The sequence below is a fragment of the Hylobates moloch genome, unplaced genomic scaffold (genome assembly GCF_009828535.3).
Source record: "Hylobates moloch isolate HMO894 unplaced genomic scaffold, HMol_V3 SCAFFOLD_18, whole genome shotgun sequence".
Lineage (NCBI taxonomy): Eukaryota > Metazoa > Chordata > Mammalia > Primates > Hylobatidae > Hylobates > Hylobates moloch.
Window position 1 is genome coordinate 25,591,599 of NW_026652293.1, and position 72,089 is coordinate 25,663,687.

Sequence of the window (72,089 nt, forward strand, 5' to 3'; positions counted from 1 at the left end):
GCTAAGGCAGAAGGATTGCTTGAGTCCAGGAAGTGGAGGCTGCAGTGAGCTATGATCACGCCACTGCACTCCAGCCTGGGTGACAGAGCAAGACCCTGTCTCAATAACAAAAATAGTAACATTTTGCTCACAAATTTTTTAAATATATTTTCACACATAAGATACAGAAATGGAGAGACATGTAAATAAATTTTAACATGGTGTTACTAGTTATTTGTATTTTCTATTATTGCTATAATCTCTAAGAGACTAAGGATTATAATTACTGTCACTTAACTCCTCTGATTCACCAAACATGTATAATTACAGAATTCGTGGGAAAGAGAAGGAAAAAGCAAGGGGCAAAGATTGGTGTTGGAAACCAACTTAGGAGAAGTGGATGCCACAACTGAGGAGTAAAATGTTAGAAATAAAAGCAAAGAACAGCAGACCCCATAGCCCCACAGATATGAGTTTGCTTTCAAAGATAGAATCACCACATGGCAACAGGGAAGAAAATGCTACAGTCCAGTGATTCTCAACTGGGAGTGACGTTACCTGAGAGGGAACATTTATCAATGTCTGGAGGCTATTCTGATTTTTATGACTGGGGGATTGTCATGTACTACTCATAGCTAGTAGGTAGAATCCAGGGATGTTGTCAAACATCCTACAGTGCACAGGACAGCTCCCCACAACAAAGAATTATCCCTTCCAAAATGTCAACAATGTCACTGCTGAGAAACGCTACTGCAACCTGTGGTTCAATGTGGAAATAGTTTGAATAAATATTCAATTCAAAATAAATGACTGCTATCAAAAAACTCTTCGGCCAGAAAACATAGTTACTATTGAAAGTTTATTTTAATCATTTGTAAATTATACTACAATTAAAGAGAAAAAATCATTAAAATCAATAAACTAAACCATCTAATAATACCCTAAGTAGTGAAAATAGTTTCTATCTGTATCAAAAATTATTTTATTATGCTTTTAAATCAGAATTTTTTGCCAGACATGGTGGCTCATACCTGCAATCCTAGCCATTTGGGGGGTTAAGCAGGAAGATCTCCTGAGGTCAGAAGTTTGAGGCCAGCCTGGACAGCATAGCAAGACTCCATGTCTATTTAAGAAAAAGAAAAAAGAAGTAAACTTTACTTAAAAGTAAGTAGGAAGAAGGTGAAGTCAGGAATTAATATCTTCTTTTATTAAGAAATAAAATGATCACAAAGAACTGAAATTCAGTAAGTAGAACATCAAGTGTATAAAGAGTAATTGCAATAAATATAAATTGATAGTTATTATATTAAGAAAATTTCGTTTTGGTTTTTCTTCCATAGAGTCCATGCCAGTTAGAATCTATCTCCTCTTCCCTCAATCTCCCTGACATGTCTCAAAGAAACCACAATTTTGCAGAAAACCATCATTACTTTTATTTAAATTTTGTGCTTGTCTGCAGTTTGCAAATGGTGGGGAAATGAGCAGAGGATGTTTGTTTGTGCCTAGTTATTGGATTATGCTAAGTGGTTGTCAAACACTATCCCTGGCATAGAAGCTTTGAACTGAGGGAATGATTGCTGCCTCAAAAAGAGGCCCACAGTGTGAAGTTTAAGTGTAGGTGGCTCTTCAGACAGGTCCTTTGCAGTATAACAATGAAACAGTGTAGATGCCAAGATTAGGAGAGTGGGGGCAGAGGAAAAATATCCACACAACAGAGTTGAATGGATTATTTCTAATCTTCCATATCCTTCGGATTAAAGGCAAAACTGCAAATATTAGCATCTCCTAAACGTATTTTTTAAAAGACTAAATTATGATCACATTAAAATATTATTTTCTTATCTATTTACTTCTCTATTATATCATTTTGTTTTTAACCACGCATTTGAGAACCTCTGCAATTAATTCTGGAGTCATTTTTCTATTATGGTAAATAGAAAACATTCTTCCTCCTATGTCTCGCTTGTTATGTTCATCAACTCCTCATCAGTGTTATAAGATAGAAAGGGAAGTTTATAAGACCAAAGAAACACACAGCCACTTCCATTTTTTTTGGTCACAGTGGAAATAAGATAATCTCATTTAAAATGACTTGGCTAGAAAAATGAATCAAAATATTATAGTCTTTTCAAATGATGCATTTGTTTTTTGTTTGCTTGTTTGTTTGTTTCAAGACAGAGTCTTGCTGTGTCACCCAGGCTGGAGTGTTGTGGTGTGATCATAGCTCACTGCAGCCTCCAAATCCCAGGCTCAAGTGATCCTCCTACCTCAGTCTCCCAAGTAACTGAGACTACAAGATCGTGCCACTGCAACCAGCTAATTTTTTTTTAAGTATATACCAGGTCTCACTATGTTGCCCAGGTTGATCTCGAACTCCTAAACTCAAGAGATCCTCTCATCTCAGCCTCCCAAAGTGTTGGGATATAGATGTGAGCTGCCACACCCAGCTTACATCTGTTTTTAGTTAAACTTATCTCTACATTCTAAAGTAGTGTGACAATAATTAAGTACTTCCTTAATGATTAATATTATGCAGTATTCTATATAATCTATTCCAAACATTTTTGTTGCATTTTTAGGTCCTCGAAGTCAAATCACGTACTCTTATTACTGTTGGTATAGGGTTGGCTCATAATACTTGAGTTTGAATCTATTGATTCATTGCTTAGCAAGATAAAAAACAGAACAGGAGGCCAGTAGAACACAATTTACCTGTTCAGCATCAGTGCTTAATTTCATAGTTATGTTCCTAAAAGTGTGCATTTTAAATGATGACACAAAGACTTTGAAGTTTGAAGAAGCAAGCATTCATAAAATAGCTTGGCTTTTGTTGCCAAGCTTTGGGGAATGTTGAATATTCAGCTCACTAGCCCTTGCAAGGCTAGGCCCATATTTTAGAGTCTGAGGAAACCAAAACTGGCCTTTGACAAAAAAAAATATTGCCATAACATCCCTTTGGTAACTGTAATCATATTTTCCTCCTTCCGTAATAACTAAAATCCTAAAATGCACGTTAAAATTTGAACAAGCTAAAATAAATGTCTATAATAAATATCTGTGCTATGTTCAATTTTATTTATCAAGTTGGATTTTGTTTTTTTTTAAATGAACAGCTTTGGATGGGCACGGTGGCTCACGCCTGTAATCCCAGCACTTTGGGAGGCCAAGACAGGCAGATCACAAGGTCAGGGAATCAAGACCATCCTGGCTATGGTGAAACCCTATCTCTACTAAAAATACAAAAATTAGACGGGCAGGTCGGTGGTCACCTGTAATCCCAGCCACTTGGGAGACTGAGGCAGGAGAATCTCTTGAATCCAGGAGGCAGAGGTTGCGGTGAGCCGAGATAGCTAAGATCGCACCATTTCACTCCAGCCTGGGTGACAAGAGTGAAACTCCATAAAAAAAAAAAAAAAAAAAAATTGAGCAGCTTTGTTCTGCACAGTGAGAAGATATAATTATGCTGTTGGGGGCTGGTGCTCCAGTGTCACCACTGCTTTTCTATGTAATTGTCCCCATTACCCTTGTTTCTCAGTTTCCCTCTTGTTTCCTCCAATCCTAACAGTAATCTTAGGATCCTGGATATTTAGGCACTGAACTCCTGGGAGGCAGAAAAGAAAGTGGAAAATAATACATGGACTGTAAAGGATTTATTTTAGAAAACAACATAGGTTTAAAATCTTTGAAAAATACATCTATATTGGTATCTATTTATTTTTCTCTACAGAACTGGCCTTTCCCATCATCTCGATTTTCTTGCTGTCAAATTTCTTACAGCTCATATGTTGGAAGGACTAATTCAGGTTTTTTTAGTAGTTTCATTTTTTATGAATCAAATTAAAAGTCAGATTTGTTATGACTATAGAGAACAGCAGACTTACTTGAAACAACAAAGATATTGTTTAGAAAGCTTTGATATGATTTTTTTCATATAATTATAGCAAAGTCCAAGTCCTTCAGATAACTTATATCTTAATTGTCTTGTAATGTAATTGCATTACTGTTTGTGTAGGAATTATAGATGTAACCACAGTTTATTTCTGGCTCTATTGTAGAGTTAAAAAGGCCACTTATGTGTACAAAATCTTAACTTCATGATCTACATAAAGTTTTCTAATAAACATATCTGGTCATCTTTAACCATCCAGTGTCTTCTGTTGTTTATAAATAACAAACTAACCAAACAGGTTTTTCCAAGGACAAATATTGCCTCAAGAAGAATTTAGCCATCATAAGTCAAGGAGTTAGTTTTTGAACTATCTGTAAAATTTCCATTTCCAAAGGTACATTACACAAATCTCCAAGGTTACATGCTCTCCAAGGCACATTAGTAAATATCCGCAAGGTTTCCATTTTCCTGACAGAAACAATTACAAACGCCATGCAAGAATAATTTCACACAGACAGTTGAGGCAGCTATCAGAATTCTCTTAGGTAACAGTTGCAAATGTTTATGCTAATATTATTTAGCTTTTTCACTTTTAACTTAAAAAATCAGGTTACAGAACTCACTGAATTTCTTTTGTTGTCAGTGTACTTATGAAAAAGAGAACAAACGTTAAAAAAGGTGAAAGCAAGCTTATGTTTACCTCAAAATTATATGTTTTAAAACAAAATACTGCAGTCTGTTGTCACCAGGGAACTCTTGTATTTCCTATTTCATTTCAGTAATGAAGAGAAGAGTTGCCATCTGGCTGTTTCAAATGTATAGAGTTTGTGCTTCTATATATAAATGACAGCATATGGAAAGGGAGGCTTGTAATAGAGTATGTATTCCTAGGATACTTAGAAAATTTATCCCTCTCAAAAGGTGTACTATCTGCCTCATCCAACACATTGCTTCTAACTCCAAAATATATTAGGACAAATAGGAAGCCATTTCTATGTACTAAAAAAATCCTCAAAGTTCTAGTATCATGTTTTAAAATGAGCTTATTTGACACTTTCTTTTAAAGAGAAGTAAATATGAGTGTATTTTTATTCTCTCCCAAGACCCACTGACATTATATTGGCAGCTAAGGAGGTATTTGTATAGAAATATAAAGAGAATAGTTGAAGAAAGCTTTTAATAGATTTTTAAAAGTCAAAGACATAGAAGTGGAAAGTGATTTAACAGGGCAAGGGAAGCTATAACTAAGATAAGGAAGAGAGTGTGGTGAGAGAAAAGACCATCCACTCTGGAGAAACCTAAAAAAAAAGTGACTATAGAAATGACAGAAGCTTCAAATATAGATACCTGTGCACAGGTCACATAATAAAGGCCAATTCTTCAGAGAAATTGATATGGAAGAAAAGAATTTGAAAATCTAAATAGTGAGATCTTGTCTCTCACCCTAGATGTAGAATCCATATTTTTCCTAGTCTGTCAAACAAACTCCCTTTCTCAATAAAAAAAAAAAAGCAAACAAAAACAAAAGATGAACTGTGGAAACAGATACAAGAAACAGAAGAAAAAATTAATTTTAATTAATACTCTCAGTGTAATAACACAAGAATACTTAAAATTATTTAAAAATGACAATGGCCAAATGATGTACAAAGGGATCTGTAAAGCTTAGACAAATTAAAAACATGATAGCTGATTTTTAAAACATGTATATAAAACTGGATTAAAAAATACAGAAACAGAATCACAGAAAAATACAATACAAAATTACAGGATGGATCATGGCAGATGGTAGGCTATATCAAAAAGAGAGCTAACAATCACTAAAGCTCAACTCTCAGGAAGCCACATCCATAGGAAAAGGGAGAGAGTACTACATCAAGGGAACACCTTGTGGAACAAAAGAATCTGAACAACAGCCTTCAGCCCTAGACCTTCCCTCTGACAGAGCCTACCCAAAAGAGAATGAACTACAAAACCACCTCTGGTAATATGACAAAACAAGGCTCTTTAACATCCCCCCAAAATCACACTAGTTCACCAGCGATGGACCCAAATCAAGAAGAAATCTCTGATTTACCTGAAAAAGAATTCAGGAGGTTGGTTATTAAGCTAATCAGGGAGGCACCAGAGAAAGGTGAAACCCAATGTAAGAAAATAAAAAAAAAAAGATACAAGAAGTGAAAGGAGAAATATTCAATGAAATAGATAGCATAAATAAAAAGCAATCAAAACTTCAAAAAACAGTGGACACACTTAGAGAAATGCAAACACTCTGGAATGTCTCAGCAATAGAATTGAACAAGTACAAGAAGGAAATTCAGAGCTTGAAGACAAAGGCTTCGAATTCACCCAATCCAACAAAGACAAAAATAAAAATAAGAAAATATGAACAAACCCTCCAAGAAGTCTGGGATTATGCTAAATGACCAAACCTAAGAATAATAGGCCTTCCTGAGGAAGAAGAGAAATCTAAAACTTTGGAAAACTTATTTGGAGGACTAATCGGGTAAACTTCCACAGCCTTGGAAAGGACCTAGACATCCAAAAACATGAAGCACAAAGAACACCTGGAAAATTCATCACATAAAGATCATCACCTAGGCACATTGTCATCAGGTTATCTGAAGTTAAGACAAAGAAAAGAATCTTAAGATCCGTGAGACAAAAGCACCAGGTAACCTATAAAGAAAAATCTATCGGATTAACAGCAGATTTCTCAGCATAAAGCCTACAAGCTAGAAGGGATAGGGGCCCTATCTTTAGCCTCCTCAAACGAAAACAATTATGAGCCAAGAATTTTGTATCCAGCAAAACTATGCTTCACATATGAAGGAAAGATAGTCTTTTTCAGACAAAAAAATGCAGAAAGAATTTGCCACTAACAAGCCACCATTGTAAGAACTGCTAAAAGGATCTCTAAATTTTGAAACAAATCCTGGAAACACATCAAAAACAGAACCTCTTTAAAGCATAAATCTCACAGGACCTATAAAACAAAAATACCATTTAAAAAACAAAAACAAAAACCAATGTATACAGGCAACAAATAGCAGGAAGAATGGAATGGTACCTCACATCTCAATATTAACATCAAATGTAAATGGACTAAATTCTCCACTTAAAAGACACAAAATTGCAGAATGAATAAGAATTCATCAACCAACTCTCTGCTGCCTTTAAGAGACTCACCTAACACATAAGGAATCATATAAACTTAAGGTAAAGAGATAGAAAAAGACATTTCATGCAAATGGACACCAAAAGTGAGCAGGAATAGCTATTCTTATATCAGACAAAACAATCTTTAAAGCAACAGCAGTTTAAAAACAGAAAAATACAAGACCCACTTTTAAAACAAAATACTGCAGTCTGTTGTCACCAGAGTACTCTTGTATTCCCTATTTCATTTCAGTAATGAAGAGAAGAGTTGCCATCTCTTCTAAAGACAAAGAGGGACATTATATAAAAAGACAAAGAGAGATATTATATAGTGATAAAAAGACAGAGAGACATTATATAACGATAAAAAGACGAAGAGAGACATTATATAATGATAAAAGGCCTTGTCGAACAGAAAAATATCACAGTCCTAAACATATACGCACCTAACTGAAGCTTCCAGATTTATAAAACAATTCCTAATAGACCTAAGAAATAAGATAGACTGCAACACAATAATAGTGGGGGACTTCAATACTTGACTGACAGCACTAGACAGGTCATCAACACAGAAAGTCAAGAAAGAAACAATCGATTTAAACCATACCCTGGAATAAACAGACTTAACAGAAATATGCAGAACATTCCATCCAACAACCACAGAATCTACATTCTGTTGAAAGGTGCATGGAACTTTCTCCAAGACAGATTATATGATAGGCTGCAAAATGAGCCTCAATATATTTAAGAAAATTGAAATTATATCAAGCACTCTCTCAGACCACAGTGAAATAAAACTGGAAATCAACTCCAAAAGGAACCTTCAAAACTATGCAAATACATGGAAATTAAATAACTTCCTCCTGAATAATCATTGTGCCAAAAATGAAATCAAGATGGAAATTTAAAAAATTCTTCAAAGGGAATGACAATAGTGACACAACCTTTCAGATCCTCTGGGATACAGCAAAGGCAGTGTTAAGAGGAAAGTTGATAGCCCTAAACACCTACATCAAAAAGTCTAAAAGAGCACAAACAGATAATCTAAGGTCACACCTCAAGGAACTAGAGAAACAAAAACAAACCAAACCCAAACTCAGCAGAAGAAAGGAAATACCAAGATCAGAGCAGAACTAAATGAAATTGAAACAAAATAAAATACAAAAGATAAAGGAAATAAAAAGCTGGTATTTGGAAAAGATAAATAAAATTAAGAGACCATTAGCAAGATTAATCAAGAAAAGAAGAGAGAAAATCCAAATAAGCTTAAGAAATGAAACAGGAAATATTACAACTGACACCACAGAAATACCAAAGATCATTCAAGGCTACTATGAACACCTTTATGCACATAAACTAGAAAACCTAGAAGAGGGGCAGGGCATGGTGGCTCAGGCCTATAATCCCAGCACATTTGGAGGCCGAGGCGGGTGGATCACCTGAGGTCAGGAGTTCGAGACCAGCCTGACCGACATGGAGAAACCCCATCTCTACTAAAAATACAAAATTAGCCAGGCATGGTAGTGCATTCCTGTAATCCCAGCTACTCAGGAGGCTGAGGCAGGAGAATCACATGAACCTGGGAGGCAGAGGTTGCAGTGAGTCAACATCACGCCATTGCACTACAGCTTGGGCAACAAGAGCAAAACTCCATCTCAAAAAAAAAAAAAAAAAAAGAAAGAAAGAAAGAAAGAAAAAAGAATACCTAGAAAAGACGTATAAATTACTGGAAAGACACAAGCCTCCCTGCTTAAATCAGGAAGAATTAGATACCCTACACAGACCAATAACTAGAACCAAGAATGAAATGGTAATAAAAGAATGACCAACAAAAAAAAGTCCAGAACCAGACAGTTTCACAGCTGAACTCTACCAGACATTCAAAAAAAGAATTGGAACCAATCCTGTCGACACTATTCCACAAGATAGGGAAAGAGGGAACTCTCCCTAAATCATTCTATGAAGCCATTATCAACCTAATACGGAAACCAGGAAAGGACATAACCATAAAAGAAAACTACAGACCAATATCCCTGATGAACATAGATGCTAAAATCCTTAACAAAATACTAGCTGACTGAGACCAATAACATATCCAAAAGATAATACACCATGATCAAGTGGGTTTCATACCAGGGATGCAGGGATGGTTTCACATATGCTAGTCAATAAATGTGATACACCACATAAATAGAATTAAAAACAAAAATCACATGATCATCTCAATACATGCAGAAAAAGCATTTGAACAAAAGCCAACATCTTTTTGTGATTAAAACTCTCAGCAAAATTGGCATAGAAGGGACACATCTCAATGTAATAAAAGCAATCTATGACAAACCCACAGCCACCATAACACTGAATGGAAAAAGTTGAAAGTATTCCCTCTGAGAACTGGAACAAGACAAGGATGCCCACTCTCACCACTCCTCTTCAACATAGTACTGGAAGTCCTGGCCAGAGCAATCAGACAAGAGAAAGAAATAAAGGGCATCCAAATTTGTAGAGGAAGTCAAATTGTCGCTGTTTGGTGATGACATGATTGTTTACGTAGAAAACCCTAAAGATTCCTCCAGAAAGCTCCTAGACCTGATAAAAATATTCAGCAAAATTTCCAGATACAGAATTAATGTACACAAATCACTAGCTCTTCTATAAACCAGCAGCTACCAAATGGAGAATCAAATGAACTTGACCCCTTTTACAATAGCTGCAAAAAATTAAATACTTAGGCATATGCAAGGAGGAAAAAGATCCTTACAAGGAAAACTACAAAACACTGCTGAAAGAAATCATAGATGCCACAAACAACTGGAAACACATCTCATGCTCATGGGTGGGTAGAATCAATATTGTGAAAATTGCCATACTGCCAAAAACAATCTTCAAATTCAATGCAATTCCCAACAAAATACCACCATCATTCTTCACAGAATTAGAAAAAACAATTCTAAAATTCACATGGAACCAAAAAAGAGCCCGCATAGCCAAAGCAAGACTAAGCAAAAAACAAAACAAAACAAGCAAGCAAATAAATAAATAAATAAATAAAAATTCCTTCTAGACATTGGCTTAGGCAAGGATTTCATGACCAAGAACCCAAAAGCAAATGCAATAAAAACAAAGATAAATAGCTGGGCCTTAATTAAACTAAAGAGCTTTTGCACAGCAAAGGGAACAGTCAGCAGAGTAAACAGACAACCCACAGAGCGGGAGAAAATCTTCACAATCTATATATCTGACAAAAAACTAATATCCAGAATCTACAACGTACTCAAACTAATCAGCAAGAAAAAACAGCCATTAAAAATAGGCTAAAGACATGAATAGACAATTCTCAAAAGAAGTTATACAAATGGCCAACAATATTGCTAGTGATCAGGGAAATGCAAATCAAAACCACAATGCAATACCATCTTACTCTTGCAAGAATGGCCATAATCAAAAAATCCAAAAACTGTAGATGTTGGCATGGATGTGGGGAACAGGAGACACTACTACACTGCTGGTGGGAATATAAACTAGTACAATCACTATAAAAAACGGTGTGAAGTTTCCTCAAAGAACTAAAAGTAGAAGTACCATTTGATCCAGCAATCCCATTACTGGGTATCTAGACAGAGGAAAAGAAGTCTTTATATGAAAAAGATACTTGCACACGCATGTTTATAACAACACAATTAGCAATTGCAAATCTTGGAACCAACCCAAATGCCCATCAATCAATGAGTGGATAAAGAAACTGTGGTATATAAATATACGAAGCAATACTACTCAGCCATAAAGAGAATGAATCAATGGCATTCACAGCAACCTGGATGAGATTGCAGATTGTTATTCTAAGTGAAGTAACTCAGGAATGGAAAACTAAACATTGTATGTCCTCACTCATAAGTGGGAGCTAAGGTATAAGGATGCAAAGGCATAAAAACGACACAATCGGCTTTGGGGTCTCAGGGAGAAAGGGTGGGAAGGAGGTGAGGGATACAAGACTATAAATAGGGTGCAGCATATACTACTCAGGTGATGGGCACACCAAAATTTCACAAATCACCACTAAAGTATGTACTCATATAACCAACACCACCGTTCCCCAATAACTTATGAAAAAATTTCACACAAAATACAAGAATATAGAATACAAGAATACTTACATTTATTAAAAATAACAATGGCAAAATGATGTACAAAGGGACATGAAATGGTAAAACAAATTAAAAACATGATGGCTGTTTTTCAAAATATGTATATAGAGCTGGGTTATGAAATACAGAAACAGAAGCATAGAACAAAAATGAAAGGAATTAAAATTATTAGAAAAAATACACAAAGCATTAGTCTAGAGAATCCATCATTTCTTTGGTAGTAACTGCAGACAGTGAAGACAGGATTTAAAAAAAAAAAATACAAAATTTTGGATTATTCTGAATAAAGGAGTTTTCAACTTGGTAATAGAAGAGTGAATGAAAAAAGACCCACAATTACACACTTTTTTGTACTCCAGGACACAACATATAACAGCCTAAAGGGAGAAAAACAAAATAAAAACATATGTACACATATACACATATAGTAATGAGAATCATAATGACAGTAAACATTTTTTCCAACAACACTGGTTACTAGCACCTACTAGAATAATACCTTCAAGAAAATGACTTTCAACCTAGATTTCGGTAACTGTCCAGACTATTAATCTAGTGTGGAGGCAAAATGAATTGAAAAGACTAAAAAATCTTCACTTATGTTTCATCTCAAGGAAAAGTACTGGAGAATATCACTCGATCACTCTGAACTAGTGCTCAGTTGTGGGTAACATTACTTTTCGCTTCTTAGAAAGCTTAGATTCAATGCATTTCCTTTCCCTTTACAGCTGTTTAATTTCTTATTCACTGACACCTATTGTAAAATGTCTTGACTGCACAGACAGATGGAATTGAGAAAGGTTGTGTTCCTAGAATTCCTCAGTAAAGAAATGCCCTTATTAACTGTATTAGTCCATTCTCACACTGCTATAAAAATATACCTGAGCTGGGTAATTTATTTTATTTTATTTTTTTAAAAAGAGGTTTAATTGGCTCACAGTTACACAAGCTATACAGGAAGCATCACTGGGGAGGCCTCAAGAGACTTATAACTATGATGAAAAGCAAAGGGGAAGTAGGCACCTCTTACATGGCCGGAGAAGGAGGCAGACAGAGAAGGGGGAGGTGCTACACACTTTTAAACAACCAGATCTCATGAGCACTCACTATCATGAGAACAGCAAGGGGAAAATCCACCTACATGATCCAATCACCTCCCACCAGACACCTCCTGCAACACTGGGGATTACAATTCAACATGAGCTTTGGGCAGGGACACAAATCCAAACCATATCATTGATAATCTAGAGAAATCCTTTGCCCCAAGTGGGTGCCAGATACATACATATATATTCAAAGTAGATATAGATGCATCAGATTTTTTTAAATATATTGGAGTAGCTAGTAACATCATCAATGTATCTTACCCTGATTCCATGATTATCAAGAAGTCTCCAGATAAAAATGAAGCTTTCTCTGGGACCTTGAAAAAATACTGATATTGTAGTCTGCTTTAGAGTGGAATATTTCATTATATTTTAATAAATTGAAATACACGTTTGTTTGTAGAAATATATGTCTTTAAATTCTTCAAATGGATATTCTAAACTATTGGATCTGTGCTTTTGTGCCTGCTATTCATGACCTCCGTGGGATGTATCAACACATAAACACATAATACCATTAATGTGAATAGTTATCTTTGGGGGACCTAAATTAGCTTGTTGATCCAAATGTGTCCATTCTTTCCTAATAATTTATATAAAATGAATATTTATTTTACATGTACAGTGGACAGAGCACTATTTTTAGTGCTTTATTTTTACTATCTAAATTTGATCATACCAGCAACCCTTGCTATGAGTCTTTCTTTCTGGGCCTCTCATTTGCACAAGTTCTTTCTCAGCACAAGTGGGGTCCTTACACTATGTTATGTAGTCATACAGTTGGTTAGTTTTGCATAAGTAGATTTTAACTGCCATCTGATAAGACCATTCATTCTTTCCAACACCAATTATCATCTGTTAAAGTTAGCCTGTTTGTCTGGTGGCAATAGAGAGTTCTGGGCATCCTGGTGATCTAGATAAATGGGAGAGTTGGGTGAGTTGGGGAAGCATTTGATTTGCATTTATGTGGACGAGATATTGTTAGCTAACTAATCCAGAGCAGAGATGGCTTCCAGAAATACTCCTACTGCCCCCTGTACCAAGTTATGCAGCAGCATGACAGAAAGACCACGGAGCAGGGGTTTTAACATCAGTGTGTCCTATGACATTGGACACTGGGTATATGAGGTAGTGGAGGATAAGCCAAATTAGAAATGTAGAAAGCCTGATGGTGATTTGTGGAAAATTCTCCCAAATCTTACAGATCATATACAAACTTAATAAGGGTTTCCTATATTTGATAATACCAGTAATTTTCATATTACTGAGTAAAAGTTGTGAATTTAAAAAATCTAAATCATTGACAATAAAAAATTTCAATAAGCTACTTCAGAAGGAAGACTAAATTGCCTTTCTATTATCTCTACATAAAATATGACAAATTACTGTTTATAGTAAGAACTAATAAAAATAATACAGAGATATGTGAGAGTAAATTTTAAAAATTTTGTTACCTTTCTGAGATGTAATAACATGTCTATCAAGCTTTTAGAATTTATAATTTGGTATGATTTATTTTTTCAACTTTATAGTTGTATTTTTGTATTATTTTTCTTAAAAGAGGCCTCAAAAATGCTCTGAATCAATAAAAAAGGAAAATATCTCAACTCACCTCTCTTTGTAAGGTAGGTATTTTTGTCCTTATTATTATTATTAGTTTAAGGATGAGAAGACTAAACTCTTAGAGCTATGGTATAATTTTCTCCATTCACAAAGCAAGTGCTAGAACTAGGACTCAAGCCAAAGTCAGTCTGAATATCTTGTCTGTATTCTTAGCCAGTATACAGCAATACATCTCTCAATATTTGTGAGTTAATCACAATACAGCACACCTAGAAATTTTCTCCCTACCACCTTGGTTTCTTTGATATTGTGCAGTATAATTCAATCCAATTAAAATAATTGTTTGATTATCTATTATGTATCAGACAAAGTACTAGGTTTATAAAACTGGTTAACTAGGTATATAAAATTTTATTATTCTTTATTTTCTACAAGGAAACTCTCTTACTGGATGAAGAGAATTATGAGGAGATAATATCCATGTAATATAAAAAGTATCTGATAGAGATACAGATTGTACTGGAATACCTTGGAAGTACACTTGACTCAGTCTCAGAGAAGGATTATGACAGAGGATTGAAATGCATTTAGTAAAGTATTATGGCCGGGGATTGGAATGAATTTAGTGCAAGATTCACACAATATATGACATCTGAACTGAATATTAAAAGACAAATAGGATACAGCAAGGTGAAAAAGAAAGAACATTATATTATAAGCAGATGAAGTATGTTTAAGGGCACAGAGATATGATACGACACATTATACTTAAAGAACTTCATGTAGTTTCATATTGCTGGAGTGTAAATAGCATCTGAGAGTAAGTAATTAGAGAAAATTATACCATAAAAGTGCCAGCTCATTGAGAGTTTTATATACCTTGGTAAAGACTTGGATTTTATCTTAGTTAAAATAAATCTGGAGTTATTAAAGAATTTAAAAGAGAGGTACGATTTGGTCTGCACTGTGATTAGCAGTAACATAGTGACACATGTTCAAAGTGATTTCGAGATAGACAGAAGACCCGGACCAGCGAGGAGACTGTGGCAACTACTAAGGTGAGACAGAGACGGTCTGGACTATGCATAACAGGGTCACGAGGACTGATAAAAGAGACTGGATTGAACATTAACTAAAAGTGGTGGGTGGGTGAGAAGTAGTTAAGATACCATGATAACTGGTATGGTTTGGTGAATGATTAGATGATGATACTATCATTTAAGGCAGAGAAATAAGATGAAAATCAAACATGAAAGAGAAAATGATAAGTTTACTTTTGAACCTGTTAAATGTGAAGTGACTTTGAGATAATCTATTAGAAGTATTAAGCAGACAATTTACTATGACCCTTGGATATAGCGATAGCTTTGAGGTTCATGAATGTTCTGGCGGTGGGTTAAACTATGATTACAGATGAATCTACCAAAGCGTCACATAAAGCAAGAGAAAATGATCTCTGATAATAGAGACCAGTCATGGAATCGAATATAAAGGGACATCATGGATGAAAATCCAGTGACATCATAGAAAAGACTAACTCAAAAGCAAGGAGTAGTCCGTGTCTCACACAAAAGAGAAATCAAGAAAAATCAAGAAGGTACATCAGTTAATTCTGTGTTTTGGAGGCCACTGCTGTCTGCAGCTAGACTTTGTTGAGTGAAGGATGGTGGTGACACCAGATTCTCATGAGTGAATGAATGAATGAATGAATGGACGGAAGGTGTAAACTCTTAAGCTAAGAATGTTATTTGATGAATGAAGAGGGAAATGTATGATAGTAAACATATATGTATAGTTATAGCTCAAGTATTATTTAACAAGAACACAATATGTACTTTTCACATTCCAGCCCCATCCACTGTATGTGTAACCACATAGTGTAAATAAACTAGCTCACAGAGACACATATACCCGTAAAACTGAGGTGTGTGTAGACATATATACCTGTATATAGATATGGACATATCACTCTTATTTTTTTACTCTTCTCTCCCTCTCTAATTTGAAAATGTTCTAACATTCTCATTTATTCTCCTCATTCTCATTCTCATTCATTCACTCAACAATATGTTTCATATATGTTAGATAATAGAGTATAGGTTCCTGGAACAATTATTTTAGCAATTATTTATCCCAATCTGCCATATACATAATAGAGTACTAAACTCAATCTGGATAACGTAAAGCCTTCAATTTGAAAAATTAGTAAAGACAAAGTCTGAGATAACAAATCTATGGTGAATCTTAAAACATCAATTTTTAAAAATATATCTTGATCTTTGTATCTGTGTTTCTCCTACAGGGAAATTTTTCACAGAGCAGCAGATACATCAGCTCATGTTATATTTTTTTCCCTCTTATTTTACCTGAGAACTTTAAGAGCAACTTTTTTCATTTCAATTTTGGTCTTATGCCCAGATGTTAACTTCTGAAAGTTAAACAAATCAATACAAGTCTTTACTTGAATAGTCTAACTTGGGGTCATCAGGAAAGAAATAACGAAGATAAGAGCTATCTCCTTGCCCCATGAGGAACACTTTTTTCACTTTTGCTTCTGCCTTTTCAATGTTTTATGCATTTTGTATAGAATCTTCTTAAAAAGTCTTTCAAAGGCTAAAGCTCCTGGATTTCTTTACTTACAGTTTAACTCAGTTGGCTCCACTAGACATTAAAATTGACTGCTTCTAATTCTCCTCACTCCTGTCTATTTCCCGACCCTAAGTGTTCTGACCTTGAGTTCACTTTTCAAAACACACCTGTTACAGATTAATAGTACATTAAAAAATAGGTTGAAAATGTCATCACAATTCCTTTGTCACAATTGAATTTCATATTATTCTATCAAGAGTTAAATGAAAAAAATAAAATTTCAGTGTTCATAGTGAGAAAGATAATAGTTTCATCTTCCAATGGTCTCCTGCATAACATGTTTAAGTGAATGCATTTGTAATATGAAGCAAAACTTCATCTGTGTTCTGCATAACCGGATCTTGGCTTTAGATGATTGCACTGTGGGATGTGAGAAGGAATTCTGAAATAAGCAGCCTGTTTCCTGCAGATAAGTTTATGTATCCTCCTTATCATCATGAAAAGAAATTAAAATAATAGCTACCCTATAAACAAATTGCAAAATTTCAAATCCATTCTTGATTCTAATGGCTTTCAGTTCTGGTTCAGGATTATAGCATTGCACTATTCAAATCTGTGTTGCATTAAGCTCAAGAAAATTCCTCAAATGTTTTAAGGATGAGTTATAACTTGCAGTATGTTTTCAAGATTCTGACATATGCTTATTAATAGTTAAATAGTCATGTCGATGCAGGTATATTTCTACAGAACTGCCAAAATAATCAAGGCCAAAATACTAAATTTGAGAATGTGCACAAAATACATTTTCATCCGGGAGTTTTCCGACTGAATAATGATGTTATGTAGTTTTATTTAACAATGTGGAAATGTGTGTGTGTGTGTGTGTGTGTGTGTGTGTGTCTGACAGAGAGAGAGAGAGAGCCCAGAACTGACAGTTACCTTTTATATGTGTCCTTAGTTTTGCTATCTCTATATCCTAACTAGTCGTGTTCATACATTCACCTGTTTCTATACTCGCTTGTATGCTCTAGGACAGCTGTGACCTAAGATAATTTTCTTTTCTAAAACAAAGAGTCAAAGAGAAGTTACTGGGGCAGAAAATTGTATTAATATGGCAGTGTCCTTGACTCTGGTACCATATGACTAGTTTCCCCTTTAGACTCCTTCTTGTTCATTACCATGACTGAATTCCTGTTATGTCTGATCTTTGAGATCCTGACTTCCTTACTGAGATCTGGCCCCACTATAGCCATGTTCTAGCCCTTAGTTTCCAGGTGGGAAAATGACAAGTCATTCTTTTTTCCTCCCTTAATGTTTGTTCTGCTGCTGGCCATCTGTACCTTGACCTCTAAGTTTTAGACCTCCTGGACCTTGAGATATCACAGGTTTTATAGCCAATTATATATCTTTTAAATGTAAACACTAATGGAGACTTCTGTTTGGTAGCAGACATTTCTAATAAATTCAGAAATTTCCTCCATGTCATTCCTAAGCTACAGTCACATCATATCTACTTCAGTACATCTCATGATTGAGTTCATTGTATTTTAAGGTGAATAATTTCTATCATGAACAGCATTTTTTATTGTAACAAGTGTAATGACTGGATTATTTGGATGTGTCAGCTGCTATATTAAGTAGTCACATGTTGGGTATTTTCATCCATTGTCAACTTTTACATGCATTCTAAGAAATACATTGGAATGCACATGAAATCCATCTATACTGGGACTCCTTATATGTATGATATACTGAAAACTTTGATACATGCTAGTTTTCAGGGGAGAAAAATGAATGTGGCATCATGTTAGATGGCTAGAGGTCGTAAAGGAGTCAACTGAGGTAATCAGTTGCAGGACCTGATTGATGGTCAAAGTGCACGATGGTTGGTAGAGCATGAGACTGTAGTTAAACTGCCCAGACATAGCCTTGTGCCAGTGACCATTTACTCTGGTGTTACCAGGGATTGGTGTTACCATGCAACTATAATGAGAACTCATCTTCCAAAGAACAGGCTTAAAAAAATGATATTGTGTCCTGAATTGGCCAGAGAAAATATTATGAAGTCCAGGGCAGTGCTACACCGATACACAGGCAGCTCAAGTGTAATATTGGATGCATAGCTTATTAGTTATTTAAAATTAAAATAGCACAGGCAGATGTCTTAATAATGTCAGCCACTGAGGTATGTCTTTGCCTCTGATGGGTAACTAAAAGGAGTAGAGCAGCCAACCCAGTTGTCTATCAATATAGGTAGCATTGATGTGGAATTGTGAACAGTGAAAATACGACAACCAGCAAGAGCAGTAGCAGAAACAATGGAACAATTTGCATGTGTGAATTCCTATCTACCTTACTTCCAATAATTTTTGAAATCTAAGTGAAATAGATAAAAGGGGAAGGACTGAGGTTTTAGCTCAGGAAAATGTGAATTACATGTTCAGTAGATTTATGTATCAATTGCATGTATGTATTTGGACACACACACATACCATGTCATTCCTTTGCCCCAAATCTTGCAACAGCTCCCCATTTCTCTTAGAGTAAAAGACAAGATTCTTAAGCTATCCTACATAGGGTGATACTAATTACCTCTTAGCCTTCATTCCTTATTATTCTTCCTTCATTACTATTCTGCAACCCCCCTTCATGTCTTTTCTCAAATGCCTCTTCCTCAATGAAACCTACACTAACTTCCTCTTTTAAAACTGCAACCATTCCACACTCAGCTCTCTTAATCTCCCTTTTCCTATTTACTTTTTCTTTTTACTGTCTCACTTATCACCTTCTAAAATGCTTATCACTGGTTCTCTTACTACTCCTAGATTGTTAGCTCCATGAGGGCACAGATCCTGGTACACTGATGTAGCCTAAGGAACTAGAACAGTGTCTGGACAGACTTAAGTGTTCAAAAAAGTACTTTTTAAAAGAAATGAAGAAACTAGAGACAGTGTTGAATGATTTGCCCCTTTTGGTGGACACTTGGGGTATCATACATTTTATTAAAGTCCTTAAGTTGTGAAGGAATTAGAAACACTGCGTTTCAGCTATGGTAATGATAACCCTTAAAAAGGAGAGGTCAGTGGTCTCCTATGCAGCCATAAAAAGTATGAGATCCTGTCCTTTGCAGAAATATGGATGGAGCTGGAGGTCCTTTTCCTTAGCAAACTAACACAAAAACAGAAAACCAAATACCACATGTTCTCACTTGTAAGTGGGAGCTACATAATGAGAACACATAGACACAAAGAAGGGAACAACAGACACTAGGGCCTACTAGATGGTGGAAGGTAGGAGGAGAGAGAGGATCAGAAAAAATAACTATCAAGTACTATGCTTAGTACCTGGTTGATTAAATAATCTGCAAACCAAACCTCTATGATACAAATTTTTCTATATAACAAATCTGCATATGTTCCCTTGACCCTAAAATAAAAGTTAATAAAAAAAAGAGGTCAGAAATCCCTAGGCAAGTACATGGTTGTCCCCAGACAGCAGAAGATATGGGAAGCAAAAGTGCTTTAGGAAGAAAAAAGGCATTCAAGGAAATCTGAAAGGGTGACACAGAGTTTGTACAATTCACATGCAATAAAATGTATTGTCTATTGTGTTACTGTTTGTCTCACTGCCATTAGAATAAAAACTCTATAGAGATAGGAATTTTTGTCTATTTTGTTCACTGATACATTCCACACTGAGAAATTTGGGTACATAGTCTAGGCTCAATACATATTTGCTAAATTAAGACAAATACTGCTTTGATCATGTATATTATATTCCTGCATATTCTTTAGTTCACATTTGTGAGCACTGTAACCAAAATAAATGACCTCAAATTCTAGTCATGTGTTAGAGAGAATTTTTTTCTCTTCTGTTTTAATATTAGTGGCTTTGTTAGAAAAAAAAAACAGAAAAATGAGCAAAAGTTGCAGGAGGTTCAAACCATGGATCCATACATGGTAGAATAATGTAGCAAACATGCTGACTACAAGAGCAAGGACCTTCATATTATTTCTTCCAATTACAGAAATGTTGCATATAAAGAGAAAAGAATGAAAGAAAATCTGTCCAAACCCACGAGAAGGCAAATAATGAGTATTAAGACAACCAAAAAAGATACCACTAAGACTCTATATGCAACAGCTCACCATGATTCACCATAATGCATGAAAGCCCTGTTTTTCCTCCTTAAGAAACTCAGGGAAAAAAAGGTTTCTGGACTTAAAATGTTAGCGTTTAAAGAAAAAAATCTGAGCAAAAGCAACATAGATTAGCCCTTAATTTGCTATCATTTTAGAGAAAGTAGGAACATGTACAAAAACTAGTTAGAAAAAAGACTCCTCCAAATTGAGTGCCACCTAAGGAAGACAAGGAATGGTGTTTTAAAATACCATGGTGAATCCGGCTCTAACAGTCGTAGTGTCATGTCAGCTTCAGGCTGAAATTCTCAGCTTCAGTTAACTGGTGAGAGGCAGGACAAAGTGAAAGAAAAGGAATAATCTTGATATTAAGTAGTGGTGAGAAATAAGAAAATAATTATAAACAATTATAAGTCTTTTATTGACCCGGCAACTTCATATATTGGCTATATGACTAAGAGGCTAATTTCTAAAGAAATTATCACTGTCAGGTATGTGCAGGATACAATGGAGACATTATGCCAGGAGTAAGAAGATACACAAGGGTCCACAGATTGATAGTGGCCAACTGCAATTTATTTAATTATTTTATTTAGTAGAGTCTATACTATGCTAAAGAAAGACACATGGACATTATTCTCAGTTAAGTTTTGTGCAGTAAAAGTAAGGCTTCACTCTAACACTCATCCCAAGCACACCACACACATAAATACAGAGATGCACATATCCCACTTCTAAAATGAGTACTGTCCCAACAGGCTTCTCCAAATTAATTCACAACATATTTCCTTGGGTAGCCCTTCAGTACTGAGGACTGGAAGGAGAGGCTGGGGAATTTGAGTCTCTCCTCTCTAAATGTAATGTCAGATATAGATATATGGAACCACACAAAATTTCAATCCAGATAACTTAGAGAGCAGTCCTAGAGATTGTAGTGTCTTCAAGAAATAAGTTATTTTTATTAAAGAATTGCTCATTAACACAAATAGCTCTGTGACCTTTCAGTCAGATGCTTTCTCTATCATGATAGAGTAAATCAGGCCTTATTTAGATATAGGTAGAGAAACACATTTTTGGAAAATGCATTAAAACAGTTCTCTGGTCATATTGCCCTAAATTACTGCCAACAGAGCCAGGACATTCAGAGCTGGATTTGAGGACTTGGTATTAAAATACTCCTATGGCTAAAGGGTCAAAGATATGACCTTATATATTTAAAATAAAAGTATTTACCTGCTAGAAAATAGGAGCCCTTGATAATTCACAGTAGTATTTAAAAGGATAGTTTTAAAAATTAATTATCTGAAGATGCTTATTGTTGAGATAGCATAACAGGTTTTGATTAAAATTTCAAGGAGCATTAACAGAAAGTGTCCCAGATCCTGGCCTGTCTATATTACTGTGGCAGAGTTTGTCTAGTTATTTATCAAACTCTTTGTAAAGGAAATGGCTTCACTTTAGTCAGGAATGGGCTGAGGCAGCCTTCTGGTGCTGCATGACTCGGCGGGTTTGGAGCACAGGAGCACAACCCCACACATTACATAACCACACCACATGAGGCACATTAGGTGATCACCCACATGAGCTCATGCTTGGCTCAGAGCCCTTTTGTCTGTAAAAGTGTAATTACCCTGCTAATGCTGTACATATCGCTTGCTCATGTGCCAAGAGAGAGTAAAGCCATGTCAAAACTATCTACTATTCTCTGAGTGTTTTTCCAGCTACCCACTACTTGCCCACTGACTCCCCTCAGACCTCGGTTAGAACCTGACACTTTTTGTCTCTTGCTTCCTAGAAAGACTATCATAAAACTAGCCTACATTCTTCCCTTACAGTTAGAAGTAGCTGTGCAGCTGAGTTTCAGATAATGGAATGAGAATAGAAGTCAGGTTTGCTACTTTCCAATTTGGCCCAAAAAAACCTACCACATGACCCTCCACATTCTTTCTACCTGTCTCATCAAAAGATGCAAAAGATTGAGCTGAGAATGCTGACATCCAGGGCATGACAAAACCGCAGGTAGGAAGAACATAGGTTGCCTAAATTATTGCATGGAAGATTACCCACCATGACATAGTTACATGAGCTAAAAAGTAAGCTTCTATTCATAAGAGCAAAGACAAGGCATCAACTTAAATGCACATCAGTGGTAGACTGGATAAAGAAAAGATCGTGCATATATACCATAGAGTACTACACAGCCATAAAAAAAGAATGAAATTATATTCTTTGAGCAACATGGTTACAGCTGGAGGCCATTATCCTAAGCAAATTGACATAGGAACAGAAAACCAAATACCACATATTCTCACTTATAAGTGGGAGCTAAACATTGATTACACATGAACATAAAGATGGAAACAATAGACACTGACACTGATGACTACTATAGAGGGGAGGGAAGGAGGAGGGCAAGTGTTGAAAAACTGTTGGGTACTATCCTCAGTACCTGAGTGACAGGATCATTCATACCCCAAACCTCAGCATCACCCAATATGCCCATGTGAAAAGAAAATAAACCTTGAGACCTCAAAATCACTAAGCCAAAGGGAAAAGCTAAACTGCAAACTGTGCAAGGTAAACTTGCCTCACATTTTATTTCTAAATAAGCTAGCTACAAAGATAAAAAAGCTACATACCTCCCTCATAATTTGCCCACAAGGAAATTCTTTGTAGGCCTCAAGATCTTTACTCTAACACAGTCATATTGAATTTCACCCCAACAGTGTAAATTGATAGCTTATATTCACAAGTATTAGAGGGAAAACCATCCTTCTGGTCACCTGAGACAAAAGCATACCTAATTGTTTCTTCTGCTCTATTGCTTATGTAAAAATGCAGATCTACTGAGCCAGAGTAAGCCGTAAATGACTATACCTCTACTCCCCTCTCACATGTAAATTGTGTATTCAGTGAAAGGCTGATCAAAGACTCAGAATAATGCAACCATTTGTCTCTTATTTACCTGTGACTTGGAAGCCCCCACTTTGAATTGTCCCACCTTCCTGGACTAAACCAGTATATGCCTTACACATCTTGATTGACGTTTCATATCTTCCCAAAATGTCTAAAAGCATATATCTACCTATAATCTGGAAGCCCTCCTTTCTAAACTGAACCAATGTATCTTTATACATATTGATTGATGTCTCATGTAACCCTAAAGTGCTTAAAACCAAGATGTGCCCCAACCACCTTGAGCACATGTTGTTAGGACCTCCTGAGGCTGTCATACGTGCATCCTTAACCTTGGCAAAATACACTTTCTAAATTGAGACCTGTCTCAGACACTTTGGGTTCACACCCATGTACCAAATCTGCACGTGTACCCCCTGAATCTAAAATAAAAATTGGAACTATTAAAAAAGAGAATTTGAAAGATCAGCCATTGTGGTTTTACATGCACACATACATATATATTATTTTGTTAGCCAGACAGTGATGATAGTCAAGTCAAAGACCTAAGGTCAGACTGAAAATTCATGATTTAGTTATGTAGAAAGAAAAGAAAAAAAATTTTGAGAAAAAAATAAGCTTCTAATAGGTTAAATGTCAAATTTGCTTTTAAAGGGATTGGTTTACCCTTATTTTGGGAGTGATTACCCTTATTTTGTCTCCAGCTAAGGTATGAAGGTCTGGAGAGTATCTTCAGACCCTCAATAAAACTTGCCTAATCCTAAACGGATCCTGGTATGAGGAATGTAAGAATTCCTTTCTTATCTTGACATGTTGTAAGTCCCAGGGGAGGCCCGGGCAACACTCTTGGCAGGCTAATGTTACTTTCTAGCCTTTATGTGAGGGCACTGGCCCTCTCAGTTTTAATTTTAACCTAACTACTCAGTCGGTGCTAAAGCAGCTTTTATGGAGGCCTGTGCCTGTTCAACCATTAGTGAGATCTCACCTGCCACACTATGCCATGTCTCCTATATCCAGTAAGCATATATAATATATAGTAAAAAAACAAGTGAAAACAAACAAAAAATAGGTTTGTCCTCAAACTACTTGGTCATAACTTCAAAACGTTAAATTCTATGCAATTAAATATACACTGACAGCTTCGTGAAGAACTATTCCATGGGGATATTAAGGCAAATCTAAAATATAAGAATAATGTACTGTTTTAAAACCTTTGTGCATAAGTGTAACGGCCCAGCAGGTTCTCCTTGCTCACTGCCTAGACAGAGCCAATTTATCAAGACAGGGAATAACAAAAGAGAAAGAGTTTACTTCAAACAGAGGCAGCTGTATGGGGGACTGGAGTTTTATTATTACTCAAATCAGTCTCCCTAAGAATTTGAGGATCAGAATTTTCAAGTATAATTTGGTGGGCAGGGCCTCAGGAAGTGGGGAGTGATGACTGGAGATAAAGTCACAGAGGGTGGAAGTGAGAAAGTGAGTTGTTCTTGCTGTCTTCTGTTCATGGGTGGGATCACAGTACTGATTGAGCAAGATTACCAGTCTGGGTGGCATCAGCTGGTGCATCAGAAATATCTCCAGCACTGATCTTCGGTTTTACAACAGTGATGTTATTCCCAGTAGCAATTTGGGGAAGCTGAGGCTCTTGAAGCTAGAGGCTACATGGCTCCTAAGTAATTTCTAATCTTGCAGCTCATCTGTTAGTCCTATAAAGGCAGACTGGTCTTCAGGAAAGGAGAGGGTTTATTTCAGAAAAAGGATATCACCTTTGTTTCAAAGTTAATCTATACACTAAATTCCTTCTCAAGGTTAGTTCAGCCTCTGCCCAGGAATGAACAAGGACAGCTTAGAGGTTAGAACCAAGATGGAGGCGGTTAGGTCAGATCTCTTTCACTGTCATAATTAACTCAGTTATTCTTCTTCTTTTTTTTTTTTTTTTTGCAAATGCAATTTAATAATGGCTAGGTGATATCTGAACAGTGATTTGAGGTTTTAGAAACTTGTGTTATACAGGAGTTTAGGCTAGAAAGTATCCTTTATTTACCACATGTATACTACTTGTTGAAACTTAAGAATTATTTGCTAAAAAAGACAAAGCAAATTCAAGGGATATTTATAAACGTCCTAATGTCTGCACACTTGTCATAGATATGTTTGGGGTGCTATTCAAAGCATGAAATTATTTTCTCCATCATATGGTTATTTGATGCCAAGCTGGACACAATGTGGCCCTTATGGTAGTGACATTAGAAAATTTTTATCATGGACAAGGCTTAGAAGAAAATGTTTTCTTCTTGCTTCACTCACTAAATAATGAAAATATCTCAGGACCACTTAGGAATTGCTGGGATGTGGAATATTGCCTTTTAGAAAGTGTCAAGTCCTGATAAGACATTTAAGCAACAAGGAGGAAGGGGCCCCAGGAGGGGATAAGCCCTAGGTTGGGGAGAGCCCCAGATAGGGAAGAACAATGAACAATTGTTCTGAGAAATGACCTATCACAAATAGCCCATGGGCACAATGATCTCACTCCACACTTATCCCAGCAGCACGACCTTATTCCTCATGTAGCCCCTCCAGCAAGACCCTATAAAACTTCCCTCCAACCCCCGCCTGTTTGCAGACAGCTCTTCCTCTGTTGTGCTGCCCACTTCAACCTTGCAACATATTTTCATACTTTTTCTAATAAATCTGCCTTTCTTTACCTACAACTGTCTTAGTAAAATCCTTTACAACCCACAACACCAGCCCCAGCTAGTTTCACCCATGACAGAAAGCTTTAAGTGGTGATGCAATTTATGACTCTGGAAAAATTTATAACTCAAATTAGAAAGCCCAAGTTTTCCAAGAGGGAGGAGGAACATTTCCTAGAGGGAAATTATAATTTTGTTCCTGAATTTAGCATAAACTACACTGAGATAGCATATATTTGTCTTGTTTTCACTATTCAACATTCAATACTATCTTGTTACTATTACAATGCCTCTCTTTGAAGGGAATTCCCCAGTTTTTATAAAAGGGCAAAATAAGTGGGCCAAATACTTTGCTTCCCCTAGAAATCTCCTGACTTGGATTAATGTTTTACTGTTGAACTGGTGACACAAAAACTATAGTGATACTGGAATTCAGATCTCTGCTCATAGCACGAAACAAATCTCTTTTTCTTTTCTTTTCTTTTTCTTTTTATTATTATTATTAATTTTTGGTAATGGTAGACCTATTCTGAGTCCTAAAATCTTCAGAGCAGGACTCAGAATACAATTGTCTTGGGGCAATTGTCCATCCATCGTCTGGCCCATCCCTCCAGCCTCTTGTCTATTCTGTAAACCTCTGATATCTTTGCACTTATTCTGTTCTCATTATTAACTTTGTTTTTGTTTAAGATTATTTCTATTGTTTATAATAAGACCTGACACAACTGGTTAACAACATATCAGATTGTGTACTACCTGTGGTGAGGGCAATGGCAGCTGCAGATATTTTTCCTGTTTCTGAAAACATTAATTATATATTGTGCTTGGCTTTCTGAGAAGGGAAAGAGCTGAAGACCTGGTGCAGGCACAGTATGTTTGTTTTGTTATGCTTGTTTTGGCTCAAGACAACCAATGATATCCAAATATGAAATATTTGCTCAGTGCATTCGGTGAGAAATCATGCCAACTCTGGAAGCTCACCTGGAAGCTCCCAAGAAGACAGTCCCTGGAGCCAAGGTGAATATTTTTCTTGTCTTAAGAACCACATAGCAGAAGCATTGGGAACACAATTTTCATGGCAAAATGTTTAATCAGTTAAACAAAATTTTCCTACCATGGAGAAGCAGGCATAGATTTCCACAATGACAGTGATTTTTAGCAGACTGTATATATATTCATTTTTTCCTTCTTCATATAATAGAATTTACATAGGCACAGGGTCACCCAGGTAATGACTATGTTTTCCAGCTTTCTTGCCATGTAACATATCTCAAAATGAGAGCAGAAATGATTATGGCACTTACAGTCATCTCCTTAAATATGTAAAAGTGTGTTTCCTACTATTTCTTCATTCCAATTGTGTGAAATGCAGATATAATGGCAGAAGCCAAAACAGCCACCTTAAACTCAGAGAGAAAATACATTAAGTGTGAAAAAAATAAAAAAAAACACTCAACAAACTGTACATCTATCTCAGATCTATTACATGGCATATTAATCAACTTCTATCATTTAAGCCTCATACTTGTGGTCCTCATGGGTACAGTAGTTGAGTCTATACCCTTAAACTAAGGAAATAAGGTTTGTTAGGATTACTCTGATTAAATGAGGCATTTTAAGCGTACTTTATGAAGTATTTTACTTAGCTTTGTTACATAATTCTAGTATCAACTCTTATCACCCTTAGAGCAATTCATGCCTTAAAAATGTCAACTATGCTGTCTTTAGCAGTTTCAAGACACAGAATGTGAGAAAACAAAGGCCAGTGAAGCCAAAATATTTTATTTCTATTAAATAAATATGAGCTTATCTGAAACAATGCCACTAAATTATCTCTTTTTTTTATTTCTTTTATGTTTGAGAAGAAATCTCTATTGCACATTAAATTCTAAATTCTTTGGGATAATTCCTCCATAGGGTAGAAAAGGTTTCTCAGCATTTTTGAATGCCTTGACTTGATTATTATTTTTTGAGGATACTTGAGTCTATTTTTTAACTATTTGTTTTTATAAACTTTATTTGTAGAGCAGTGTTGACACAGGAGGGTAACAGGGAAGTGCTGGGTAGAGAAAAGCGGGTCCCTCACTAGGGCTCCACCCTTGGGCCTATACTCATGGACTTAGGTGAGGACAGGCACTCTTGCCTTTTTGCCCAAACGTTGCATTTTCCAAGACCCCCTGGCCCACCACACCCCCATCCTGTGCGTATAAAAACCCCAAGACCCTATCAGCAGAGACAACAAGCTGCTGGACGTCAAGAGGAGCACATCAGCAGAAGAGCACGCTCACAGGCACTTGCAGATATCAGCACTGAGGCAGGCCATCCACTGGCAGAACAATGCGAGTTTGGCTGGGGCGTTGAAGAAAAGTACAGCTGCTGAGAGGCCCGACTCCAGGGGAAGACCTTCCCACTGCATCTCCCTTCTGGCTCCTTCATCTGCTGAGAGCTACTTTCTCTCAATAAAACCTTGCACTCATTCTCCAAGCCCAGGTGTAATCCGATTCTTCTGGTACACCAGGGCAAAAATCCCTGGGATACAGAAAGCCCCCTGTCCTTGCCATAAGGCAGAGGTTCTAGTTGAGCTGATAAACACAAGCCACTTATGGACAGCTAAACTAAACGAACAGTCTGTAACACACGCCCACTGGGGTTTCAGGAGCTGTAAACATTCACCCCTAGGCATTGCAATGGGGTTGAGTCCTACAGCCTGCCTGTCTGTATGCTCCCCTAGAGGTTTGAGCACTGGGGCACTGAAGAAGAGAGCCACTCCCTCTGTCTCACGCCCTACAAGAGGGACAAGGGAACCTTTCCCATTTCAGTTTTAGGTTAACAGAAAAATTGAGCAAAACGCAGATTTCCATATATCCTCTTCCCACTCCCGTGAAGTTTTCCTTGTTATTAACATCTTGCATTAGTGTGCTGTATTTACAAAAATGGTTGAGCCAATATTGATACATTATTATTAACTACAGTCCATAGTTTACATTAGGGTTCACTCTTTGTGTTGCACGGTTGTACAACTTAAATTATTTCTATTAAATAATTTCTATTTAGACAAATGCATAATATCATATATCTACCATTATAGTATTATATCTAAAACTTTGACTCCCATAAAAATTTTCTGGGTTCCACCTATTCATCTTTTCCACTCTCCCACCAACCCCTGGCAACTATTGATCTTTCTACCCTATTTTTTGCCTTTTCCAGAATTCCAGATAGTTGGAATTATATAGTATATAACCTTTTATGCAGGCTTTATTCGCTTAGCTATATGGATTTAAGTTTCCTCCATGTCTTTTCATGGATGCATAGTTCATTTCTTTTTATTAACTTTTATTAAACTATGTATGGATTTTCCACAGTTTTTTTTATTTATCGGCCTATAGAAGAATATCTTGGTTGCTTCCAATTTCTGGAAATTCTGAATAAAAGTACTACAAACACTTGTATGCAGGCTATTTAGAGGACATAAGTTTTCAACTTATTTGGGTAAATATCTAGGAGTGCAATTGTTGGAACGTATGGTAAAGTGTTCTTACGTTGTGGAAAACTCCGAAACAGTCTTCCAAAGTGTCTGTACCATTTTAGATTATCACCAGCAATAAATGAGAGTTCCTGTTCAACATCCTTCCAAGGATTTGGTGGTGTTGGTGCTTTGACATTTAACTACATTAATAGATTTATAGTGGTATGCCATTGTTTTTTTAATTTGCGATTCCCTAATGACATCATGTTGAGCATCTTTTCATATGCTTTTTTGCCACCTGTATATCGTCTTTGATGAGGTATCATTTCAGATTTTTGCATTTTAAGTGTGTTGTATATTTCTTCTTTTGAGTTTTAAAGAATTTTGCATATTTTGCATAAACAGTCCTTTATCAGATAAAAGTTTTGCAAATATTTTCTCACAGAATTTGGCTTGTCTCTTCATTCTCTTAGTAATGACTTTCAAAGTGCAGAAGTTTTAAATTTTAATGCAGTCCAATTTATCAACTTTTTATTTCATAAATCATGCTTTTGGTGTTGCATCTAAAAAGTCATTATCAACTGCAAGTTCATCTACATTTTCTACTATGGTGTCTTCTAGACATTCTATAGTCTAGAACGGAACACATGTTTTACATTTTATGCTTAAGTCTCCTATGCCTTTTGAGTTCATTTTTATGAAAGGCTAAGGCTTGTATATAGTTTCATATTTTTACATGTAGCTTTCCATTTTTTTCTGGAAATATTTGCTAAAAAGACCATACTTTCTCCATTGAGTTATTTTTAATCTTTTGTAAAATATAAGTTGACTACATTTGTTGGATCTATACCTGGGCTGTCTATTCTATTGCACTGCTCTTTTATTTTCTTTCACCAATACAATACAGTATAATACAACACAAAACAATACAATACTCAGTTACTGTAGTCTTGTATAGAGTCTACAAAGTGATTCATGCCAGTCCTCCAAATTTCTTTATCATGTTTAGTATTTTGTTGATAATTTTAGGTCTTTTGTCTATTTATATACATTTTATGATTATTTCATAAATATCTAGAAACTACCCTGCTTCAATTTTGATTGGGATTGCAGTGAATTTATAAATGAAGTTGGGAAGAATGATATCTCAACAATATTGAATCTTCCTATCCATGAACATAGAATATCTCTCCAATTATTGAGGTCTCTGTGATTAGTTTTGCAGAAATTGTACTTATTTTGTTAGATTTATAGCTAAGTGCATACATTTTTTGATAGAAATATAAATGGTCATGTTTTTAATTTCAAATTTCAATTATTCATTACTGATATATAGGAAAGCAATGACTTGTATATTAACTTTGTATACTCTCATCTTGCTATAATTTCTTGTTAGTGCCAGGAAATTTTTGTTGATTCTTTGAAACTTTCTACATGGACAATCCTATTATTTGCCAACAGACTTTTTGTTTTCCTCCCTTCTCAATCTATATGTGTTTTAATTCCTTTTCCTTTGTTATTACATTAGCTAGGACTTCCAGTATGATGTAGAATAGAAATAGTAAGAAGGAACATTTTTACCTTGTTCCTGATCTTAGAGGAAATGCATCTAGTTTCTGATCATTATGTGAGATGCTACTCATAATGTTATTTAATTCTTTATTATAAGTATTTTTAGAACGGTCCTGGACTGGGCTTTCTTCCTTTGGATTGATACTTTTAGAAGGCCCTTTTAATATATTTTTGTACCCCTTTTCATCTATATAGGTTTTTTCTTTTATGTTTTAAATTACTTTCTTCATTCACTGTTCTCTGCACACTCTAGAAGTCTTGTGGTTTTTAGTATCTTCGTTTATTAGTTCCAAATTCACGATTCTTTTTAGTAATTTTAGTTCAATTCTTTATACCTGATCTTGTTTTATATCATTGACTTTTAAATTTCTCTTTGAATTATCTCTATGACTACTGGGATATTTTTCTATTTGTCTATCCAGTGATTTCTAGTTGTGTTTCGCATCCCAGGACTCTGTTTATTATTAGAGGACACAGCTGGCTTCTCACCTAAATGAGCAACTTTCCACTCTGGATTTCTGAGACTGGCTTATTTTAGAATGCATACAGGATGGTACAGACAGTTTTATGGGACTCTCTCCCAAATGCAAAACCTAGAGTTTCCTAGATTGCCATTCCCATTTCAACTCAGTGAGAAGCAGAATATTAAGTTTTATTTCCCTTAAAGTGTTATAGAGGCAAATTTGCTAATCTTCAAACATGGATAAATTTACTAACTTTTAAAATTTATTAATTTCTAAAGTTTCTAATTTACAAATTTACAGATTTAAAAATGTACAACTTACATTTACAAAATTACTAATTTATATATTTATAATTTAAAATTTTAGTAATTTAAAGATTTCTATTTTTACGGAATTACAAATTTACTAAAGTATTGTTACAAAATTGCTAATCTTCAACCAGCAGTGAATAGTGAGTGAATAAAGAATGTTGATTCTTATAATCGGTAGACACAACTGTTTTTAAGTTACCTTTACTTCTAATTTTTTTTGCTCCAATTCTCTGTGATTACCTATTGCAAAAGTTTACCTGTATTCTTCTTTGTACATCCTCTGAATTAGCCTCTTTAATTACCTGTTAAATATCCACTAATTATATCTTTCAGCAATTTATGTAAATCTTTTTGCCACTAATTTTCTACCATTAGTTTTTTTGTAATTGATTCTGTAGAAAGTCGAGTTGTAAATGAATGTGCTAAGTGAATCATTATTTTTCAGAAGCTAGAAATAGAAAATTTTAGAATGACACTCAAACAAACATTTTTTGTAATGTAGGATAGATTAACACCTCTGAATTCTTACAAATATTTGTTAATACAAAAGAAAAGATGTTTCCTCCACATTTTATGACATAAGGAATTATGTACTATATTGATTTATAGAATAAAATATTCAAAGCAAAGAAAAAGAAGATTCTATTGAAATTGCTTATTTTTTTCTCCAGGAATTATCTCCAGGAACACATTTATTAAATTTTTAAACTTTAAAAAAGTAAAGCTTATTTTCTTATATAATATTATGCTGTGCTAACAGTGACATCATAATGATTTAAGACTTCAAGTCAAATTCTATGAATCAAAATCCAAGTCCAAGTCAAATCTCAAAATCTGTGTCACTATATTATTGTTCAGATTCTGCAACCTGGTTTAGAAATTTTACCTTATGATATGGTTTGGTTGTGTCACCACCCAAATCTTATCTTGAATTGTAGCTCCTACCATTCCTACATGTTGTAGGAGAGACCCAGTGGGAGGTGATTGAATCATGGGGGTGGGTCTTTCCCATATTGTTCTCGTGATAGTGAATAGATATCACAGATCTGATGGTTTTATAAAGGGGAGTTTCCATGCACAAGCTCTCTTCTCTTGTCTGCTGCCATGTGAGATGTGATTTTCATCTTCCACCGTGATTGTGAGGCCTCCCCAGCCATGAGGAACTGTAAGTCCAATGAACCTCTTTCTTTTGTAAATTGCCCAGTCTCAGGTATGTCTTTATCAGCAGTGTGAAAATGGACTAATACACCTCACTAAACCAAAAAATATTGCACTGAAGGGTCTTCAAGTAATCTTGTAACTAATGTTCCCTGAAATATGCATACTTTAATAACTGTGACCTAAAACAAAAAGTTTCCCTTTCAATTAGCCATACAATTTTGAGATATTTTAAGATTGAGTGTTTTATAAAACATTTAATACAAAATATGTGCTGGGTTTTGTGCACAGGTATGTGCTTTTACTATAATCCCTTAAACATTTTAAAACGTAATATTACCATATAGGGGTATCTATACCAATAGGGTTTCAGTGATATACTCATACACACTAAAATAAAAGAGGATATAAACAAATGGAAGAACATTCCATGCTCACGGGTAGGAAGAATCAATATCGTGAAAATGGCCATACTGTCCAAGGTAATCTATAGATTCAATGCCATCCCCATCAAGCTACCAATGACTTTCTTCACAGAATTGGAAAAAACTACTTTAAAGTTCATATGGAACCAAAAAAGAGCCCACATTGCCAAGTCAATCCTAAGCCAAAAGAACAAAGCTAGAGGCATCATGCTACCTGACTGCAAACTATACTACAAGGCTACAGTAACCAAAACAGCATGGCACTGGTAACAAAACAGAGATATAGACCAATGGAACAGAACAGAGGCCTCAGAAATAATGCCGCATATCTACAACCATCTGATCTTTGACAAACCAGACAAAAACAAGCAATGGGGAAAGGGTTCCCTATTTAATAAATGATGCTGGGAAAACTGGCCAGCTATATGTAGAAAGCTGAAACTGGATCCCTTCCTTACACCTTATACAAAAATTAATTCAAGATGGATTAAAGACTTAAATGTTAGACCTAAAACCATAAAAACCCTAGAAGAAAACCTAGGCAATACCATTCAGGACATAGGCATGGGCAAGGACTTCATGTCTAAAACACCAAAAGCAATGGCAACAAAAGCCAAAATTGACAAATGGGATCTAATTCAACTAAAGAGCTGCTGCACAGCAAAAAAAAAACTACCATCAGAGTGAACAGGCAACCTACAGAATGGGAGAAAATGTTTGAAATCTACTCATCTGACAAACAGCTAATATCTGGAATCTACAATGAATTCAAACAAATTTACAAGAAAAAAACAAAAAAAACCATCAAAAAGTGGGCAAAGGATATAAACAGACACTTCTCGAAAGAAGATATTTATGCAGCCAATAGACACATGAAAAAATGCTCATCGTCACTGGCCATCAGAAAAATGCAAATCAAAACCACAATGAGATACCATCTCACACCAGTTAGAATGGCCATCCTTAAAAAGTCAGGAAACAACAGGTGCTGGAGAGGATGTGGAGAAATAGGAACAGTTTTACACTGTTAGTGAGACTGTAAAGTAGTTCAACCTTTGTGGAAGTCAGTGTGGCGATTCCTCAAGGATCTAGAACTAGAAATACCATTTGACCCAGCGATCCCATTATTGGGTATATACCCAAAAGATTATAAATCATGCTGCTATAAAGACACAAGCACACATATGTTTATTGCGGCACTATTCACAATAGCAAAGACTTGGAACCAACCCAAATGTCCAACAATGGTAGACTGGATTAAGAAAATGTGGCACATATACACCATGGAATACTATGCAGCCATAAAAAATGATGAGTTCATGTCCTTTGTAGGGACATGGATGAAGCTAGAAACCATCATTCTCAGCAAACTATAACAAGGACAAAAAACCAAACACCGCATGTTCTCACTCATAAGTGGGAATTGAACAATGAGGACAGATGGACACAGGAAGGGGAACATCACACACCGGGGCCTGTTGTGGGGTGGGGGGTTGGGGGAGGGATAGCGTTAAGAGATATATCTAATGTTAAATGACGAGTTAATGGGTGCAGCACACCGACATGGCACATGTATATATATGTAACTAACCTGCACATTGTGTACATGTACCCTAAAACTTAAACTAGAATAAAAAAAAAAGAATTCACTCAAATCTATTCAATAATGCTTACTGATGTTTTATTTTGCAAGGGTGGTTAATAAGAAGGCTTAGAATCCAAAGCACAAATTACATAGTCATAGAGGCATAAGTGTAGACTACTCCCACCATTTCCTCTTCTCCAGATTAATTCACAGATTATGCAGTGCACTTTCAGTCTCTCATTTGTTTCTCCTTTCTCCTTGGGGTTAGAACCCAACCTACATTTTAAAATTTCACATGAGCGAGATCATACATTATTTGTCTTACTGTGCTTGGCTTATTTCACTGAACATATTTAGGTTCATTCCTATTGCAGTAAATGGCAAGATTTCATTCTTTTTTTATGGCTGAGTGGTATTGCATTGTGCACATATACTACATTTCCTATATTCATTTGTTGACGAACACTTAGGTTGATTTCTTATCTTGACTATTCTGAATAAGTACTGTAGTTAACATGGGAGCTGAGATCATAGAAGTAGAGAGTAGAATAGAGGTTACCTGAGTCTAGGGAGGGGAAGTAAGAGAGAAGATGGGGAGAGGCAGGATAATGGATACAATGTTATAGTTAAAAAAATAAGTTCTGGTATTTTAACACAGAATAGGGTGACTATGGTTAACAATAATGTATGATATATTTCTAAGAATTAGAAGAGAGAAATTTGAATATTCTCACCACAAAGAACTGGCAAAGCTTTGAGGTGACAAAAATACTAATTACTTAATTTGATCATTATATAATGTATTCATTTAACAAAACATCACATTGCACATTTAATTATTATATGTCAATGAAAAATAAAATAAAATGCTAATCTTTTTAAAGCATATGAAGGTGTCTCTTCCTTTGCTTAAATATGAATCTCATTATTAACCCTGTAAACAATTTGAACTAAAGTTCATATATTAATGTGTCCATTTTTAGGAATTTAGTACATATCTTTATTTCTTCTTCTTTATTGGCACTAACAAAAGAAAATTCTAAAAAGAATAGGGATGAGAACATGAAAATGAAGATTTACTGAATTTAAGATGATTAACCACAGAGGGACAAAGATTATAATCTCAAGTAATATGGCATGATAATTTAAATTCAGGCATTATATTGGAGATATTTTTCATTCACTTTACATATCCTTAGCTGTACACCAAAATACTGTACCTAGTTCATGAGGACAAGACTGTGTGAAATAATTGAAGTAATCAAAATATAGTAAGACCCTTTAAGGGAAAATTGTGTGTTGTTTAGAGCACATCCTGTATAGCTATCTGGTTGTATGATTTGGGGGAAATTTTTGTTTCTATTTTCATCATCTTAGAGCTGTCTTATAATTTTCTAAGTAGTAAGAAAAAGAACCTTCATAAAATATCAAATAATTCTTTTTCATACAAATTCAAATTTTGCTTTGTGGAATATAAGTGACTGTTGTTCTGTGGACACTGATAATTTGCATAAGTTTTGCATTCATTTGTAAATTTATTTTATTGTTTTTTACCTGAGTATAAATGCATATTATTCTATGTTCTTTTTTGTAACACCTTATTCAATCTTTATTAACTTAGTTAAATAAAAATCTTTGAAGTGTTTATTCAATTTTTTGTGTGTGTGATAAGGTCTCACTCTGTCATGCAGGCTGGGGTGCAGTGGCACAATCATGGCTCACTGTAGCCTAGACATCCTCAGTTCAAGTGATGCTCCCACCCAGCACTCCGAGTAGCTGGGACAACAGAGGGGGCTATGTGCCACCATACCTGGCTAATGTCTTTATTTTTTTGTAGAGACAGGGTCTCCCTATGTTGCCCAGATTGGTCTCAAACTCCTGGTCTCAAGCCCTCCCCCTACCTTGGCCTTCCGAAGTGCTGGGATTACAGGCGTGAGCTACCATGTCCAGTCTATTTGATATTTGTATGTTGGGAAAGGTTATCATTCTTTTAAATATCTTTCAGTCCTTTAGAAACATGAATTGTGTGTTGTGACATAGAATATTTGCTATAGATCATATACCAATAAATGACTATCAAAGGTCAATGTATATTTTGTCTATTTACTAAATCTGACTATTCTGTGGAAAACATATTCTGTAGAAGAAATAATTATCTAAAAGTTTTATTTTAATTCAATAGCAGAATATCAAAAAATTGCCATCCCAGTTCTCAGAGCACATGACAATTTTGTGGAGGTTTTTTTTTTCCTGCTGCTATGTATTAAACTATCCTCTCCCTTTACTACAAATGTTCTTTAAAAGCTTCCAAATTCTTAAGGCACAAATCCTAAAGAGAGTCATTAAACCTACTGAAACCATTCTGTACTCTCATCTTAGAAGTCTAGGTAGAAAGAAATGCAGTTTTTCTAAAACTACGTTGATTGAACAATACATTGCATGATTGGGGGGGAAAAACACTTTAATAACTGTAAATTACCATAGAAGTTATAAAGTGTATGTGAAAAATGTCTGCAAGCATACCTCAGAAAGTGAGATGTCTATTTCATTACATCAGGGTTTTTATTTTAATATGTTGCTGAAATTGCAGTGCTATAAAATATTTAATGAGTAGCAAATGCAAAGGACTTTAAGTTTTGTCAATCAGTAAATATCATTTATCAATATCAAAAATTCTTTCAACAAACTAAAAATAATTTAAGTGTATAATCCTGGTATTTGTTGATGGAAAGATTCATTTAAATATGTAGAAATTGACTTCTACATTTTGTATACTCTAAATACACACACACACACACACACACGCACGCACACACTATTGGATGCAAAAATCAACTTTTTTCCTGATGTTCTCAGAGAGTTTTTCTCTGTGATAACTATGCATTGATAAAGTTGTCACAAGTAAACCTGTCAAGTACTCAACATTTCAGAAATATTTATGTCAGCTATATTAATATATACTATATAGTTTCTATTATGCATGAAAATATATTTTTATAAAACTAATATAAAATTATGAAAAAAATTCAAATACATAAGTGTATTGGGCATCTGAAAATTTCTAGCTCTAAAATAGAACCTAATGATGCAAAATGAAATAACCACATATTTTACCTAAAGGAAACTAAGATCTAGTGGAAAGAAAAAAAATTGCACCTACATTGCAATACACGAAAATATAAGGTGTGTGGGGAGATTGGGGGAAGACGGAGGATAGGTTACAGGGCTAACATGCGGCTTCCACGTAGACAGATGACAGAACAGCATGTACAGCCTCATACTGTGATCTTTTGCTCCACGCACCATTGCAGGAACCTACCAGGAAAACTAAAAGAATTCACAGATCATTTGAAAGAAGTGACACACTACTGCAAATTCCATTAAACAGGCAAAAAAAATGACCTCCCAAAGTGTGAGAGGGGGAAAAAAACCTACCTTCAAACACACATCCCCACTGGGAAATCTGAAAATGTAGATCATAGGAGAAAGATTTAACATTACCTAGAAATGAACAGATTTAAGGAGTCACATGAAATATAAAAGTACAAATAGCCACAGGAAGTGCCTTGTAGGCACTCCCACTCCCCAGCTCAAGCCTAGGGAAGCCAGCCATGACTGTATCTCACAGGGGCCCTTGATGAAGACAGCCAGCAGAATTGGGGAGGGGTCACAGGGCAAAGGAAGCTTACAACTGAAATTGGTAATGGTAGCTGAACACAAAACATAGAATTCTTAAGAGTTTTGTGGTTCTGCCCATCATCTGAGAAACAAAAAGGAGAAGACAATATCTAAATCCACTGCGTGCAACATCCTGGCTAATCAGAAGTCCCGAATGTGTTCACATGACAGCCTCACTGCTAGCACAACCAGCATTCAAGAAAGCCAGCACACCAAACATATCTGCAACCAAGGACTCTCACAGATTGTACTTCGCTTTCCTGCCACCTCTGCCACAGCTGGTGTGGTATCCATGGCTGGGAGACCTAAAGACAGATCACATAACAGGACTCTTTGCAGACAACCCCCAGCACCAGCCCAGAGCCTGGTAGCCCCACTGGGTGGCTAGACCCAGAAAAGCAATAAGCAATCACTGTAGTCCAGCTCTCAGGAAACCTCACTTCTAGGGGAAGGGGGAGAACACCACATCAAGGAATGACCCTCAGGGACAAGAAAATCTGAACAACAGACCTTGAATTTTAGACCTCTCCACTGAAATAGTCTATCCAAATGAGAAGGAACCAGAAAATTAATTCTGGTAATATGACATAATAGGGTTCTATAATCTCCCCCAAAAGATCACACCAGATCCTCAGCAATGGTTGCAATTGAAAAAGAAATCTCTGAATTGCCAGATAAATTAAGAAGGTTTATTATTAAGCTACTCAAGGAGATACCAGAGAAAGGTAAAAACCAACTTAAAGAAATTAATATACAATATAGAATGTGAATTAAAATGCTCAGATAAAAGATATCATAAAGAAAAAACAATCATAGTTTCTGGAAATGAAAGACACACTTAGAGAAATACAAAATGCAGTGGAAAGATTCAACAGTATACTAGAAAAAGTAGAAGAAAGAACTTCAAAGCTCAAAGACAAGGCTTTCTAATTAACCCAATCATACAAAGACTAAAAAAAAAAATTCAAAAAAAACAAAGCCTCCAAGAAGTTTGCATTATATTAAACAACAAAACTTAAGCATAATTGGTGTTCCTAAGGAGGAGGAGAAATCTAAAAGTTTGGAAAACTTGAGGGAATAATTGAGGAAAACTTCCCTGGCCTTGCTCGTGGTCTAGACATCAAAATGCAAGAAGTTATAAAACACTTGGGAAATGCATTGCAAAAAGTTCATCACCTAGGCACATAGTCATCAGGCTATCTAAAGCCAAGATGAAGAAAAGACTCTTAACAACTATGAGACAAAAGTATCAAGATAGCCTCTAAAGGAAAAGCTATCAGATTAACAGCAGATTTCTTAGCAGAAACATTATAAGCCAGAAGGAATTGGGATCCCATATTTAGCCTTGTGAAACAAAATAATTGTCAGCTAACAAGAATGAACCTAAATATGTTCAATGAAATAAGCAAAACTAAGCTTCACAAATGAAGGAGAGATAAAGTCTTTTTTGGACAAGAAATGCTGAGAGAATTTGTCACTACTAAGCCAGCACTACAAGAAATACTTAAAGAAGTTTTAAACCTTGAAATACACCAAAGATAAACTTGCTTAAAGCATAAATCTCACAGGACCTATAAAAAATAACACAATTGAAAAAAACAAAGAAGGTATTAAGGCAACTACTAACATAATAAACAGAACAGTAACTCACATCTCAATATCAATGTTAAATGTAAATTGTCTAAATGCTCCACTTAAAAGATACAGAATGTCTGAATGGATAAAAAAATCCACCAACCAAGGATCTTCTGTCTTCAAGAAAGTCACTTAACACATAAGGACTCGCATACACTTAAGATAAAGGGGTGGATAAAGATATTCCACACAAATGGAAACCAAAAGCAAGCAGGAGTAGGTATTCTTATATCAGACAAAACAGACTTTAAAGCAACAACAGTAAGAAAAAAAGACAAAAAGGAACGTTTTATAATAATAAAAGTATTAGTACAGCAAGAAAATATCACAATCCTAAATATATATGTACCTAATGCTGGAGGTCCCAAATTTATAAAACAATTACTAATAGACCTAAAAATGGGATAGATAGCAATGCAATAATAGTGAGGGACTTCAATACTCCACTCACAGCACTAGACAAATCATCAAAACAGAAAGTCAAGAAAGAAACAACGGACTTAAACTATATTCTAGAACAAACGTACTTAACAAATTTTACAGAAGATTCTACCCAACAACTGAGAATATACATTATTTACATCAGCACATGGAACATTCTCCAAGAGTGACCATATAATAGATCACAAAACAAGTATCAATAAATTTAAGAAAATCAAGATTATATCAAGTATTCTCCAGACCACTGTAAGGAACCCTCAAAACTATATAAATGCATGGAAATTAAATATGTTCTTGAATGATCTTTGGGTTGACAATAAAACCAAGATGAAAGTTAAAAAGTTCTTTGAGCTGAATGATAATAGTGACACAACTTAAAACCTCTGGGATACAGCAAAAGTGATAGTAAGAGGAAAGTTCATAGCATTGAATGCCTACATTAAAAATTCTGGAAGAGCACAAATAGACAATGTAAGGTCATGCCTGAAGAAACAGAGAACAAGAACAAACCAAACTCAAACCCAGCAGAAGAAAAGAAATAACAAACATCAGAGAAGAACTAAATGAAATTGAAACAAACAAAAAACAATACAAAAGACAAATGTAACAAAAAAAACCTGTTTTTTTGAAAAGATAAAATTGATAGACAATTAAAAAGATTAACCAAGAAAAAAGGAGAGATCCAATTAAGCTCAATTAGAAAAGAAACAGGAGATATTACAACAAATACCACAGTAATACAAAAGATTATTCAAGGCTATTATCAACACATTTATGCACACAAACTAGAAATTCTGGAGGAGATGGATAAATTCCTGGAAATATACATCCTGCCAGATTAAATCAGGAAGAAATGGAAACTCTGAACAGACCAATAACAAGTAGCAAATTTGAAACAGTAATTGTAAAAATTGCCAACAAAAAAAGTCCAATACCAGATGGATTCACAGCTGAAATCTATGAGACATTCAGAAAAGAATTGGTACCAATCTGATTGAAACTATTCCAAAAGACAAAGAGGGAATCCTCTTTAAATCATTCTATAAACCAATATCAAGCAAATTCCAAAACCAGGAAAAAAAAATAACAAAAAAAGAAAACTACAGACCAATATCTCTAATAAACATAGATGCAAAAATCTTCAACAGTATACTGGCTAACTGAATACAACAGCATATCAAGAATAGAATACATTGTGATAAATTGGTATTTATACCATGGATGCAGGAATGGTTTAACATACATAAGTCAAAAACTGTGATACACCACACAAACAGAATTAAAATCAAAAATCACATGATCATCTCAATAGATGCAGAAAAAGCATTTGACATAATCCAGCATCCCTTTATGATAAAAACCTTCAGTAAAATTGGGATAGAAGGGACATACCTCAATGTAACAAATGATAAACTATCTATGACAAACCCACAGCCAACATCAAACTGAACTGGTAAAAGTTAAAAGCATTTCCCCTGAGAACTGGAACAAGACAAGGATGATGACTTTCACCATTTCTATTCAACATAATACTTTAAGTCCTAGCTAGAACAATCAGATGAGAAAGAAATAAAGGGCATTCGAATTGGTAAAGAAGAAGTCAAACTGTCACTATTTGCCAATGATATGATTATATACTTAGAAAACCCTAAAGACTCATCCAAAAAGCTCCTAGATTTGATAATGAATCCAGTAAAATTTGAAGATATAGAATCAATGTACACAAATCAGTAACACTGCTATACACCAACAATGAAAGAGCTAAGAAACAATGAAAAAAAGAGCTGAGAAACAGTGAATGAGCTGAGAAATAAATCAGTAACTCAATTCCTTTTACAACAGCAGCAAAAAATAATATATGATAAAATACTTAGGAATATACCTATTCGAGAAGGTGAAAGATCTCTACAAGAAAAGCTATAAAACATTGCTGAAAGAAATTACAGATGAACACAAACAAATGGAAACACATCCCATGCCCATGAATGAGTAGCATCAATTTTGTGAAAATGACCATACTGCCAAAAGCAATCTACAGATTCATCGCAATTCCCATCATAGTACCACCATTATCAATCTTTGCAGAACTACAAAAACCAATTCTAAAATTCATATATACCAATAAAGACCCCTCAAACCAAAGCAAGGTTAAGCAAAAAGAGCAAACCTGGAGGCATCACATTATCCAGCATCAAACTGTACTACAAGGCTATTTTTACCAAAACAGCATGGTACTGGTATAAAAATAGGCACTTAGACCAATAGAACAAAATAGAGTACACAGAAATAAAGCCAAATACTTACAGCAAACTAGTCTTCAACAAAGAAAACAAAAATCTGAAGTGGAGAAAGGGCATCGTATTCAATAAATGATGTTGGGATAACTGGCAAGCCACATGTAGAAGAATGAAACTAGATCCTCATCGCTTACCTTATACAAAAATCAACTCAAGGTGGATCAAAGACTTAAATCTAATACCTGAAACCATAAAAATTCTAGAAGATACATCAGTAAAACTCTTCTAAATGTTGGTTTAGCCAGAGTTCATGACCAAGAACCCAAAAGCAAATGCAACTAAAACAAAAATAGGTGAGACCTAATTAAACTAAAAAACTTCTGCACAGCAAAAGAAATTATCAGCAGAGTACACAGACAACGCACAGAATGAGAGAAAATATTTTCAAACTATGCATCTAATATGGTTTGCCTGTGTGCCCACCCAAATCTCATTTTGAAATCCCATGTGTTGTGGTAGGGACCCAGTGGGAGGTAATTGAATCATGGGGGCAAGTCTTTCCTGTTCTGTTCTCATAATAGTGAATAAATCTCACGAGATCTGATTATTTTAAAAGGGTGAATTTCCCTACACAAACTCTCTTCTCTTGTCTGCCACCATGTGAGATATGACTTCCACCTTCTGCTGTGATTGTGAGGCCTCCCCAGCCACATGGAACTGTAAGTTTAATAAATTTCTTTCTTTCGTAAATTTCACAGTCTCAGGTGTGTCTTTATCAGCAGTGTGAAAATGAACTAATGCAGTAAATTAGTACCAGTAGATTGGGGTGCTGCTGAAAAGATACCCAAAAATGTGGAAGTGACTTTGGAACTGGGTAACAGGCAGAAGTTGGAACAGTTTGGAAGGCTCAGAAGAAGACAGAAAAATGTGGGAAAGTTTGGAACTCCCTAGAGACTTGTTGAATGGCTTTAACAAAAATGCTGATAATTATCTGGACAATAAGATACAGGCTGAGGTGGTCTCAGATGGAGATGAAAAACTTGTTGGGAACTGAAGCAAAGGTGACTCTTGTTGTGTTTTAGCAAAGAGACTAGTGACATTTTGCCCTTGCCCTAGAGATTTGTGGAACTTTGAACTTGAGTGAGATGATTTAGGTTACCTGGCAGAGTAAATTTCTAAGCAGCAAAGTATTCAAAAGTTTATTTTGGTGCTGTTAAAGGCATTCAGTTTTATAAGGGAAGGAGAGCATAAAATTTCAGAAAGTTTGCAGCCTGACAATGTGATAGAAAAGAAAATCCCATTTTCTGAGGAGAAATCCAAGCTGGCAGCAGAAATCTGCATAATTAATGAGAAGCTGAATGTTAATCTGCAAGACTATGGAAAAAATGTCTCCAGGGCATGTCAGAGGTCTTCATAGCAGCCCCTCCCATCACAGGCCTGGAGGCCTAGGAGGAAAAAGTAGTTTTGTGGGCAGGGCTCAGGGTCCCTATGCTGTGTGCAGCCTAGGGACTTGGTGCCCTACATGCCAGCTGCTCCAGCCCTGGCTGAAAGGGGCCAACATAGAGCTTGGGCCACGGCTTTAATGGGTGCAAGCCCCAACCCTTGGCAGCTTCCACATGATGTTGAGCCTGCAGATGCACAGAAGTCAAGAATTGAGGTTTGGGAACCTCGGCCTGGATTTCAGAATATGTATGGAAATGCCTGGATGCTCAGCCAGAAGTTTTCTGCAGGGGCTGGGCTCTCATGGAGAACCTCTGCTAGGGTAGTATGGAAGGGAAATATGGGGTCAGAGCACCCATGCAGAGTCTCTGCTGGGGCACCACCTAGTGGAGCTGTGAGAAGAGGGCCACTGTCTCACAGCTCCACCAAACCCCAGAATGGTAGATCCACCAACAGCTTGCACTGTGCACCTGGAAAAGCCACAGACATACAATGCCAGCCTGTGAAAGCAGCCAGGAGGGAGGCTGCAATCTGCAAAGTCAAAGGGGCAGAGCTGCACAAGACCATGGGAACTCACCTCTTGCATCAGCATGATATGGATGTGAGACATGGAGTTAAAGGACATCATTTTGGAACTTTAAGGTGTAAAGCCTGTCCTATGGGATTTTGAACTTGCATGGGGCCTCTAGTAGCCCCTTTGTTTTGGCCAGCTTCTCCAATTTGGAACAGGTGTATTTATCCAATGCCTGTACCCACATTGTATCTAGGAAGTAACTAGATTTTGACTTCACAGACTCATAGGCAGAAGGGACTTGCTTGCTCAGATGATACTTTGGAATTGGACTTTTGAGTTAATTCTGGAATAAATTAAGTCATTGGGGAACTGTTGGGAAGGCATGATTGCATTTTGAAATGTAAGGACATTAAATTTTAGAGGGACCAGGGGTGAAATGATATGGTTTGGCTGTGTCTCCACCTAGATCTCATCTTGAATTCTAGTTCCCATAATCCCCATGTGTTGTGGGAGGGACCTGGTGGGAGGTGGTTGAATCATGGTGACAGTTACTCCCATGCTCCTCTCATGATGGTGAGTGGGTTCTTGTGAGATCTGATGGTTTTATAACGAGCTTCTCCCCTTTGCTCAACACTTCTCCTTTCTGCTGCCATGTGAACAAGGTGTTTGCTTTCCCTTCTGCTATGTAAGTTTCCTGAGGCCTCCCCAGCCATGCTGAATTGTGAGTCAATTAAACCTCTTTCCTTTATAAATGACCCAGTCTCAAGTATAGCAGCATGAGAATGGACTAATACACCCTGCTACCATTTTGTGCCCTTATAAGTCAATTTTCCACCCACAGTTAGTGATGTCCGACATTTGTTTGAGATTCAGTTACTCTTCTGCTCAAAAACATTCAATGTCTTATCTTCCCTTGCATACAATAAAGCTTGAATTTTATGACAGGCTTCATAGTCCTTCCTAAGTTATCAGGCCACTAGTAAATTTTCTAACATCCTTTACTCCCGCTTTTCCACTCTGACTTACCTGCATAACCACATTGCTACTGTCAGAACAAAGGCGTTTTCCACCTACAGCTTTTGTACTGGCAGTCTCCTCTGCCTGAAGTGCCTTTTTCCCAGATGTCTTTCTGGCCCCTGTGCTTCATTCAGACTCTGCTCAACATCCCCTCCTAAGTCTTTCCCTACCTATGTCTTCTAGAACAGCAGCCACTTGTATGCTCTTGATCCTCTTCATTTTTTTCTTTATATTACTTTTCACCACCTAAAATATTTAATTACATAAATGTATAGAAAATAAGCTGTAGAAAGTAAGTACCATGAGGTGTGATATGTTAATTTTATCACTCAAATCCAAGTGTGTAGCAAAATGCTTGATGCATAATAGGTCCTGAATAAATATTTTTCAGAATGAATAAATGAATCAATTTGATCCATAATGATACAAATGTTTATTTTCTCATAAATATTTGAATATTAAAATATACATGTATGCATATATACCTCATAAAATAAATCACAATTCAAACATAATTTCATTTGATTAAACCATATCTTAGTTTATGTTTTTTGTTTATAATAAGTGAATTTCATTTATTGAAAACAATATTCATAAATAAAGTAATCAATGTTTTTCTGGTTGATATTGCTTTGATCAAGCTATTACAGGATATTCATCCATGTTTTGAATATTTGTATTGAGCAATGGATTGACACAGACATATCAGAGATCATTATAAATGGAATACAATTTCCTTTGTAAATCTCACTAAATTTTTTTGGTTTTTAGAAGACTTGGGATATACATTAACATATAACATTTTGATAAAATATGATAAGTACCTCTAGTTTTGCCATGTCCATTATGAAATCGTTGATAATAATGAGCCTCAGCCTTGAGGTAATTCAGAGTGACATTTGCTCAGACCTCACATCAATGATACTAAATGATGCACTTGAAAAACTTAAAGGTCTGAATTTCGAAGATGATTTTCACTTTATTCTCTCATGTCTTCTGTTTTATGTCATTGCTGTTATTCTTCCCCATATTCTGAAAAATTACCTCTTAGGTGAATTGCTTACCAGGCTTACCTTTGGTTTAATTGTGCACTATTAAAAAGCTTTTGCCTATGTTTAATATAATGTTCAGTTGTTCCATAGAAACCTGCTTGTTATAGTTTCCTATTATCTGTTCTAAAAATATTTTGTCGTAATAAGCTCTCAGCTTTAAATATCTGTACTTTTTCCATCCTATTTATCTTCGAATACATCAATCACTTGACCTGTACTATGTTTAATCGAGATTAAATGGGACACATCAAGTTCTTAAACTTAATATGTAATTAATGGTTGCAACAAATATTTCCCTAAGTGGAAATCATCGCCTGCATTTGTAATGAGATAGAACATTTCCAAGGAAGTTTCATAAGCATAAAATTTTATAGAAGTGTTTCTATTTTGGTTTTACATAAAAAAATAGCGATGATAATAATTAAGATTTATGGAGGGCTTTCTGTGTTACACTGTACTCAGTACTTTATTCCCATTTTATAGATAGTAAAATCAACACTGAAAGTTATGTGTCCAGACTCAGGCCAAATAACATGTTAGTAGAAGACTCTTGATATAAACCCTATTGGGAACTTTGGCAATATTATTCCAAAGCCTGAGGTCTTAACCACAAGTTACCACTCCAGAGCCTGCCAGGGAAAATTAACTAGCCATGAGATGATACCTTAAGGATATGTAAAGGAGAAAAGCAGGAGAGTGAGAGGAGTGTCTGGAAGTAAGTACTTTCATTGATCACCACCAGATATCCAGTAGCTGTTAGATATCTTTATCCAGTGAATGAGTGTAAGCTTCTGGAGTTCATCACACATTGACAAGTACAAACCTTTAGTTGATGTTTAATAATGTTTATTAATTAAATGCATGGATGTCTAGCATTTTAAGAACTTCAACCCTTTGGTTTCATCTTTCGTTTGTATTACTTGTCTTTCTAACCAAGGTCTACAGGCATTGATAACTAGAACTATTAAATATACCATAACCTTTCTCTCATGATTCACAATCTATACCACAAAATAGCACTAGAAGGAGTTTCTAAGACAATAATAAGGATAATATTTTAAACATTAACTAAAAATCCTATCCCAACAGCGTCAGTATCACCTGGGAGTTTGTAAGAACTGCAACTACTAGGGCTCAATACAAGACTGACCAAATCATTGTCTCAAAGGATGAGGCCTAGATATGCATATTTTAACTAAGCTCTTTGGGTGATCCTTAGAAAATCTGAAGTTTGAGAAATACTGCTTTAAACAAATTTTATTCTGAGCCTATTTATTCATGCACATTTATTAATTAAATTGTGTCTATAATGTCAAGTTATGGCCCTAAAGCTTCTATAGAAGATAACTTTTTAAAAAATGGAAGTGTGAAAGCGTTTTATTATCTAGCCCCTATCCATATCAAAATGAATGAAGGAACAAGTCAAATGTAAGAGGAACATAATCATTTTGCCTAGTTTCTTCATATTGCCAGTTAATAGCACCTTTATTATTTCTACATGAGCTTCATCATGTGGCTTAGTGTTTATTTTTTTCTTCTAGTAGTTATCCAGATGATTAAATCATGAATAGAAAAATTAATGCTTTCTCAGAGTTCTCCTATTGTCAAGAGTTATTTATAATCATGCTTCCTTTGTCGATTTTAGAGGTTCCTGTTAATCATTTGGCATCATGATTTGGAAATTAGAAGGCAACATGGACAATTGTTACTAGTAATATAGCACAAATCATTCTTTAGTTTAATAACACTATGCTTCCAACTAAATTCTAAAAAATACAAAGGAAAATTCCTGCAATAATTGTATTTTGGGACTGAAGATTTCCCCAATGTATATCTATTTTTTAAGAGATAAGTAATTTCACCCTGCCTCTCCATCTAGCTTATATTAGAAAAAAAAACAAGTTTTAAGTGCATGTGTGTGTTTGCATATATCAACATCTGTTTTTTCATAAGCCTCAATACAAAAATAACCCATAAGCCTTCATCAAATGCCAAAAAGGAAATGATGGTGAAGTAATCATAGAATTGATTTTTTGATATTAAAATAGTGAATTTGAAAGTAAATAATGGAATTTATTTAAAAATATTTTTCAGAGGAAGAAAGATAAATTTCAACAAGTGCCTGTCACGTAAAAATAAAGCATACACAGTCATCAACTTGCTCAAAGTTTATTACTAGAGTTCAATATATACTATAAATTGCACTGTTACCCATATAGCGGTATGATCATATTCCATTGCAGCCTTGAACTCCTGCATTCAAGAGGTCCTCCTGCCTCAGCCTCCCGAGTAGCTGGGACTACAGGTATGTAGCACCATGCCCAGCTTTTTTTGCTGTTTTTTAATTTTGGGTAGAGATGGAGTCTTGCTATGTTGCCCAGGCTGGTCTTGAACGCCCAGGATCAAGCCATTCTTCCACTTTGGCCTCCCAAAGTGCTGGCATTAAAGGTGTAAGCCAATGCATCTGGCCCAGAATTTTTAAGGGATTTAGAAACCTCATTAACTACTTAATTAAAACATTCCTACTTCAAATGCTTCTATCTCTCAGTCCTATTTCATGCCTAAAGCTCCTACACAAGTAAAAATATTGTCATAATTGGAGAAATTGTGTTTCATTGATGACACATCAAAGAAGTCAATTTGTAAACAAATATCTAAATTAAAATACCAATTGATGAAAGAAATAAAATCACAAATTTTAAAAAACAGAATAATTATTTATTAGCAAGGTGTTTTCTGGGACTATTAATATACTATTTTACCATCTATTACAAAAGTAAGCTGTAAAAAAGCTAAATTCTATAACTCTGTCTTAAATGTATACATTATAATCCTGTTTTATTGCAAAATAAAAGCTTATGTGATGTTATCTAGATTTCCGTAATGTCTTTAACATATTTAATATTGCTTACTATTGTATTTCAGAAAGAACTACTTTAAAATCAAATAAATAGACTTCATGTCATTTCTGTTGTGTTTTAAAGAGCATTTGGATAGCATCTACAGCTCATGTCTGCATGGATAACTAGACATTAATGCAGTAAAGACACAAAAAATAATTAAAATTCCCTTAAAGATAATCATGCAGAATTGCATATGTACGAATGTATATATATGTGTGTGTGTGTGTCTATGTATATATGAAACAAAAATATTATAAAATTGAATACCATATGAGAAGAATAAGCAGTAAGCACAATATCTCTGAGAAAGTCTTTACATTTAGAGTAGAATTGAAGGAGTAAATAGACATCAATTCAAATTAATGCTAATCATGCATCTTTGTGTTAAAATCTATGTATTTGGTATCTATTGTCTGACTCTTTTGTTTTTGATGTGTATTTTCTTAGGACTTTTTAATCTTTAAATTCTGTCTCATTGCCAGTATTTTAATGCTTGATTTGCCATATTAGATAAGGAAGTGTGAGATGAAAAAATAGAGATCGGAAGCAAAAACTTTTGACCCTCACATTTCTTCCTGCTGTTATTCTGTAGGTCCCATTATCATCTAGTAATTATGAGACTCTCATCAGAGATTTATATTTCTTATGCTTTGTCTCCTGAAAAAAGGCTTAGGTAGAAACATGTAGCATCTGTAAAGCTTAATGCACAGAAAGTAAATAATATAAATGAAGAAACTATCGACACGCTGTGCAGAAATTTTATATTTGTGAATCCATTTGCAAATTCCTTCAACTGCAACCATCAGCAGAAATTATATTAAAAATTTAAGCTATTAAATTGCCATATAGGTTAATCAATATACTTAACATCAGTGACTTAAAAAGCTCTCCAATAATACACCACTAAAATTCTCGAAAGACGGCCGGGCGCGGTGGCTCACGCTTGTAATCCCAGCACTTTGGGAGGCCGAGGCGGGCGGATCACGAGGTCAGGACATCGAGACCACGGTGAAACCCCGTCTCTACTAAAAATACAAAAAATTAGCCGGGCGTGGTGGCGGGCGCCTGTAGTCCCAGCTACTCTACTCGGAGAGGCTGAGGCAGGAGAATGGCGTGAACCCGGGAGGCGGAGCTTGCAGTGAGCTGAGATTGCGCCACTGCACTCCAGGCTGGGCGACAAAGCGAGACTCTGTCTCAAAAAAAAAATAAATAGATAAAATAAAATAAAATTCTCAAAAGACTATTTTATTATCTAGTGCATTTTATCAGATAAATGCTTTAAGAATAACATTTTATAAATGCATTTATTATCAAAGTAATGAAGCTGATTCTCAAAAACTCTACTTTTTAGCAAGAGGTTTTTAAATGCAAATTGATTTCTAAATCACATTGTACTCATAAAATGCAACAGCATACAAATTTAAATACTACACATGCCTACCTTTTAGAATTATGCTATAAAAATTAAACTGAAAGGCATTCCCAGTCTCAACTATGAGGTAATAACAATAGTAGAAGATGAACTAAAATATATACTGTAATGATAATATAAGAACATATTACAGGTCTTAATTTTGGTTGTGACAGTTTATAGCTTATTCAATTTGGTAAATAAAGAGTTTCCTCACATATTTTTTCATTTGAAAATAAAGAAAATAAATATATTCATCTTCTTTTTTTCCAGAAAGCTGATTAGTACTGTAAGTTGTCAGAGAAGAAAATGTAAAAAAATGAAATCAACAAAATTTGAGAATTGGAATGTGTCCAGAATTAAGTGAGACTCTAAGAGTAGTAAATAAGGACAATTAAATATCTGTTACAGCATAATTATGAATAAATTAACTGTTCTTTTGCAAGGACATTCATCAGTCAACTTATATATATATTGATTGTATTATTATCATACTTGGAATAGTTATAAGCTACTGAAACCTAAATGCCAATACAATTTGGCATGCAGTATATAAAAATAATTGATATTAAATATATTATTGTAGTGTAACATATAAAACTCTTAACACAGATGTACAATTCCCATGCATATTGGAAAATCAGTCATAGATTGGTTTGCCATATTGCAAAAATCTGTACTATTACCTAAATTTAAAAATTGGGACAAGTAAATTGCTACATTAACCTTTTGGAATTATGATTTAATTATTCTCCACACACCAGTTCACATTTATGCAAGCTTTTCTTCTGAATTAATAAGTCGTTTCATTTAATTACTCAAATGGTGTTCAAAGTTCCAATTTTTACAAGCATACTAATATCAGTTTATTTTGGAAAAAATTGATATATTTAATATTCTTCTTTATAAAAAAGCTACATATAATTTGCCAAAAATCTTTAACAGAGCTAGAGACAAATGAATTATGGTATTTTATAACTTGTCCAGGACATAAGATATATAATACTGTCATGAGTTACCTATGCATAAAAATTATGCTCTCCAGTCTTAAAACTCATGCTATTTTAATTAAATATTTGAGTTAAATTATTTGTTAAGTAACTGCTTTGTAGTATTACAGTCATATATCACATGCCAAAAAGGAGCCTGTTGGAACGGTTTGAATTTTGCCACTCTTTTAGACTTAGATATTATAGTAATTAGTAAAAAATGTGTGGCATACCAACTCCATTTCAACTTGACTATAGTGCCAGTAAGTCTTGGTCTTCAGAAATACTTCCTGCTTGATTATAGACTGCCATTTATATCTTCATTGGTCATGAATTGCACACATACATACACGCACACACAAAGGTATGGGACTAAAATTCACAGTCTCCCTCAAACAATGATAGCTGCTTCTGGTTTCCTCAGTTGAGGTATCCATATAAATTTCAGTGAAAGGAATGTTTGATGTAGACTTAGACTCACCCAAATTTGAATCCTAGTCTGGTAACTACTTACTGGGGGATCTTGGGTAAATCATTATTATTCCCAAGATTCAATATCTGCATTGTAAGACAAATATTAGAATATCTCCTTCATACAGTCATTGTAAATTTGAGCTTCATTCACCTAAAGTTTCTTTGTCCTTTGATGACTTCTATAGAATGCCCAAGGGTTTATTGTGATTTCTATAAATTGGAGTGGAGGGGAAGGTGGCTTTTTTTTTTTTTTTTTTTAACCACAGCCTCAAAATTCCTGGAATCCCACCTCACATGAGTTACTCTCTAGTCTTCTTCTTGCCAGATTTTAAATTCAATCTATTTTTTCTTCATTATCCACAAGTGTCATTTGACACATATCTTCAATAAATTTAAAGATAAACTTACTATGGTACTTTGTAATTTAATCTTGGTCACCCTATAAAAACATTTGTGTATGTGAGAAACTTAACAAAAAGATGGAAGAATAGAATCCTTAGTACTAAAAGTTCTTGAGCACGCAAATATCTCACTAATTTAGTCTATAAACTTTGTGCTTTGTTGTTGTAAATCAGCCTGTTTCAGTCCCCTCTCTCCTATTTTGTATTTCATCTGACTCAACACTTTTTATTTTCTAAGCAGAAGAGCTATTTTTATTTGTTTATACATGTATTTTATCTGTATGTATGTAGGTAGGTAGGTATTTGATGCCTTCTAAACTATAACCTCGAATACCAGCAAGTACTTCCTGGACTAAATGAAGGCAGTGTTTTTGTTGTTGTTGTTGTTGTTGTTGTTGTTTGTTAGTTAGTTTGTTTTGTAAGTAAAGTAATCTTTGGTGCCAGATGTTCAAAATAATTTTTGCAATATCCATACTGATCTCAAAATATATAATTAAGATTCTTATACCAACATTTGACGTGTAGTCATTGTTGAAAGCAAGTTTCCCTCTTTCTCTTTATAAATAACCCAGAAAATATGTTAAGCAAAAAAATGGATATCCTATGGCAAAATTCTTTTATAAACCACACCTCTTTTTACCAATGAATATTCAAGGACTACAAACCATTTGTACTCTGTGAGCCGAAGTTGCACGTAACATAAACATAAGAGGCTCTATAAAATTACTTCAAAAATGCATGAAGTTCATTCTCTAAGATCAATGAAAATAAAAATGTCTTGAAAGGCAGAGTGTAAAATTCCTTCCAAATTTTCCCCATCTCCTAGGACTCAAGCCATTGTGTGATTCTCTCCCCTTAAGTGTGGGTGGGACCTATGACTTGCTTCTAACTAATAGAATATGGCAAAAGACAAAGGTGATGGAATGTCAGATCCATGATTTTGTCACTTAAAATCATTACTTGTGTTTTACTAGAAGGGTCTCTCTGTTGATGCTCACCCTTCCTGGAATTAATGAAATAAGCTGTACACTTGGAAGGTCCAAGTAGCTAGCAGCTGATTGTGGCTTCCAGCAAGCAAGAGACTGAGGATCTCAGAATGATAGTCTTCAATAAACCGAATCCTGCCAACAGCCAAGTGAACTTAGAAGTAAATCCTTCCTTAGCTGAACTTCAGATGAGACCACAGCCCTAGCCAACAACTTCTTGATTACAGATTTGTGAGACCTGGAGGCAAAAAAACAATTTGGCCATGCCCGGATTTATGACCCACTGAAATACATAGTAAAATTGTGCTGTCTTCAGCTGTGAAATTTGTGGTGGAATTGTTGCATGGCAAAAATGAGATCCACAATATTTCAGTAATATAAATAAAAATAAATATTTTTCAAATATTTTATTATCAAAATTTTCAAACATATAAAAAGTCAAAGCAATTGAATAGTGAACACACATAGAAATACCAAGTAATGTTCTAATTTGCATCTGTGACTTAAATTATGCAAAATAACATTATACTCTAAAAAGTAAAAAAATTAAGCAAGTCAATTTAAATATATATCATTTTTAAATAATACAATATTTTCTAACACATCTCAAATTACTCAGTTTGATTGTTTAATTTGCATGAAGAAATTTTCTTATAGCATAGTATTCCAACCCTAATATGCATAATATATTAATAAATTTTTGAAAATTAAAATAAAAATATTAATATTTATAAATGTTTAGTTTTACCCATACATTATCAGAAAGAAAATGAGAATAAATTATTGTTTTTGGAAAAAAATTAAAACTGATTTTTCTTTTATATTTTTGAGACACAGTCTCTCTCTATTGCCCGGGATGGAATGCAGTGGCGCAATCTCAGCTCACTGCAATCTCCGCCTCCCAGGTTCAAGCAATTCTCATGCCTCAGCCTTCTGAGTAGCTGGGATTACGGGTGCACACCACCATGCCTGGCTAATTTTTATATTAATAGCAAAGAATGGGCTTCACCACTTCAGCCAGGCTGGTCTCAAACTCCTGACCTGAAGTGATCTACCGACCTTGGCCTCCCAAAGTGCTGGGATTACAGGTGTGAGCCATCACAGCCGACTAAAACTGTTTTCCTTGAAAAAAAATTAAATCATACAACGTCGATTTTATTGTGTATTTGAAAGACAGAATCTAACAGAATTTGGCAATTGAATGGGTTGAAAGTTGTTTTTATGAGTAATTAATTCTGATTATATATTAGATATCTGTTGTCATAGATATATAAGAAATAATATAACAACAATCATCATGTTCTCATCTCTTTTTCTATATCTAATAGGTTTATTTCTTTAGAAATCGTTCTGTTCGGGAAGAGAGTAGCAAGATAAAGAGATGCACTGGTTATACTTTTTATAGTGCTTGTTTTAATTCTAGTAAATTATGATTATAATTTTAATCAAATTTCTTACTTTTTGCATATTTACTTCCATATGTCATTTACTTTGATTTTCATAAAATCCATCCATTTTCTAGATATCTCTACTATGTTACATCACAAAATTAGGTGCTGACTGGAAAACAGATACCACAAAACCTGGGGACAAAGTTCAGATATATGGTTGAATGTGTACTTCAGTCATATTAATAGATTCTGAAAATGTCTGTTTGACTATATGGCTAAAAATTGTAAATAATTATTTACATAATGGGTTTAAACAAGTGGAACACAAATAGAAGAAAAATTGCAAGCAGTACTATCAATAACTCTAAAAGGGAAACACCATCAGATATTTGTTGAATAAACAAAACTAAAGCATGCCTACAAATGCCTGAGTTAAAATTCCAGAGAACTGAATGAAACTTTGCCTAAAGCTGCACTGTCTATGGAAGTTCTAGGATAAATAGCCCAACGTTAGAGAATCAGGGGAAGGACAGAGCTGAGTTGAGGCCTCTGCAACATTACTAAAACCTCAGTGATTCTGTCATTAGGGGGCTGTCTGGGCTCCCTAATTGTTCACTTACCTGCAATATACCAGCTATAGAGACTTGGACAGTAGATACAGTGAGGATAAAGAATGATGTTGAAACACTGAAGCTTGTCTGTGTAACTAAGCATGACTGTAATCATGCCTCCATGGACCAGATGCCTCTTCATTTGTGTCAGGACTATGCATATGCCCCTGAGTACTTCATTTACCTCACCTGGGCAGAATAAGACAGAAGGGAGAGGAAAAATAGCCTTAACTTGATTAGGTTTGAATATTAAATTTGAGTTCATTTTACAAAAAGAAAACAATTTTAACCCAAAAGTGACAAAGATAATGTAGAGTCATAATCATCAGGTGGATTTTTTTTTTATCTTCAAGAGAAGAACTCGTGGTTTCAAAGCTAAGTTGGGGTCTGTTAAAAAATAAATTTTATTTCTACATTTCTAAATTTTGCTATCCATTGTCATCTACGTACATTTATGTATCTGTCTGTGTGGATATATTTATTTGTCTGCGTGAAACAAGTTAACTCAATAGTCTGAAGTATTTGAGGCATAGATAAAGATTTTTATTTTGCCCCCATATCTTTGAATGATGATTTGCCATTTCCACATATCACACACTGTAGTATTATTTGTGGCATATTTCATTAATTCCTAATAAGCCTTGGTAGTTAAACTTGGTCAAATCATTTTAAACCTCTAATCTCACATCAATTCTAAAGATGCAGTTATTATTTCACCCTCATAAGGCCCTAGTTGCTCTAGTGTTTTGGAGCAGAGAGAAGAAAGAGAGAAATGCTTCATAAAATAAAGTCACTACCCTATCTTTAGGAAATGTTGATGCTTCTATGGCAAAACACTAACTGGCCTTTGATGCCTTCTGGCTCTGAAACACTTGAAGATATATCTATTCCTCCCTGGCCTAAAAGGTTTACTCTTTGGTGTTTGCGCAAAAGAAATGAAACACACACACACACACACACACACACACACACACACACACCCCATTAGACAAGAACCTTCAAAAGATGTACACATGACAGTTAAACACAGAAAACAACAAAAATGCACAATGACAGGTAACTGGTTAAGCCACTTGTCTATTTATACAGTAATTTAACATCAACTCCTTCATAGCGGGTTCTTCAGAAGGCTCTGGTGGAGCTCCCCTCAGCACTTTCCTGATATGAAGAAGCCTTTCTCAACAAATGCTACACTTTCAAAAGCGAAGGAATCACCTTTCTGATCATTCTCTTCTCCTATAGCCCCGTATGGGAAGAATGACGAGGGTGATGTTCGGTAGATTAGAATTAGTTCTACCTCCAAGAAAGCCCCTAGACAGGATGCCTGGTTCTCATTTTTTGGTAGCCCCATGGCACTTCTTTTAGGTTGTGTATCACTTAACCTAACATTCTCAGTTTTGAGCCTCATACAATTTGATGACAAAATTCTCTTGAGAATTTCTTTACACACACTCACACATGCAACAAAAAGAAAGTGATGCAGTGGTTTTTGACCAAGGGTGGCTCTGCTATTACAGGGTATTTGGCAATGTTTAGAGATGTTTTTTATTTTCACCACTCAAGTGGAGGGTGCTATTGGCATCTATTCGTAGAGACAAGAGATGCTGCTGTACATCTTAACATGCATAGTTCACCTCCCAGCGCAAAGAATTATCTGGTCTAAAATGTCAAAAGTGCTGAGGCTGAGAAACTCTAAGTTACAAGAAATCTCTAAATTCAGACTTTTATAGAAAATCATAAATTCCGAAAGGTTTAAAACATCACACTCAGAAATATGGCACCTTGTAAGGTCGAACTTCTGTGAAATAAACATGCCATGCAGTCAAGCTGTGGTTATTTACAGTGACTGTAGGCATTGTCTTCTCAACCTTCACACATCAAGTCATTTCAATAAGCCCATACAGTTTTTGTGAGAAGTAATTACAACTAAAAATGATAGCAAAACCATATTCTCAAAGGACAGTGTTGTACGGTAACCTAATGATGCAGATAGAATATCATTTAGTGCATTTTAAAAGAATTATGAAGAACACTGCCAATGACATTAAGTTATGTCCTTTAACATGTAACACAACATTTTCAATAAAAAAGAAATATAGTACCTTTAAATGATGCAAAGAGAAGTCTGCTTATTTCCAAAATTAATTTGAAGCCAGGAAAGGAGTGCACTTATTTGTACCATAATTTACATAAATCAATTTCAAAAAGATATTTTAGTTACGTATTTTGACCAGCAATAAATTGTACATTTTGAAGAGAATATACTCTTAATACATTCACCTCTGTCTGTACCCATGAGACAAATACTATTCAGTAAATGTTGGCTTATTAAAAAGGATCTACATATAGGATTTTTATACTGACAGATTCAGTAAATGCCACTTGAAAAATAAGCCCAATCACTTATTTGACAAATATTTATTGAGCTTACCATTAAACAGGCACTATACTAAATGTTGAAGGCAAAGCAATGAGAAGGAATATAATGTCCTTGACCATATGGATATAACATTCTACTGTCTACATTAAATGATTTTTATATAGCCTTATTAAATGCTGGGGCAAAATGAGCTTACTACCATCAACTTAATTCATATCAAAATTACATTATGCAGTATTTCTGTATATTTATTGCTAAATTTAAAGAATCACTGAGAAAAGCAAGTTTTCAAATGTACGTTTCATATTCTAAATGTGACTATTTCATTTTTTAGTTCATTATCTAACTTGAAAATTAAAGCTATATATATACATAACAAATATATATATATAATAAAATAGTTTCATTGTTTCATTGATAATCTTCCATACTTAAAAAAAAGGAACATTGAACATGAATTTGGAAAGCAATAGATATTAAATGAATGAAAGCATGGAGATTTCTATATTAAGGTCACTGATTTCCAATCCACATGTGAATTGAGTAGATGTTGTTACCATCTGTTTACTATTTGTTGGCCAATCTTCAGTGAATTTGTGGTCTCAGACCAGCTCACCTTTCACTAAATCAGATCATGTTTAAAAAAAAAGTGACTGTCATGAAATTGGAACTAATTGAAACCCATGTGGTCTAAGCAGCAGGTTGAAAGATTGTTGGGCCGCCGGGCGCGGTGGCTCACGCTTGTAATCCCAGCACTTTGGGAGGCCGAGGCTGGCGGATCAGGAGGTCAGGAGATCGAGACCAGGGTGAAACCCCGTCTCTACTAAAAAATACAAAAAATTAGCCGGGCGCGGTGGCGGGCGCCTGTAGTCCCAGCTACTCGGAGGCTGAGGCAGGAGAATGGCGTGAACCCGGGAGGCGGAGCTTGCAGTGAGCCGAGATTGCGCCACTGCACTCCAGCCCGGGCGACAGAGCGAGACTCCGTCTAAAAAAAAAAAAAAAAAAGGAAAGAAAGATTGTTGGGCCATCTTGTTAAATCAGCAGGGCAGTTTACATGTTACTTTTAAGGTGTCATTCCATAGGAATGTCATAGAATTTCTGCTTAACATCTTTTTAGAAAATAAAAAATGTTTCTTCCGAGAAGAAAAACTTGCATGGCAAAAAGATATACAAATATATTCAAAAGCTTTACTATATAGGTAGTGAGGTGCCTGAAGCACCTTAAAATGGTGCAGTTTATCCCAGCATATGAGGTTATTGTGTATTTTAATATATAATGCTCAATTCAAGTTACTGAGGTCATGATGACCAATCCATAATCTCTTTCATCCAAGACTTTGTAAACTGGTAGTGGGAATAGATGATTAAATACAGAAAAACTGTGATACAAAGCTAAATACAAACATAACTGAGAAGACATAATATTATGTAACATCTCCTTTAGTCATTTGCTCAATAAGCATTTTGGAATATATCCTATTTATGTCAACCCTCATTACCAATGCATTCATAATAATTTTTTTTAGAAAATATTTTTTAGAAATAACAAAATTATACGTTGTGTGTGTGTCTGTGTAAATTGTAAGAAGTAATTACAACTAGAAGTGATAGTTAAATTATATCTTAAAAATGACTATTTTATATATACTCATGCATGTGTGTATATGTGTATGTATGAAACAAATCAGTGAAATAGCACTGTATGTATTTCTCCTCATTCTCTAAGCATTATTACATGTTCTCAATCAATGAAGCAGTGTGGAATATTTCACAAGATAAGACTGACCAGGGAATATTTGGAATGGACGCTGCCATGTGTCACCCAGCTCTCGCCTTAGGCCTGAAGGATGTCTGGGAGTGTTGCTGGCAAAAAGTCCTCAGTTATCATCTCTCTTAAAAATAGTCAGGTCACATCCAATGGCTGCTGTGACATGAGGATATAAATTCCTGGGATCCCCACCCCAACTTGGGACAACTCTGAAAGGCTCTCTGCTTCAAAGCTCCCTTTGGAGATGGCTGAAGCCTCCATCAAGACCACATCACACAAGACTTTTTCCTTTGCTGTTCCCCTCCTCTACTTCCTCCCCTCCACCCCATGTTGATCCCAGAAGCTAGAAACTCTATAATAAACTGCCTGCAAAGCAATTCCCATCTCTTTCTGGGGTCTGCTTTCTGGGGAAGTTGCTATAGTGTTAGTGACTTATACCACCAAGAATCTTCACTACTTAGTGCTCTATTACACTCTTCTGCATTGGGTAAGTTCACTGTTTTTGTTACGGACTCTTATAAGCCATATATTTTCCCATTTTTGGAAAATTGTTTAGATCCATAATAGCTAATAAAAGGTGTTCAACTCGTCATCATACAGCCACAGAAGAAAAAATAGTATTACAGTGGATGCAAAAATAAAGTTTAGTGTCTAGGATCCTTCAATAAAATCTCTGGGTAAGTAGTGACTTAAAACAGAATGAAAACAAAGAACAGAGGAAAGAAAAGAGAAAAGAAAAGAAAAGAAAAGAAAAGGAAAAGAAAAGAAAAGAAAAGAAAAAAGGGAGAGAGAAAGAGAAAGGAAGGAAGATAAAAGGAAAAAAGAGAGTGGAAGGAAGGAAGGAGGGGAGGGAGGGAGGAAGGTAGGTAGGAAGGAAGGAAAGAAGGAAGGAAGGAAGGAAGGAAGGAAGGAAGAAAAAAAGGCAACTAGGAATTTATGGAAGCCTTTGACATTATAAAGACCATCACAAACATCAGTGCAGATAGAAAGGAAGGACCAATATTGCCATTATACATATTAAGGGCTTCAGGCATTTTGAAGAGAATAGAAGAGAGAGTTCAAAGTGCAACAATGGGGCAGGATCACAAGAGGACTATGTTATTTGAACCCCAAATCGCACTGACTCAGTTAATGCTCCCACATTTCTAGGATTGGATTGCCTGCCTTAAAGAGAATTTCTTTGTGTTTAACAACAACCAAAAAAGAAGCTTGAAATTTGGGACATCATAATCAATATGACAAGGCAGTTGCCTTCATAAAATTTAATGAGTCCCATAGAAAGTAGTGATCTCATTTCAATACTAACACTTAAGTATTAACTTTTCTTAGAAAGTTATTTCATCTTAAATACGTGCATTCATACTCACATAGTTTCAATGGGGGTAAAAATAATTAAATATATTAAAACTCTTGGTATAACACAATCTACTCAATTTATGAAGCTCTCTTCACTAATGATGGAATTACATGATGCCAAGTTACTGACAATGTGTTCTTCCAAAAGTACCATCTGGATTCTTGACAGAGTTATTGGCAGCTGGAAACTTAGTTCTTAAATTTAACAGCACTCTTGGGCCTCTAATCTGGTTAGTGCATCAAAAGCTACATTAACTAACAAAAAGACTCAGTATGCTTTGGTTATCTAACATTATTTTTTATTTTATTTTTAGAAAACAATGTTAACTTTCAAATGCAATGCATGAAATTTTCCAGCACTGATCATATCCTATTTTAATATTTTTAATTTCTAGTGTTTTTATACATAAATCTTAATATATTTAGTATCATTAATTCAATAAACTTTATTTTTCAACTCTCCTAAACCTGTAAGATCAGACAGAGACAATTTAACTTTTACTTGGCATTATAAGACCCGTACTTAAGACAGTACCTGAAACTAAGTATTCTATAAACATTATTAAATAAGGCAATCCACTGTTGGTACAGGCCTTTAAAAAAATCATTTAACAACCGGAATTTAGAGGCTGTTCCTCAAGATTAGAAGTTCCATTTATTTTTTTCAATGATCTTGCAGTTTATCAAGCTCGTAGAGATCTGTTTGAAATAACTAACCTCAAAAGAGAATTACTGTTTGTACAAATTATAATGCCAACTAATTATATTTCACTTGATGTTGTATATTTCCATTAAACTAAATGTACATATCTACTGTATCACTGTTTAAAAAAGAAGCTAAATTACTAATAAAATGTTTAGGCAGTATTGACATAGTTCACCCATGACAGACAAAAGGATAATTAACTTCCTTTGACTCCTAAAGCAAGGTGTACCTCTCTAGTGGCCATTATTTTGATCTCTTGACATTTAGCAAGGCAAGGCTGGAAATAGCTTTAATCCTAGCTCCTGGATTTCTTTTAAAAACCTCGCAACCTATCTATCTCTTCTTTTTAGATATGTTAAGACAATTAATTAAGATTAATTGGGATTAATGCCTTGCTAAAAAGTATTTTTGAACTGTCATAAAGGTTCAGGGTTATAAAGAACTAACTTATTATATAACTCATTTTTATTAATTTCATTCTTAAGTGCTAAAACTTAGTTTACAATTTTGAGATATTTTTTAATTTCCCAGGGTACTTTGAATACAATCTTGGCCCTGTAGAGGCTTATTTAAAACCACAAGCTTTTTACAAATACATGGATTCTCATTTAGAAAGAGCAGTTTATACTTTTGTTCCTTTCTAAGCTAAAAACATGTTCTAGTTAGGCTTCTTGCCATTTTTGGACTTATTCTAATATTTCTATTAGATCATTAGTTTCCTGTGGGTAGGTACATTGTCTCATTACATTACCCTCTGTAGTACTAAGCAGTATTTCTTACTGTCTAACAGTATCAACAAAATGTAGAACGGAATTCACTATTTCACCCAAAACATCTGTTGCTTTGATGCATAGAAGAAAAGGGTCTATGATCTTTTCTAAATTGCATTTATCTAATCCAAACAAAACAATTTAGTCAGTTGCACATATATTCTGATTCTATATAAAAAGTACATTGTTAATAAACAATTTAAATCACTTTGGCATATTGTGCCATCTAATACTTAGGAAATACATATGTGACAAAGCCCTACTGACACCATCACAAGCTATAGACTGCATTTTGATGCTATTGCCTGGGATGAATGTTCCATAGTACATATATTTTAATCATTCAATAATTTAGATCAATTTATTTATTATGTAAATAAAGTTTATTCTCATATTTAAATAAATCCACGAATACAGATTCTGAAAGATCAAAAGAAAATTAAGATCTAACTTTGTAAGTTGGATCGTAAGTTTCAGAATTTCTTTTCTGATCACAGGTACACAAGTGAAAAGAAACCAATTTCTATTTTCTTGCAGAGGATGAGTAAATCGAAATTCATTACTAGCTGAAAAGAACAAGCAGCAGCTCAATGAGACCTCTCCATAACAGGCAACCAAATAAAAATCAGTGGGTACAATTAAGATCATTGAAATTTCAAGAGAACTGTGTGTATCTTTAAACAAACAAATCAATAAATGATGCTTATTTTGTGAACTTGAGTCGGTTCTAACTGAGTTGAAATGATCTAAAGTACCAGTTGCCTAACTGTATGTTTTAAACCATTTTATTTCTCTAGTTCAAACTGAGCTACAGAACTATATAAAACTTTGTAATATTTTCATAACAAAAGCTCAGTATTATGACATGTTAACTAGTGAACTTTCAAGAACATCAGTCAAGTTTACATTAAAGCTTATACTAGAAGCCCCACAAAAACAGAAGCTACTCTATGACCATTCTAATAACAAAGCCTCAAGTATGCTTGCACTTTAAAGATTTTACTCTGCAACAACAACCAATTTGTCCATAAATGACTTACATTCTCAAAGTACAGATACTACAGTAAGCCTCTAACATCTAGTACAATAATAGGCTGCGCTAGGCCTTTGAAAGCACAGCGTCAATTAAGCTGAGAGTGCTTCTGACTTTTACCAATGTTTGGTTTTATTGTTAATAATTACATTTGGCATTTAATCACACGTTTTGTTAGATATGCCTGTTAAAGGGGATATTTATATATTCAAATACCATTTTAAACGTTAAAAATTATGTGACAAAAAAGATTCCGGTATAAAGTGTTCTTTTCAAAAACTTCCACTTTGAAATTAAAAGAATAAGACATCTGTTTAGCATCATTACAAGGCAGATATATTTATAAGTGAGGAAGAGTTAACCTTTTGTAACTTTAGATAAAAGTCTCTTCTTAACTTCATATTGATTTTCTATAGAGTAAAAGAAAATAGAAGTGTAAAGAAAGAAGCCTATTAAGTGGCTTCCAGTAATATTTAAATTGAAACAACTTCAAAATCCTTTATAAAGATATTTGGATTAAAGTCTTGAAATGTTTAGGCTGTTAACAACAACATCAATAAAATAACATATAAATATAAAGTCAAAGAAGAAAATGTCTATTATTATTTATAAATTCAAATATATAAATTAATCTGGAATAATTACTTAAATTATACATTCCTTATTGTAAAATATCTGTGTAATGTACTAGTATCCTTAAAATTTATATTTTAAAAACTTTGATCATATAAAAAACAGAGAGAAGCATAAAATAAATAATCAAATACTTGTAATCTAGTATAGATTGTCCAAAGATTAACAATTTGTCTTATTTATTCATCTTTTTTCTATAATAGTTTAAAATACGTTACAGATAACATGATATGTCAGTGTGCAATTCAAACAAGAATATTACCTACAATATAATTTTCAAAACCAAAAAAGTTAAAAATAGTCCTTTAATGTTATATAAAATCCATATTTAAATTTCCTCAATTTTCCTAAAATGTCCTTTACAGATGGTTTGTTCTAGTTGGGATCTAATCAAGGACCATGAATTCAATTTATTGTAATTTTACTTACATCAATTTTAATTTATAACAATTGTCTCCTTTTCCCTACCTCGAATACTGCAAAGATCAAGCAAGTTGTCACTTAGAGTATTCCAATTTCTGGATTTGTTAGGTTGTTTCCTCATACTGTCAGTTAGCAAGTTCTTCTCTTTAGTTCTACATACAGAATTTAGAAGTGAAGACGAATCAAATTCAGCTTAGCAAATACGTTGTTTTTTCCCTAGAAAAATCTTCTAGATTTTTTATAGTTGAAAGTGTTACATTTCAGTATTATAACTGTAAAAATTTAATATACTTCTAAAAATATATTTTAGTAATTAGAAATCTGATCCTCTTTTTGTATCTTGATAGTTGTTATTCTACCTGGGCTCATTTAGAATTTCAACTTTATCTTTGGAGCTCAGAAATTTCATTGATTCAAATGAGCATCTTTCTCTCTTTTTTTTTTTCTTTTGGGACAGAATCTCACTCTGTCACCCAGGTTGGAGTGCAGTGGCATGATCTCAGCTCACTGCAACCTCCATGTCCTGGGTTCAAGCGGTTCTCTTGCCTCAGCCTCACAATTAGCTGGGATTACAGGCACATGCCACCATGCCTGGCTAATTTTTTGTATTTTTAGTAGAGACGAGGTTTCACCATGTTAGCCAGGATGGTCTCGATCTCCTGACCTGGTGGTCTGCCCACCTCTGCCTCCCAAAGTGCTAGGATTACAGGTGTGAGCCACCACGCCCAGCCAAGCATCTTTTTCATATTGCTATTATTATTTCTATAGTATTTGACTAGTGTTTTCAATCTAAATACTCAAGTATTTAATTATTTTCTTCTTTTTTTTATTTTTACTCATTGAAATTCCTATCTAGCTTATGTTCTGCTTTCTGAATTTATCCTCCAACTTTTAAGTTTTCTGTGATTTTTTTCTGATACTTCAGAGATTTTAAAAACGGTAATCTGGCAGGGTGCAGTGCCTCACGCCTGTAATCCCAACACTTTGGGAGGCCGCAGTGAGCAGATCACGAGGTCAGGAGATTGAGACCACCCTGGCTAACATGGTGAAACCTCGTCTCTACTAAAAATACAAAAACTAGCCAGGCGTGATGGCAGGCACCTGTAGTCCCAGCTACTCGTGAGGCTGAGGCAGGAGAGTCGCTTGAGCCAGGGATTTGGAGATTGAAGTGAGCTGAGATCTTCCCACTGCAGTCCAGGCTGGAGACAGAGCAAGACTCTGTCTTAAAAAAAAAAAAAAAGTGTGACCTGGGAACTTTATCAAGTTTATCTTTCAGTTACCTATTTTGTTTTTGAGTTATTATGTAACACTGTCACCAACATTTAAAAATTCACATTCGTTTATTCAAAAATACTCATATTTGAATACATAAGGGCTGTATTGGGTGTAATTATACAGAATATATAAAGCAGATTTGTATCCATGCCCTCATGGAGCTTAACAGGAATATAAATAAAATACTTTATGCTGTGACAATTGTGATGCCCATTCTGATTGCTCATCTGAGAACAAGGAGCTTTACTATGATGCAGATGTGCAGCTGCACAGTGATGAAACCATTACGTATTAAAAATACCAAGTACCTGTGTCAAGGTGTAAAAAGCTCACAAAACAATAGGTATTAGCATGCATATTCTTGCTAATTGGTAAACCTCAGTTATGTCTTATATGTGGCACATTTTTCTGAGATACTCAGCAAAGCTGTAATTAATTACTGATAAGGAAAATAAGAAAAACATAGCTAGAATCTCCAGTTCTATTCTACCTGCTTGTATCCTTTCCTTTCAAATAAACCACATTTCTCAGTGATCTTTGGAAGTGTGATAATATCATACAATATTAGCTTTACAGATAGAGAAAACAATATGAATAGAATAAAAAAGGAAACGAACTGAAACAGGGAAGTAAAGGATGAAGATAATGTGTGCAATAGGGAGCGGTAGAAAAAGTAATTAAAAAGGGGAGGGAGTTCTAGAATTTCACTTATCTTATTACCTGCTTCCCCCACCTGCATGCCTTCAACTGCAGGAGTAAGGAGATACTTCAAAGTTTAAGTACAACTGCTATGATTTTTTTTTTTTTCTTGACTTCTATTCCCCATTGGCATAAAGGATAAAGAGGATCTAGGATTCCAAATGCTATACACTACAATGAAGCACACGACAGTAGAAAGACTCGGTTTACAATAAATTATAGATCATGATTGTTGCCACTTAAGACGGCCTTTGTGATGCTTTCAATGGTTCTCACCTGCTCATAATCATGCCTTTGTGTAATCTTCCCTTTACTCCCTTTTCCCTCTTTCTGCCATCAATACACACAGCCTTTTCAATGCAATCTGCTTTAAAGACCTGAGGACTGTTTGCATGGCATCCTAAATTAATTCCTGATTATATCAGTCTTCATCAAAAATATAAATCTCACAAGTCACCCTCATCCCTTATCAGCTATTTGATTCCAAAACTCTTTCATTGTGCACTCTGGAACTTATATTTTTAGAAAAATCTAGATCTTCAATTGTTTCTGTGAATTTTAACTTCTTTATGAGACAATTCTTCCCAGAGGATAAGGCTCCCATTGCAGCCCTCTTAATCAGTGGCTATTTCCTTTTTTACATCCCTTGTCGTATTGGGCCTGGAAGTAGTGCAAGTGCACTTAATTTACATTGTTTCCACCACTATTCTCTTTAAAAACCCTAGGTTTGAAGCTCAGGCCATTAGATTATGGCACCCACTATACTTCCTTGTTGCAGTCATCTACAGATATCTGGTTCATTTCTCTTATTCCATCTACATTGTGGATCCTGATTTAGTCTATTAGTCTGTCATAATTCCTGATACATTTGCAATAATTATATAGTTAATTTTCCCAATATTCTTCCTCCCAATACTTTGACCTCATGGTATTTCAACCAATTATACTCATTGTGATACTACAGCGTTTGCTGATAATAATAACTGATCCCCTCCCCACCCCGGGAAACTCAATTTCATGCTTTCCACTTTTTATCTCCCAACTTGCCAGCTTACATTCTCATTCTTGACCATTCTGATCCAACATTTCTTTTACCTTACATTTGCCTCTTTCTTTAACCTCTTGGCATCATAAATAATTACCTCACAGTTTTTCTCTCCTCAAATTTTCACATCTTTTTTTTTTTTTTAACTAACTTCTTCACATCAATCCACAAATCTGCTTAATTTCCCCTCATGAAAAAACACTCTCGTTTACCTTACATCACCCTTCACCCTGTACCCTATCTATGTTTCGCTGTTTGGTTTTTGGTGACAACACTGCTCAATAGTTGCCTACACCTTTTCTTTCCACCCACACAAGTCCACCGATTATATATTCGGGATCACCAATAACTTAGCTTTATTCTCAGCCCTCATCTAATTTGACCTATAAGCAGCGTCATTTAACCTAGACTATCCTTTGAAACTCCTTGATCACTTTTGTTGTATAAGACAACCTTCACTCGGTTTTCCTCCTGCTTGCTGGCCACTCCCTTTAAGACCCCATTGTGGTCTCCCTTGTCTGACTGAGCCTAAATATTAGAATGGCCGGGGGCAGTCCATGGACTTCATCCCTATTCTGGTTACTCCTAGTTTCTTATTGGACTCACAAGTTCATCGGTTTTTAAATCATCTATAAATCCATAATTCCTATATTTTTATTTCCCCTCTCTAGTCTACTCAAAACACACCAACCTGAGTGGTTCTTTTAAAAGTAAGTCATATCATGTCACTTTTTTTCTCAAAATTTGTAAATGATTTCCCACCATCTTATCCAAGGCCAATAGGCCTAATAATACCCTGTAATATCCTGTTGGATCTGGCCTGCCCATTACCTCTCTGACAACATCACTGACAAGTGCCTTTTTATTCACTCAGCTGCAGAACCATGGCCTTTGCTTGTTTCTTTTTATTATTATTATTATTATTATACTTTAAGTTTTAGGGTACATGTGCACAATGTGCAGGTTTGTTATGTATGTATACATGTGCCATGTTGGTGTGCTGCACCCATTAACTCATCATTTAGCATTAGGTATATCTCCTAATGCTATCCCTCCCCCGTCCGCCCACCCCACAACAGTCCCTGGAGTGTGATGTTCCCCTTCCTGTGTCCATGCGTTCTCATTGTTCAATTCCCATCTATGAGTGAGAACATTTACCAAGCAGGGTGTCGCTTCAGGATCGCTGCACTTGTTGTTCCCTTTGCCTGGAATGGCCTTTCCTCAGATGTTTCAAGATTTATTCTTCACCTCCTCAAACCTTCTGCTGAGAACGTAACCTCTCAATGAAGCTTTTTCTAAATACTATTTACAAAAAAAGAATCCCAACATACAACACTGTACTAATCCCTATCGATTTTTATACTGCTTTTTCTCCAGAGTAAATTTCACCCTTTATATGTGTATGTATATTTTTGTTTTGTACATTTTTTGCTCCTCCCACTAAAATATTAATTCCCTGAGGTTGAGGGCCTTATTTATTTACATATATATCAATAGTGCTTAGATAAATATCTGGCACATAGTATGTGCATGAAAAATATTCACTGAAATTAATTCATGAATAAAGGAAGATTGAATAAAACCATACAAATTTCCACTTTTGAGAGAAACCAATTTTGACTTTATTTAGTAGCCAATTGGGAAATCTCATAGATTTTTCAAAATATTGACATATTAGAGCACTGCTTTAGAAAAGATTAATGAAGGTAGAACGAGAGGTGGAGGGGCTGGAGAAATAGGAAGCAGTTGGAAAATTTTGCAATAGTGCTAAGTATAGATGAATAGATTGTTAATATATTAATATAGAGAGACAGAAAGGTGCTTAGATACTATTTTAAAATTGTTACTGAGACTTTGGGAGACTATACTAATATATGGGTCTTGATGGATTTTTTTAATTGTATTCTATTTTTGAGGTCAAAATTCAGAGCAAATGCTTCCCCAAATTTTTGTGGAGATTATTATCTCTCTAAATCCCATATGGTTCAGGAGTTTCAAAGCATTTGATAAAAGTATCTACGGATTAGTTTCTTAACAGATCTGCCAATGTAGCACAAAATCTGTGATTTCTACCAGCCTGTGCCCTGCTCAAACTAGCTCTAGCTGACCCTTTTTCTTCCTTTCACCTTTATGGCCTCCATTTTAATTGGGTTTTCAGCCCTAACAACAGACATCTGGTTCTCAGTCTGCCCATTAATCTGAGGACTGCACTCTTTAAACTGAAAAAGTCTAAAGCTCATCAAAGGGCAACATTTAGATGAGCCAACAGAAAATCTTTTAGTAAATAAGGACTAGAGGGATCTTATTTAAAAAGATAATAGAGCTATCGATTTTCTCAATCATTAAGGTACTTTTCCACAAAAATCCAAATACAAGATATGTTATACTGATAAACCAAAACAAATGCATCTTTTAATATATTCTGTTTTTATTCTTTTATTGAATTTTTTAATTGAACTCTATGTGCCTCTAGGTTCTGAATATTTAACATTTGGGATATAAAACTCATGCTCTTACTGGATGTCTAACAAATTTGAGTAAAACTGAAATTAAAAGAATGCTTATTTTATCTTATAATATTAGCCATAAATAATATTTAGAAGCTTAATTCCCTTTGTTCCCATATCCAGTCAAGTTATCCCTCAGGCAGAATTTTTCAGAAAGACAGCGGACAAAAATAAAGAAACAAATAGCAATGGGCATTTGTTTTCTATCATGACTTGAGCCTTAAGAAAATATATATAATGCTGTTTCACTGCAAAATTTGTAACAATAAAATTTCTCTAATAGCCCACTTTGCCCATCCTACAGCCACTTTTTTATTCAGGCTATGATCTTCACTCTATTGGAAAAATGCCATAGTCCATTGCTACCCTGTAGCTTTTCTATGTAGTAAAACCTTCAATGTATGTCAAACTAAAAATTCTAAAATATGATCATATGATTATATCATTTTCTAGCTTAAAAATCTCTCAGTGGCTCTCTGATATGGATCTAAGAATATGAAAACTCTTTTGTAAACTACCTGAGTTTCATTCCCAGTCATGTCAGTAAATGCATGGTGAAACCTCTTTGAAAATTTCAAAATGGACCATATACTGTTTTACACTAACCCACATACTGTTCGCTCTTACTGGAATGCTCATCTTGTTCTAACTTAATTCTTGTCATCTTTAAAACAAAGTTTAATGATCAGCTCATTACGAAAGCTTTCCCTGACCCTTAAGACTAGTGTAGGTTTGTTCCACTGTGCTTTGTCAGGTTCCGGGGGAAGACCTCCCTCATATTACCTTCCTTATTCTATTCTGTTAAAAATGTTGGCTACTGTTTCTTTCCCTCAAGTGTGGCTATTACTTTGTTTCCAGATCCTAGCACAGTAACTGACCTATAGTAACCACTGAATGTGTTTGTTGAGCAATTAAGGGCAATGTGTTTGTTGATTGAATAAATAAATTAAAATTATTGATGGCCGGGTGCAGTGGCTCACGCCTGTAATCCCAGCACTTTGGGAGGCCGAGGCGGGTGGATCACAAGGTCAGGAGATCGAGACCATCCTGGCTAACACGGTGAAACCCCGTCTCTACTAAAAATACAAAAAATTAGCTGGGCGTGGTGGCGGGCGCCTGTAATCCCAGCTACTCAGGAGGGTGAGGCCGGAG